This window comes from Ipomoea nil, unplaced genomic scaffold, assembly GCF_001879475.1.
Source record: "Ipomoea nil cultivar Tokyo-kokei standard unplaced genomic scaffold, Asagao_1.1 scaffold0261, whole genome shotgun sequence".
Taxonomy (NCBI): Eukaryota; Viridiplantae; Streptophyta; class Magnoliopsida; order Solanales; family Convolvulaceae; genus Ipomoea; species Ipomoea nil.
The window spans coordinates 1-52,098 of record NW_017616689.1 but is presented as its reverse complement, the minus strand read 5'-3'; the positions used below and the strand labels follow the sequence as shown (position 1 = coordinate 52,098).

Here is a 52,098-nt window from a genome sequence, read left to right as displayed (position 1 = left end):
AAATATCTTCACACGTATCATTAGTATCACCAAAATCAATTTGACACCTGTTACCATTTTGCATGTCTTCCACGTCCATTGCATTATTTTTGACGTGTGATTTTTCATCAAACACCACGTGTATGGACTCTTCAACCACCATTGTTCTTTTGTTTAATATTCTGAATGCTTTGCTGGTAGTCGAATATCCTAGAAAAATTCTTTCATCTGCACGCTCATCGAAAGCTTTTAGATGCAATTTATCATTAATATGAATAAAACATTTGCATCCAAAAATATGAAAATAATTAATATTTGGTTTTCTCCCTTTGTATAATTCATATGGCGTTTTCTTGTACTGCTTGTGAATGATGCTTCTATTTTGTGTGTAGCAAGCAGTGTTGATCGCTTCCGCCCAATATCTTTTCGGGAGACCGGATGCACTAATCATCACTCGTGTGGCTTCTTTGAGTGTCCGGTTTCTTCTTTCGGCTATGCCATTTTGTTGCGGCATTCTTGCGGTAGATAATTGATGAGAAATTCCTTGTACATCGCAAAATGATTGAATCATGCTATTCACGAACTCGGTTCCACGATCGGTTTGGATTTTTGATATTTTCATATCCTTCTCATTTTGTAGTTGTTTCAACAGCTTTGGTAGCACTTGCTCAACTTCGCTTTTCTTCTTGATGAACACGGTCCAAGTGTACCTGGAAAAATCATCAACAACAACAAGAGTGTATTTCTTACCACTTACACTTATCGGATCGACCGGTCCAAATAAGTCCATGTGTAGTAAGCTTAGCGGTCTTGACGTTGACTCTTGCGTCTTTGATTTGAACGACGATTTAATTTGTTTTCCACGTTGGCATGCGTCGCACACTTGGTCCTTCTTGAAGACAATATTTGGTAAACCTTCAACAAGATTTTTCTTTGCAAGTTGATTGATTGTCTTGAAGTTTAGATGGTTGAGCTTCCTATGTCATTCCCAATTTGCTTCATTCGAATTTCTGGCCATTAAGCATAAGGACTCTTTGCTTGTGCTCTAATCAACAACGTACATATTTTTCTTCCTTGCTCTAGTGAGTACTATTTCCTTTGTTGTCTCATTTTTTATTAGGCACTTATCTTTGGAAAATTCCGCAAGATAGCCTTTATCACAAAATTGACTAGTACTCAGCAAGTTGAACTTCAATCCTTCCACGTACGATACATCTTCAATTTTTATTCAATTTCTTTCAATCGTACCAACTCCTTTGGTAATTCCATAATTTTGATTTCCTCCAAAAATGACTTTTGGTCCATTGATTTTCTTCAAATTCACTAGATATGATTTATTTCTCGTCATGTGGCGGGAGCAGCCACTATCGATGTACCAAGTATCCTACAAAAAAGATTAATTATTTTTATGTACCCATTCTTGTTTGGGTCCTTTGTTGTTAGTGATTTTTGGTAGCCAAACCCACTTAGATCTTATTGAATTAAGATAAGGTGGTTTGTAACCATTTGAGACTTGATAATCATAATTGACTCTAGAAAACATTTTTGGTGCCCGGTTTTGAAAATTATTTTTGTACTTTGGCACCTGGGAAGTAGATTGTTGTTTTAGCCTATGAAAAGCATTAAACCTGGACTTGGTCCATGGTTTATAATCACACAACCAATCTTGCTCAGTGGGATATAATCTCCCAGCCCCAATCCTTGGAAAACTTCCCTCTTTCCTATGAGGTCTTTTTGCACTTAACTCATTGGAATATCTTTTGTACTTAATGAATTTTGAATGCTTAGCCGTGTAATTAACGTGGTTCGGCCTAGCAGTATTCATTTTTGCATTTGGTTGATAGCCAAGTCCTCGTTTCATTGTGTTATCCTGGCTTTTCACAAATTTTACCACTTGAACTTTATTATTTAAAGTAGCAGTAAGATTAGTCAGTTTTGGAGGGGTTTGAGAACATGTGGAGTCATAACCAATTCCGGTTCTATCTCCTGATGGTTTTTGCATGTTTACCATTTTATCCATTATTTTGGACGAATTAGTAAACGTAGCAATGGTAGCTCTTAGATTATGTTCTCTAACCTCTCTAGCTTTACACTCTTCTTGAAGGCAAATATTTTTACTCTTCAAGTTATTCACTTCAAGTAAAGCATCTTGCAATCTTTTATTCATCTCTTCTTTTTCAAGAATTAGAATATTATTGCGCTCCTTGAGTTGAGAATGAGTGGCCAAGATCTCTTGCCAATCTCGCATTAGATTGCCAATAGATTCACGAGAAAAGGAAGAACTAACTAAAGTAAAAGAATTAGATGTTACATCTTCTTCCTTTGCTCCTAGAGCCATTAGACAATCTTCACTTGTACTCAACTCATTTGATTTGCATACTAGCGCTCTATCATTTTCTGAACTTGAACTTTCATCGCTTGATGACGATTCGTTGGACTCATCATCTTCATTCGGCTCATTGCTCATGAGAGCTTTTCTTTTGTCAAGTTTGAATCTTCGATCTTTGTTATCGAATTTGTTCGGTGTGGATTCAACATTTTTGCCTTGATATTTGCTAACGATCGGATGCGGACAATTTATTTTAAAATGTCCGGGTTTGCGGCAATTGTAGCATAGATCGTTCATTTCATCAACTTTTTCTTCATTCGGCTTCCATGCGGCATTTTGGTTTCCACGAGAGAAATTTTGATTTCTTCGTGATGAATATTTGTTGTCTCCTTTTCGCATGAATTTCTTGAACTTTTTAACAAGGAGAGCAAACTGTTCATCAGTCATAAAATCAATATTATCTACTGACCTGGAGGTTGACGGTTGTTCGGCCATTAGAGCTGGATTTCGAACTTCATAATCTTCGTCATTTTTGGCCTTCATTTCGAACTTATATGCTTTAAGATCACTAAACAATTTGTCGGTTGACAACGTTCTTAGATCTCGGTGATCTCGCCTAGTTGTAACCTTCATGTCCCATGCGGATGGTAAGCCTCGTAGAATCTTGAGATTAATTTCTTTTTGGCTAATCTCTTTGCCAAGATCGTTAATCTCTCCAAGAATTTTGATCATTCTTGCTTCCATATCAACAATGCTTTCACTTGATAGCATTTTGAAATCTTCGAACTTCTTCAAGGCTATCGTGAGCTTGTTGTCTTTTTCTTGTTCATCGCCTTCACCGATCTTGATGAGAGTATCCCAAATTTCTTTCGCGGTTGTGCATTTTCGAATTTTTGGAAATATTGTATCATCAACGGTTTTGAATAGAATATCTTTGGCAATGTTGTCAAGATTATTTCTTTTTCTATCGTCTGATAACCATTCCGGTTTCGGCTTTGGTACATATTGTTGAGCATCGGATGATAGAAGAAATGCCGTGTTAACTTTCAATATTTCTATCGGTCCATTAGAAATGATTTCCCACATTTCATCGTGTAAGGCCGATAAATGAACATGCATACGAACTTTCCAATCATCAAATTTATCAAGTGAGAAAAATAAATTTTGTGCTAAATCCTTATTCATTTTCATGTGGGAAAAGAATAATACAATCCAATCACAAACTGGTAAAATGGATCTGTCTAGCAGTTAGAAACAAGGTTGACCCAAATAGACAACTTGCGTGAAACAAATTGACCCAAATAGACAACCTGCCCTGATACCAATTGTTGGTCCCAAAGGGGGTGTGGTAAAAGTCTAGAGGGGGGGGGGGGGGGGTGAATTGTAACACCCCAGATTTTCAAGACATTTAAAACTTATAATAAAGGTAGAATCTTATTAAATCCCAAGATATAAATACAAGCGTTCGGGGTGCTATGCCACACCTGGGCTAGAGAACCCAAGTGCACAGGCTAACTAACTAATATCCTCAAAGCGTAAATACGTAAACGTGGCACGCAGGCCAAAAGGGAAACTATCTACTTCTAAGTTCTAGCGCACTCCAGTGACTTAATCTTCTGTGCCTGAAAGCCAAATATATCTGATCAGCGAGAGATGCTGGTAACCTACTCCAACGCGTTAAAATACAATACATATAGAGATATATATAGATATACGAAAACCATTTTGAGCATGAAGATATATTCTACGAACTCTAGCTTTAAAAACCGGGAATGACCCGACAGATAAGGCCAGACGCAAGCAACAGTTATAACGAGCATATGCAGTTCACAACAGATAAGGCAGATAAGGCAGATAAGGCAAAGCATAATCAATGATCATAACCCAACATGAACAATCCCCAATATAAATCCCATAGTCACATCCCCCAAGACACTCGTAATCACAACTCGTCCATGTCACAACACATAACACACTTTGTTGGCGCCACAGGACCAATCGCATGCCCATACATGAGGGTCAGCGCATATAGCTCTGTCACGGCCCCGCAGCACCCTGCCCCGTATCGCAACACGGAGGGGTCGATCGCAACCGACCGATGAACCGCAGCTCATCATAGTGTTTGATCGCAACCAAACAGTGGACCGCAGCCCAAGAGAATGTCATCTGACCGCAACCAGGAAAAAGGACGAACCGCAGCTCGTATAGAAACGTTTGATCGCAACCAAACGGTAGACCGCAGCCCAAGAGTATCAATCTGACCGCAGCCAGCTTCTGAACCGCAGCTCAGGATAACCAATCCGATCGCAACCGAATTGGGGTAACACACACACATAACACATAGCAAGCACATGCAACCCACATTACACATTAGGAAGGGGGAGAAAACGTATAACAAAACCTATGCGTGATCCATCACATACTAAGAATAGTCCTAAGGGGTTCATACTCCTTCCACCTAGGTCAACGGGATACCAATTCAACTAGCATGCAATATAATAGACTCATAAACCTACGAACGGTACCCGAAACATCAAACTAGACATAGGCACGATAAACGGAGTCCGTTGGGACACCACGGGGAACGGGGGAACATCAAACGGGGAAGCCGGGGTCCCAAGGTGGGATAATTTCCAGCGGGTAGCCGGTGGGTGGGGGGCCACCCGCCGGCTGCCCGCCGGACTTTACTGTTCCGGGCAGCGGGTCGCCGGCGGGCAGCTGCCCGCCGGCCGGCTGCCCGCTGCCGGGAAGGTGTTCTCGGCCGTGGGTAGGTGGCGGGTCCCCTACCCCCCACTGACTCTTATCACACAATACGCCCCGGGAACCGTTGTGGAACCCGAAACCATGCTTAGACACTTTACAACGTAATTAATGACAACACGTAGACAATTGACGGATCAAATACGAGAAACGAACGGCACATAACCTATCATGCTTTTCTAAACATAATCAACACCCAAACATGCGATTTCCCCACCCCACAATCCAAGAATCATGACATACGATACAACCTAGGGTTCTAATCACTTTTATGTCAATAAGAATACGATTCGCCTTCTAATTGCAAGATTCGATAAGGATAACACATAAGCATCAAGAACATCACACAATTATCAAGAACAACACATAATTATCAAGAATTCCATATAATCATCAAGAACACCATAATTATCAAGAATCTCCCAATATGAAGATTATCAAGATCCCTCATGGGATCATCACGTCAAGCATCAATAATAATCAACAGATCTCGCCATTCACAATAATATGGGGGAAACCCTAAGGGGGAATCATAGCTATGAAAATAGGTTTTGTTGAGACATGAGTTACCTCTTAGCCTTAATTAATTCCTTGGCTATGAATGATCTTTCTTTAAGCTTTCTTGATTTCTTGATTTTTCCTAAGGGGATTCTTGGAACTCTTTGGGTGGTGAGGGATTATTGTGGTGGGGATTCTAGGTGCCTCCTAAGTTCCCTATTTATATATTTAAGACTCCTAGTTAGGGCCTGAATGGTATGGGTTTACTAATTCTATTCCTTATAGGGCTAGGGCTTGTTTTAGGGATAAGGTTCCATGGTCCATAGTGGACCATATTAATTAAAGAGGATCCTAATCATAATCTGAATAGTAAAAGGCCTACTTCCTTTATTCCTAACAGGCTTAAGATTCTTATTCGGGCAAGGGTCCACGGTTCATGGTGAACCTTACTAATTAATTAAAGGTAAACCTAACATAATTAAATCATATTTAATTATTATTAACGGGATTAATTAAATAATTAATCCGGGATTGAAGGCCGTAACACGGGGTGTTACACTCTCCCCCCCTTATGAGAAGCTTCGTCCCCGAAGCTTGGAAATCATTGCAAGGTTAACGAGTCAAGAGAAGAACCGTGGTCCTATAGAGAAGGTATTCCACGGGGAAATTGTATACTTGCACGCCTATGTGTGTTGGATTTTTGGGAACGATTAGGTTTACAGGGCTAAGAGAGTGGGTTTCAAACTTGAGGACACAGTGAAATCAGGAATTAAGATCAAGTTTTCGAGGTTGCAACTTAGGTTGTGAGGTTGCCACTTGTATGGAATCGTTAAAACATGGGATTGAGAATGGGGTCTGAAGGGTAGAAAGGGTTTTGAAATAAGGAAGGGGCCGATTTTCCGAGGGAGGGAAAGGAATTCGGCTAGGATGGGTTAAGGTTTCTCGATCCCAAGTGAATAATCTGGTTAGATGCTTTGATCACGATGCGCCGACGAGCTGATGATCCTCCTTCCTTGGTGTTGGTGCTTGCTTGACTTTAAGATCCTTGTTAGACCTTGCTTCCCAGGCTAAGGTTTCATCCTTCTCTTCTTTCTTGAGGGAATTTCCCGTGGTGATTCAACACTTACTTCTTTAATGCGCCCAAGGTCTTGACCGAGTTGGGTCAACCAAGCCAATCTCTTAGGGCGCACTTCCCAAATTCTTCCCAAAGTATCTTGGGAGTCGATGGACTTTGGGTTGAATTTCTCTTCTTATTGAATTTCATCTCCTTTTTAGTGGATGAAATTCTTAGTAAGACTTCATGTCTTACCCGAGTTTCGGCATTGTTGTGCCCTGTTTGTGTTATTTTTAATGATGAAGGTGTCCTTGCGTGCCCTTTTTCTTTTAAAGCGCAGTCGGTTACCAAATCTCGTTGTGGGATGACTCGGCGACTTTACGAGTCACCTCATTTCCTTGTGGGTCCTTAATGACCCTTGAAGTCTTGGCACGAATGTGTTCTTCACCCTTTTGCTTAGCACCATGGGCTACGTAGTTCTTGATTCCATACAACTTGTAAGGAGTCCTCTGATTTGCTTGAACGATGTCCATGGTTCGGAGGAGTCCCGGTCCCTCCTTAGCATTTTGACTTTTAAGGTTTTCGTGGGTTCTTAGTACGAGTTCCCAACTCGCCTCCTTGGTTTGCGCAATCCTTTACGCCAAACATCCCTAGTCGGTTGTATCGTAGGATCCGATTTCAATTACTCGTGCAATGTAATTGATTGTGATTTCCCGATGGTGTCTCGTGCGTCAAGGTCTTTTACGTAGGACACTATGTTTGGGTGGTCCGTGGTTCCTTACCCAAGACTCACATTCCTCAATCGAGGCACACAAGTGCGCCACAAATTAATAAAATGAGGGGTTAAGAAATCAGCACATTGTACCAGTGGGCGCGAGGTGGGCGGTCGTCCGCCTGCCAAGCTCCTGCCAAGGACCCGCCAAGGTCCCGTCAAGGACTCATTGGGGACCCGCGGAAAAGTGACTAGGAATAGTCAATTCCTTCGGGAAAGACCCCAAAAATGCACAGATTCATGTCCTGACAAGTCCCATGCCCTTGTGTACAATAAAAGGGACTTGGATACATAGGATGACCCATCGTACAATGTTCATTGATCCTTAAGCACGAGTTCTAGAGGTAGATATACATACATATATATATCTATGTTTTCTTGGTCTGGGTTTAAAGGGGTGTAAGAAGTGCAAGGGCTAGGTTTCAAAGTCGAGGGGCGGATAGGGTCGATGTCTCAAGGTCGTAATACAGGAAGGAAGGTTGCCACCTTGTACGGGTTTGTCTGTAATGAGGGATCAAGAGCGAGGTTTGGAGTGATAGGACGGATTCTTTAACGAAATGGTACTTGATTGGCAAGGGGAGGGAAAGGGGCTAAGGACTCTTGGCTTCGAGTGATTATGCCTGTTTGGGGCTTGGTTGTGGCGTGCAGTCGAACTGGTGATCCCTTTTCCTTGGCTTTGTTTGATTCTAAGATTTTCGTTTGATCTTCTTCCCGTGTCGAAGTCCCCTTCGTCTCTATGGCTTCCAGGGGAATTCTCGTGATGGTTTCCGTGCACGTTCCCTCGGATGTCCAGAAGTCTGGACCCAGTCAGTTTAGTGGGTCAAACCCCTAGGTCTTGACTCCTAATCCTTGCCGAGGGTTCTTAAGGGTAAGGGGGGTTTCGGGTTAGTCTTTCTTGTTCTATTGGGTTTCATCCCTTCCTTGGTGGATGATATTCTTAGCAAGGCTTTATGTCCTCCTTGAGGTTCGGCCTGTTGCACCTATTTGACGATGTTTTCTGTAGCGAGGGCCCCTGACACATTGAACGTATTTGTTTGCCCGCTCTTGTCAACGCATGGCGTTCTTCGGTGGCGTACGTACAGGCTATGGTTTCTCGTGAAGCCTTCACGGTTTTCGTGTAAGGGTGGGGTGATACGTATTCGTAACCTCCACCTACTTCGCCGATTCCTATCTAATATCTTATTTTAATATTGAATCAATGAATGTCGGTTCTTCACGCCCCTGGGCAGGGTAAGGGCCTTATGCTGCTCTACGGTTTTTAACAGGGTTTCCAAACGGAGTGGGGATATGAACTTAGAGTAAGGGCAATAACAATTTAGGGTTTCCGAGGGTTTGGGTTAAGCGCAACAAAGGGTGAGCAAGGTCATGACGGTTGCGAATTTTCTCTTAAGGTAATTAAGGATTCGGGGTGGGAGTTTTCAACAAATAGGGGTATCAAGATGCTGGGGTTTCAGGGCGGATGATATTTTAAATTGGGGTGGTGGGGTCGCAAGGTGTCGCGATATACTTACCTTGCACCCAAGGATTCGACTAATGGTGTCGTTCCTTTGCTACTTTAATAGGTGTCCTAGTTCTCCTTCCTGTTTGTTATAGCCGCAACCCGGGTTTGCCGAGATAAGGCAACTTGTCGGAAGGTGCATGTCATTTGTCTGACTCGGGGGTTATCGTGGTTACCCTGGGTTGGTGCGTATTGCAGTCCATCCCTTTTAGCAGTCCTGACTGTAACGCCTCTTCTTAGTAGTCATCCAAATCTTCCTTTTCTTTGGTCAGGGTCCTTGTCAAGTCTTTTGACGGGAGTTAGGACGAGGCGATTTATCGGGTAAGTGTACGTTACCCAGTTGTGGAAGTAAACTTATCTATTCGCACCCTTACCTGGTGTGGTAAGCGTAGGGGGAGGTTCCTTTAAGTTAGAGAGGGATGAAGTGAGGGGAGGTTATGTGAAGGTTTCACAATCTCACTGCGCGTCCTAAGATTCCTGAATCCTATGTTTCTAAGTACCTAGAGTTCAAGCCTAGTGTCCTAAAGTCCGGTCTTAAGAGTCTTATCATAGGGTCAAACTTAAGCTCTGATACCAACTGTAACACCCCAGATTTTCAAGACATTTAAAACTTATAATAAAGGTAGAATCTTATTAAATCCCAAGATATAAATACAAGCGTTCGGGGTGCTATGCCACACCTGGGCTAGAGAACCCAAATGCACAGGCTAACTAACTAATATCCTCAAAGCGTAAATACGTAAACGTGGCACGCAGGCCAAAAGGGAAACTATCTACTTCTAAGTTCTAGCGCACTCCAGTGACTTAATCTTCTGTGCCTGAAAGCCAAATATATCTGTTCAGCGAGAGATGCTGGTAACCCACTCCAACGCGTTGAAATACAATACATATAGAGATATATATAGATATACGAAAACCATTTTGAGCATGAAGATATATCCTACGAACTCTAGCTTTAAAAACCGGGAATGACTCGACAGATAAGGCCAGACGCAAGCAACAGTTATAACGAGCATATGCAGTTCACAACATATAAGGCAGATAAGGCAAAGCATAATCAATGATCATAACCCAACATGAACAATCCCCAATATAAATCCCATAGTCACATCCCCCAAGACACTCGTAATAACAACTCGTCCATGTCACAACACATAACACACTTTGTTGGCGCCACAGGACCAATCGCATGCCCATACATGAGGGTCAGCGCATATAGCTCTGACACGACCCCGCAGCACCCTGCCCCGTATCGCAACACGGAGGGGTCGATCGCAACCGACCGATGAACCGCAGCTCATCATAGTGTTTGATCGCAACCAAACAGTGGACCGCAGCCCAAGAGAATGTCATCTGACCGCAGCCAGGAAAAAGGACAAACCGCAGCTCATATAGAAACGTTTGATCGCAACCAAACGGTGGACCGCAGCCCAAGAGTATCAATCTGACCGCAGCCAGCTTCTGAACCGCAGCTCAGGATAACCAATCCGATCGCAACCGAATTGGGGTAACACACACACATAACACATAGCAAGCACATGCAACCCACATTACACATTAGGAAGGGGGAGAAAACGTATAACAAAACCTATGCGTGATCCATCACATACTAAGAATAGTCCTAAGGGGTTCATACTCCTTCCACCTAGGTCAACGGGATACCAATTCAACTAGCATGCAATATAATAGACTCATAAACCTACGAACGATACCCGAAACATCAAACTAGACATAGGCACGATAAACGGAGTCCGTTGGGACACCACGGGGAACGGGGGAACATCAAACGGGGAAGCCGGGGTCCCAAGGTGGGATAATTTCCAGCGGGTAGCCGGTGGGTGGGGGCCACCCGCCGGACTTTACTGTTCCGGGCAGCGGGTCGCCGGCGGGCAGCTGCCCGCCGGCCGGCTGCCCGCTGCCGGGAAGGTGTTCTCGGCCGTGGGTAGGTGGCGGGTCCCCTACCCCCCACTGACTCTTATCACACAATACGCCCCGGGAACCGTTGTGGAACCCGAAACCATGCTTAGACACTTTACAACGTAATTAATGACAACACGTAGACAATTGACGGATCAAATACGAGAAACGAACGGCACATAACCTATCATGCTTTTCTAAACATAATCAACACCCAAACATGCGATTTCCCCACCCCACAATCCAAGAATCATAACATACGATACAACCTAGGGTTCTAATCACTTTTATGTCAATAAGAATACGATTCGCCTTCTAATTGCAAGATTCGGTAAGGATAACACATAAGCATCAAGAACATCACACAATTATCAAGAACAACACATAATTATCAAGAATTCCATATAATCATCAAGAACACCATAATTATCAAGAATCTCCCAATATCAAGATTATCAAGATCCCTCATGGGATCATCACGTCAAGCATCAATAATAATCAACAGATCTCGCCATTCACAATAATATGGGGGAAACCCTAAGGGGGAATCATAGCTATGAAAATAGGTTTAGTTGAGACATGGGTTACCTCTTAGCCTTAATTAATTCCTTGGCTATGAAGGATCTTTCTTTAAGCTTTCTTGATTTCTTGATTTCTCCTAAGGGGATTCTTGGAACTCTTTGGGTGGTGAGGGATTATTGTGGTGGGGATTCTAGGTGCCTCCTAAGTTCCCTATTTATATATTTAAGACTCCTAGTTAGGGCCTGAATGGTATGGGTTTACTAATTCTATTCCTTATAGGGCTAGGGCTTGTTTTAGGGATAAGGTTCCATGGTCCATAGTGGACCATATTAATTAAAGAGGATCCTAATCATAATCTGAATAGTAAAAGACCTACTTCCTTTATTCCTAACAGGCTTAAGATTCTTATTCGGGCAAGGGTCCACGGTTCATGGTGGACCTTACTAATTAATTAAAGGTAAACCTAACATAATTAAATCATATTTAATTATTATTAACGGGATTAATTAAATAATTAATCCGGGATTGAAGGCCGTAACACGGGGTGTTACATGAATAGACTTTTAAACTTTTTCGCGAATACGACAATTGCTAAGGAAACAGAGATATCAAGACTCTTAACTAGATTGTTAGAGTCTTGTACGCAGCGGAATAAATAAATACGAGTTGTGTGATTGTGTCAAGTATATCAACGTGATAAGCAGTAAGTAAATAAAGCAGTAAATGACACAAGACAATTTATAGTGGTTCGGAGGTGATGTAATCCTCCTACTCCACTTGCTCTTATCGTCCAAGAGCAATTCACTATATCCACCACTTCTTGGTTCCTAGATACAATGAATTTCTGTGATCTAGTGCTTTGATCACTAAGCCCACACTAATCACGCCCAGTGCCTCCAACACTGCTGTTTCGGATTTCACAGCTCCGTGCTACTTTCCCCCCGTCTTCCACGATCCGGTCGACGTATCCCGAGATCTGGTGCTTTGATCACCAAGCCCACACCAATCACGCCCAGTGCCTCCGACACTGCTGTTTCGGATCTCACAGCTTCGTGTGACAATCCAGGATTTCACAACTCCCTGCTACTTTCCCCCCGTCTTCGACGTATCCCGTGATCTAGTGCTTTGATCACAAAGCCCGCACTAATCACGTCCAGTGTTCTCCAACACTGTTGATTCACTTGTTTGTAGAAAAACAAGTTTCACTGACTTTCCAACTTGGAGACTTCTTGAATGGATCTTCAATATGCAGCAAGTCTCTCAATGATGAAGAATTAAAACACTCTTGAATATTTTCTCTTTGAGCCCTCTGAGTGTTTTTCTCACTTGAATATATTCTCACTTTTGAGTATAACACTTGTTCGTATGTACTGCTCGTTGCTTGTGTTGGAAGTTTTTTTTTTTTGGAAGTAAGTTGATCTGCTTCATTCTTCATCCTTTTATAGCTGGTTTTTAGAAGTTGTCCGTTGGAAAAAGACAATCTCAAATTTGAATTGTAGATCTCAAATTTGAATTCCAATCTCAGATTTGAATTCTTGTAGCCTTTTGCAGAAGATCTGTAGCTTTCTTAGAAGATCATATTAAAAATAATATCTCTGAATTTGGAGATATTCCGGCTGTTGCTTAGCATGTGGTCCATGTGAAGAGACTTAAAATATTTCTGATGCAGATCTTATCTTCACGTGAAGGCTTTTTAAAATAATTCTGGTGTAGATCGTGCCTTCCAGCTGGTAATCCGCGTGAAGAGCTTCTTTAAAATAATCTTGATGCAGATCATGTCTTCTGGGATTTTTATCTTCTGAATATATGCTTCTGCTACTTGTGTTAGACTACTTGTGTTGAGACTTCATCTCCAATTGACTTTCAATTGGTTCTCATACTTCAACTCTAACTTCAGCTCTTACTATATATAGCTTGATGAAACTTCATCTCTAACTTCAGCTCTTACTATATATAGCTTGATGAAACTTCATCTCATACTTCAGCTCTTACTATATATAGCTTGATGAAACTTCATCTCATACTGCATCTCCAACTTCATCTTGACTTGACTTATGAAGACTTTGACTTGCAAATCGCATCTCTAACTTCATCTCCAATCTTTATTATTTAAATGATTTCGAAACTGCCTTTGAAACCTCTGCTCCAACTTAGTCTCGAAACCTCTTTTGAAACCTCAGCTCCAACCGCTGCTCTTACTTTGTCTCCAAGTTCTATTATTTAATTGTTTTCGAAACCTGTAATTTTGAAACTGCCTCTAATTTCGAAACTGCCTTTGAAACCTCTGCTCCAACTTAGTCTCGAAACCTCTTTTGAAACCTCAGCTCCAACCGCTGCTCTTACTTTGTCTCCAAGTTCTATTATTTAATTGATTTCGAAACCTCTACTCCAACTTCAAAACCTCTTTTGAAACCTCAGCTCCTACTTCATCTCCTTCTTCTTCGAAACCTCTACTCCAACTTCAAAACCTCTTTTGAAACCTCAGCTCCTACTTCATCTCCTTCTTAGTTTCGAATTACTTGAATTATTAAGAAACCTCTACTCCAACTTCAAAACCTCTTTTGAAACCTCAGCTCCTACTTCATCTCCTTCTTAGTTTCGAATTACCTACTTCATCTCCTTCTTAGTTTCGAATTACTTGAATTATTTTCGAAACTTCTTTATAAAATTGTAGGGAGTGAGTTTCAAACCTAAGATCTTATAGTTTATACATCAAGCTTTCATCCATCTCAGCTGTACAAATTATTAGTCATTATAGCATTCCTCTTGATGTACTTCTTTCTTTCCATAGATGCTTGATCTTTAAGATAACTTCATGAATTTTGGTTTGCTTCTCGTTTCTTCGTATGAGATTCATCAGTATGACTTCTTCTTTGAGTTGGGCGTGTGGACTTATTTTAGTATACATATCATATGCATACATCTTCTTCTTCGTATTTTTCCCTTTCTTCATATTTGTTAATTTTCCTTTCATGGTCTATGACACGCCTAGACTTAACAAATAAAATTGGGGATTCTAAAATACAATTTGGCATATCAAAATCTATTACAATATATTCCTAACAAAACAAAAAAAATAAACTTTGTATATATTCACAAAATCTGTTTACAGTGTGCGTAATTCAAAGTGCAGGTACAAAATCTCTGTGTAGTCCTCTGATTCTTCACTAACGTTATCTACTGAAGTGCCTCCGAGGTTCAAGTAGCGTAGCCTCCGGAATTCAAATGGCGCGTGCAGCCGGGATTCAAATGGCGTAGCTTCCGAGATTCAATTGGCGTGATCTTCAACAGCAAATGTCAAGCTTCAAAGTACCTGCAATGGCTTCAAGTTGCCTTCAAGCTCTTCAAAATACCTGTAATAGCTTCAAGTTGCCTTGTCCCCTTACACCTCTTCATTTTAGTAAGGGTATTCATGACTTTTCACCTTATTTTAGTAATGCAAGCTAACCTAGTAGACAATCCTCATTTCTCTCCTTACACTTTCCAAACTTTGGCTCTACCTTCTCTCTAAACAGGTAGATAGCTTTTCTTCCAAGCCAAGTTGAAGCTTTGTCAAATCTTCAAGAGTTGTCTCCAAGATTCTACCTTTCATACATTTGGGCATCTAGGAGGGTAAGATCTATGTTCATCTTGTGTTTTTAGTGTTTTCTAAGGTGTCTTTTCTTAAAGATAGAATCTTTACGATCTTTTGGTGTGTTCTTGAAGTGGGTTTGGAAGGTGAGCCTTATTAGGAGCTTGGTGAAGTGTTAAGTGAAGGTTTTTGTCTACAAGAGGTAACCCATGCTCTACAAAATCTATTTTGCTTACCTATATAATGATTTCTTGGATTCTAGATGTGATTTTGCTATGAAATGTGAGTGTTGATGCATTGTCTTGTGAAAATCAATATCTAGAGCTTGTTATTAGGGTTCATGTATGCCATTGCTTGGTTATTCCTTTGATTCAAGTCATTTTGTTGTATTTGGTGAGATTTGGCATGTTTTGGACTTGAATTTGAGCTTGGAGTTGAAAATCCCCGAAGGGATTATTTTGGTACAGGTTGGTGTACCCGCGGGCGGAACGGCGGGTAGGCGTCCACCCGCCGCCCCACCCGCGGGGAACGTGGCTTGTGGGTGTTGGTACCCGCGGGCGGAACCACGGGTGGGGGTCTACCCGTGGGCCCACCCGCGGGGAATATATGTTGATTCTTTTGACTCGGTATTTGGTCTTTTGACTTCCCGATGTTCTTTTGTGGAACTATTTGAGTGTCTTCTTAATGTTTCGTATGTCTAGAACTATATGGTAGGAATCCAAGTAGGCTTTGGTGTCTTCAATCTTGCTAAGTGTTCAACATTGTGTTTCGTTGAACCATGATGAGTCAGGTGTGTTCTTCGGAACTACGTTTGTTTTACCCGTTTGATAAGTATGCTAGTTCGGTGTTTAAATGCTAGCGTGTGTGTTGTTTATCCCTTCCTATTGTTGATGATGACTTGTTTTATTCATCGTTGTTGTTGAACTGTGAGCCATTCCTTGATTGAGTATGGTTTCATATCTTCGTTGTGATCCGTTGATTGATTCCTGTTGAGGTGTGGTGTGTGTAGCTGTACCTCGATTGCACGATTTCGGTTTATGGGGCCTTAATCACCAAGGTACTGCAGTGGTCCTCGTGGTGGCCATGACATGATTATGGAGTTTGTGACCTTTGTGTAAGGTTCACGTATGTCTTGGGTGGCATGTGTTGCCGTGTGTGTGATCGGTACCCTCGTGTACTATGAAATCGGTGGTTCTGTTGGAGATCTGTCAGAGAGGGGATGACGGTCCTCGGAGGAAAAAGGTTGGACTTGGTGTATAGGGGTCCTGGAGGTAAAGGTTGGAACTAGACATAAGGTTGGGGTAGCCATAAGGTTGGAACCGGGCATAAGGAAGGCATATCAATTCGTGATGAGTGATGTCACGAAGGCTTGTGTATCAATTGTTGTGAGTTCTCTTCTTGTGACGTGTGTTGTCACAAAGGCATGTGTTGCCATTGGTCGTGTCCTTATTCTTTTGAGTTGTGCATGTCGGGTGTTAATCTATTGTGTGATGATAGATTATACCTTGAGCCGTCCTTGTGAGTCGTTGTTGTTCTTCGTAGTCTTGGGATGTGTTCCCTTATCTTGTTGTGAGTGCTTTGAGTCTTGTGTTGACCTTTGCTCTTGGTTTTTAACTTATATATATATATATATATATATATATATATATATATATATATATGTATTCCGTTTCGCAAATGACTTTACAAATGTATATCTTATCTATGTCTGATATTTCACATGTATTGGTGGGTTACCAGCATTATTCGCTGACCGGGCGTCGTCCCATCTTTTATGTGTTTCTTTCAGGTGATGTTTAGACGAGAGAGCGGTTTAGTGCCAGCTAGTGTAGCTCCTTTCTTGTGTTTTGTGGCCTGTGAGCCAAGTATAGACTTAGTCTTTCAGTCTTCCGCTGTGTCTGATGTTTTGTTTAGATATCTGCATATTTAAGCCTTTAAATAGCCTGGAAATTAGGGGGGGTGTTACACTCCATGTCATGCCAGCCATCAATTCAGCAAGGCTCCAAGTCAGTGTACCAATTGAAGGCAGTACTCTTCAAAGAGCGGACGAACTGCTTGACAAGAAGATCTCCATACGTCCTAGCGTCGTTGCATGTTCTCACGAAGTGGGCGATGTGTTGTCTTGGACTGCCTTTCCCATCGAATTGCTGAAATGTTGGAGGTTGATAGCCAACATGCATCTTCAAATCCTCTATCCTTTGGGTGTAAGGCTCGGTGTAAGTGTATGAAGGTTGTCCCCCCTCGAGCTTTCCTTTGATAGCTCCCACGATGAACTCGTTAAGCCGATCTACCGGTATCATGCCCCCGACGACTGGAATGCTCTTGTCCGAAACTGGTATGTGCAAAGTTGATTCCTCGTGTATCGTAGTTCGCCCAAGGCAAGTTGGTAAGTGCGAGGCATATTCTCTTTGAACCTCAGGTTGTTTCCTAGGAGCCCGGCTAGTTTTGCCATTCCTTGTGCTCTCGACCTTTTCAGCTAAGTCGTTGATTATCTTTCCTTGGTTTTGAAGGAGGATGGTGATCCCTTTAAGCGCCTTTGTGATGCTTGCAAGCTGGTCCTCTATAGTTTTCGAGCTTGTTGTCATAGCCGACATAACTGTATGAATGCGTGACTGTTCTGACTCGACCTTCCACATGTTGGATGTCGGCAATGTCGGTGACGAGCCTCCCGTGTTAGTGTTTCCTTTTGGACATGTTGGACTCTTACTATCATTAGCTCATTTCAAAGGTGTTAGATTCCCGCTATCCGTTGCTTCTTTCGGAGATGTAGGACTCTTGCTACCAGCTGCTCCTTTTGGGGTAGCCGACTTCTCGCTATTCGCCGCTTCTTTCAAAGATGTTAGACTCTCGCTATTCGCCGCTTCTTTCAGAGATTTCGGTATCCCGCTGCCAGCTGCTCCTTTCGAAGAAGTCGACCTCACGTTATCAACTGCTCCTTCTAAAGAAGTCGGCGTCCCACTGCTAGCTGCTCTTTTCGAAGAAGTCATCCTCCCGCTATCGGTTGCTCCTTTCGAAGATGGTGGACCTGCAACATTGATAGACTTCCTCGGGACGGTAGGGGCTGTTTCTAGTCTTTGAATCATGCATCGAACAATTGACTCAGGCTCTGGCGGTCGCATTCCTAAGCTCCTTGCACGGCTCCTGGTTAATGGTGCTTCGGTCTCTCGGCTAGCTTCAGAACCAGCTATTGATGAAGACTTGGAACTAGCGGTTTGGGCATAAGACTTCTTGAACATCGAGCTTCTTGACACCATTCCGATTGCTAGTAGAGTTTCTTGCTGAGCCGTCGAGGTAGATTGATGGTGAAGAGATGAGAGGCAGAGCTGTCCCACGGGCGTGCCAAAATCCTTAAACACAAAAAATAAACTTTGTATATATTCACAAAATCTGTTTACAGTGTGCGTAATTTAAAATGCAGGCACTAGTACAAAAAACATCAATAAAATCGACTAATTCGCGTCCAAAATTAAAACTTTGGATGCCTAAAGTGTAATGCGGTGGCATTTTTATAATTAAAATGCCACTATATAAGTAATTTTTTTTTTATTTTTTTATTTTAAAACAGTATTGGCGTCCAAATCTCTGTACTTTGGACGCCAATACTAAAAGTCTTCTATTATTCCCGTCCAAATCTCAGTACTTTGGACGCGAATAATAATAAATCGTGTCCAAAGTTGTCACTTTGGACGCGATTTTTTTTTATATCCTAAATCCCTAGCTCGATCTGTATCCTTCAGCTCTGTATTAGATCGCGTCCGACGTCGTCCATCTCCATCAGCTCTGCTCCGACGCCGTCCATCAGTCACCGCCGTCCCCGCCGTCCACGCTCTCCATCGTCCCCGCCGTCCACGATCTCCATCTTCCCGTCCATCGCCGATCTACGTCCCGCCGCTGCCGATCGACGTCGCTGCCGCTGCCGCCCAAGGTCACAGCCCCGACGCCTCAGCTCGCCACCGCAGTACGGAAGCCGACGCCGCCGTACGGCGAAACCGTTATCCCTTTCCGGACCGTCCGAGGCGGATCTTCAAAGAACTGCACAACTCCAGAAGGTGATTCCTTTCAGTTTTATTTCGATGTGATTAAGATTTTGGATAGTTTAGGAAATACTAAATGATGTCAAATTTTGTAGTTTTATTTGATGATTACTGTTTTCTTCCAAAATTTTGGGCTTGAATATGAACTAACTATTTGACTCTTGATTAATTGTTAGTTTTTGAGGGATTCTGATCTGGAGTATACGAGAAGGAGGAAGAAGCTGCAACGAGAGAAGAGGTGCTATGCAAGCTTGATCAGGTAATTACTTCTGTGATTAATGGTAGTAATTAAACAACTATGGAGTTCTTGTGCTCATTCTATTATGATATTGACTTCATTCACTTTTGCTCCATCTACAATAGTGTTATATTCACTTTTAATTCTGATCAAGCTATGGAGTTCTTGTGTTTTCTCTTATGATATTGACTTCATTCTGCTTACTATTATCCTATACGCACTTCTTTAAAACCAACTCACTCTGGAAATGCAGAGTTCTTTTGTTGTCGTGCGGAGAACAGTTGCTTTTGAATGAGTTGAAAGTTTTGACCTAACTTGCAAGAGTTCCAAGAGAGTCATTGTTTTATTAACTGGAGTGCCCGTCAACTTTATATAGACTCAGTTTTCTTATAGAGAAGCTTGACTATGTTTGTATCCCAGGTAGATTTTTACAGCATTATCTGTTATTGGATCTGGTTGTTAGTTAGGCCTCTGTTTTGGATCCAGGTTTGGGTTGTCTACAGGTGCTCCTGGGAGATGTTGGGGCCGGAAAATATAGTTTAGTTTTGCATTTTGTTAAAGGACAGTTTGTTGAATTCCAGGTAAGTTGTTAATTTGGTATTTATTTATTTGTTTTTATAGAGATGGGTTTGGTACTTGAATTTGACTAAACTTGGTTTCTTGTATCTGCTAATGTAGGAATCAACTATAGGAGCTGCCTTTTTCTCTCAAACAGTGGCAATAAATGATGCCACTGTTAAATTTGAAATATGGGACACAGCAGGTCAAGAGAGATACCATAGTTTAGCTCCAATGTACTATAGAGGAGCTGCAGCTGCTATAATCGTGTATGATATAACAAATCAAGTAAGTGAAGTGGTTACCTTGTAAAGTTGTATGTATTGCAGAAACTAAATTTAGGTTTAATTCTTGATTTTCTCTTTGTAGGAATCCTTTGAAAGAGCAAAAAATTAGGTTTCTATTGTTCATCAGCTCATGTTGCTTATTTTTTTCCCGGTTTATTTGTGTTTCTGCTTGATGCTTTTCTATTTTTCTTGTGATTTATGGGCTTAAAGGTTAGGGCCTACTCAGAACACCTTGTTGTCTAACAAAAAATAAAAAAAAAAACAAAATTTCTGATTTCTCTATGTGAATGAGTTTTAGTTTCACTTCAGTCCTCCATGCTGTTGTCGCTAGGTAACTCAAACATGGTTATGGTGCTTGCTGGAAATAAATCTGACTTGGTAGATGCAAGGAAGGTGGAAACAAAGGCAAGTACATTTAATTCTATTCTCCGGGTTTGAAATGCTGCCAACAAAAGCATGCTCTAAGTATTTGATGGTGCAATTGATCATGGAACAGAGCTGACAATTGTTTCTTTGGTTCTTGTTTCAAACAATTGACTCTATAAATAACCAAGTATTTAGCCACCTCTTTTGTTCTTTTTGTTGCAAATGTCTATTGTTAACAGACATTTTTCAAGAACTGGGGATGACTTGATATGCATAAGAGGAGAGATAGAAGCAAATTTTAGTAAAAACTATCACTTTTGTATTGTATTTCTCCTTAGTAACTACAAAATTGATTATATACAAGTATGGCTATACAATTACTTAGCAAGATATGACGTTTAGGAGAGAGCTCCTTAATTTAATCAAGCACCTAAATATGCTTTCCATTTTGTTCTCAATATCTTCAAGTTGAGCTTCCAAAATCTCCAGGTTGCAAGAGTTTTCTTGTTGGTATTCACATGCTACTCTTTCATTCTGAACCAACTTTGAGACCAGTGACCACCTAGATGGCTTAGGCTTCAAAATTGGCACTGACAAAAAAAGCAGGACAGACTGGAAAATAGAAGTGCTCACTGCACTTGCTTCTCTTAGTGCTTTGATCACTGATGAGATGTCACGATGCACATCTATGGGTGTGGATCCTTCAATCTCATCATCGATTTTCCTTATAGCTGCAATTGACTTTTTTACATCCTTGTTCATCTTCTTTATGAATGAAGTGTATCTGGTGATGCTGGCTTCAGCACTTGAGTCTCCCTTTCTTCTCCTTAGGGAGGATTGGAGATCTCTCAAATGTTCTTTCAACTGAGAGATGCAGTCTCTTGCCAGACCACAAATATCAAGATGCTTTATCGATTTCTCCAATAAGCCATCAACCCACTTCTGATTTTGATTTTGGGAGCAGGCTTGAAGGGTTTGTGGCAAGTTAAGAAGATCATCCATGCACTTGTAAAGTTGTTCTAATCCAAGAAGACCACTGCTGATTGTAGCAGCTCCTGGAGCGGCTGATACTTGTAATGTTTTGAGCTTGGTAAGCTCTTCTTCCACTTTCTGAATGCTTGGATGTGATCTGCTGGGAAAGCTAATAGATCGGATGTGGTTGGGTTTTGCCATTGTTGTATTTTTTCTCTGTCTAACAGGAAAGTAAACTCAAGCTTGTGCTGGCTAGAATAAGCCCTAGGCTTGGTTATATATTGGCAGATTGGAAGGTATGGAGATAGGAATAGCAATGTGGTCAGCGTGTGATGCAATGTGCCATTCCTTGAACTTAGCCAACCTGTTAATTATTTTGCCAACAAACTCTAACCATTCACAATTCTTTATTCAGTATAGGCTATATGGAAGGAGACATTGCTGACATGACTAACATTATATTAGCCTGGTTGTTATACTAATCTTGATATAATATATGGAGTAGTGTAATTGCTTTTTGACAAGGTGACCTCACAAATTTTATGACTTGTGAAATTACCAGGGTGAAATTAGTGGTAAATTGAAATAGTTAAACAATGCATGTAATGTGTTTGCCGCATTGATGAACTTTACGCAGTATTTAATTCATGTTTTTTTTTTTTTTTTTTTTTTTGGATTGTTGTCTTGTTGAATTTGAAGTTGATCTTCTAATTGTTATTTGACAATTCACTGGTATTTAATAAATATAAAAGATTGTGACTATTGATAGTTTTATTAAATAAATAATTTTTTTTAAAAAAAGAATGACTATAAGCGTCCAAAGTTCGTGAACTTTGGACGCGAATTGTATTTTTTTTAAAAAAATATTAACTTTACGCGTCCAATTTTCATGAACTTTGGACGCCTATAGTGTTTATATTTTTAATAAAAAATACTATACGCGTCCAAAGTTCTTCAACTTTGGACGCGAGTTATCATTTTTCGCGTCCAAAGCTACTTTGAACGCGGATTGTTTATACAATCAGCGTCCCCGACATCTGCGTCCCAGCTACTTTGGACGCGAATTAGCCTTAACTTTGGACGCGAATAACTGTTTTTGTACTAGTGAGGTACAAAATTTCTATGTAGTCCTCTGATTTTTCACTAACGTTATTTACTGAAGTGCCTCCGAAATTCAAGTAGCGTAGCCTTGGGATTCAAATGACGCGTGCCTCCGGGATTCAAATGGCGTAGCTTCCGGGATTCAATTGGCGTGATCTTCAACATCAAATGCCAAGCTTCAAAGCAATCAACTCTGCAAAGCATCAAAGTACCTGCAATGGTTTCAAGTTGCCTTCAAGCTCTTCGAAATACATGCAATAGCTTCAAGTTGCCTTCAAAAGACTTCAAGATCTTCAAAGTACATGCAATGGCTACAAATCTTCACGTGCCTTCAAGCTCTTCAAATGCTCAACTCTTCCAATCTTCAATTGTTTTCAATGTATTTGGGGCGTGTTTTAAAGAATGAAATTGAGGCTCTATTTATAGTCAAGTTTGTAACTAAAATCCCTCAACAAACTCCACTAATATTTATCTAATTATATTAATTAATTATCTACTAAAATGAACCTTGTCAAAATCAAGTCTAGGTTCATTATTCTATCATCTAATTCAAATTGTAATTATCTAATTCAAATATAATAAAATCATATTATATTTAAATTATTATAATTATAATTATAATTCAAATATGAAATGAGCTTGGACCAATCAATTAATTAATTCAATAGTCAAATCAAATTTATTAGGACTAATTAAATTAATTTAATTATCATAACCCAATTAATTAGATTTGACTAATAATCAACCTCGAAATTGGCATCAATAATGATTTAATTGGCCCACTTGTCGGCTTCAAATTTTCTGTGTCTACAATTGCAAGTGCAAATTCATGGTTGACAGAATCAAATAGCATGTCTGATACCTAGAACCATTACTTGTGACACGGCTCTTCTTCGGTTGAGTCGTTGTTAGATCTAGTGATTCAAAAGCTTTGATGCTTCTGAACTAGAACCAGCCTCCTTTGGTTTTGGATTGCAATGGTAGTGTTCCCAGGGTGCCAGATGATCAGGGGTCATTGGTGATTGGCAGTCTTGTAAAGGGGACCTAGCTAATAAGCTATCAATTTTTTTTATGTCCATAGATAAAAAGATATCAATTATGTTTTTTTTTTTTGTTTTTTTTTTTTTTTTTTTTTTTGTTTTTGTTTTTTTTTTTTTGTTTTTGTTTTTGTGTAAAAGGACTTTTTAGTTATGTATGTAATTCAAATAATATGTAGACTTTTGTAGTTGAATATTGTTTGATGTTATTATTTGACAAATATTCAGGGCCGTCCCTAGGCAAGTCTGCCCAGGGCTGGCGCACAGGGCCCCAAAAATTTTGGGGGCCCCGGATTTAAAAAAAAAAAAGTATAGTATATATATTGGCATTCGGCAGCTGCGGCGTTCAAACGTAGCAATTAAGAGAAAAACTCACAAATCATTAAACACTCAAGCCCTACGACCCTACCCTAAATCCCTATTCTCTAATCTAGATTCTAGCGCTAGCAGTAGACAAAGACACAGAGTGACAGAAGAATTAGAGAGACTACAACAATTTCAATAATTCAATTTGTCTAGGTAATTGAAATTGAAGTAATTTAAATATTTAATTTTACTTATTTGCGTTATTGAGGCTGTGTAGTCCTTTAATCTCAATTGTATTCTTCTTTTTAATTGTATTCTTAAATCTTAATTTTTTGTTGTTTGGTTGTTTGTATTTTTTTTGATGTAGTAATTTAAATACTCAATTTGGGGTTGTTTATTTTTATTCTTTGTTGTTTGACGTCTCTTAGGCAGCGCAATTAAGTGAATTGACACAAAGACAACAACTCAGTTCTTGTGCTATCGATTCTTCAATTCTTTTTTTATTATACAAACTCTCAAGTTATTCAATTTTCTTGACATGTGTAATATAATTAAAATTACGTATTGTTTTATAAAATTCTTGTTTATTGTTTTATTTACATCATTACATGACTTAGTAATTCTGATTTCAGAATAATATATTCAAAGAATTCGTTTCTTGATTAATTATTTATTGATATTGTTTCTAAATAAACTTTTATTTTTTCTTTAGGATTTTATGTCATCTAGAAAATATTCGTCTGGGTTTGAGAAGCGTAAAAAGAAAAGAATAATTGAGCAACTAACTCAATCTCAAAAGGGAGCTCTTGAAAATTCATTACAAAAAAAAAAAAAAACACTCAAATATATGAGCAAAAAGATGATGCCAAGGAAAAATTGTTAAGATGCTAATTTTCATATAGAAGATCAAGATGATTGTGAGATTAGAAAAAATTTAAATAATGGTGTGCACAACGATGATAGTTATCACTGGGACAATGAAAATAAATGAAAATAATAAGAATGTTGATAGTTGTTTAGATGATGTTGGTCACAGTGATAAACCAAATGATTCGCTTTTATTTGACATATATATGATCCAAGAAATTGGGATGCCCTTGATTCTAAATTAATAGATATTCTTGTGAAAGATGGTCCTAAAAGAGATTTATCAATAAATAAAGGTCCTAAAGATAAATTATCTAGAAGATTTTCGTCTGCATTATCAAAAGTTTGGTGGATGATTTTGCGTCTAAAGTGTATTTTTTGTATACAATATTTATGTTTTGAATTTTTGGGACAACTTTTCGAACAACTATTATTTATATATAGAAATTTATTTAAAAGGGGGCCCAAATTAAAATATTGCACAGGACCCCACTTTTTATTAGAACGGCCCTGCAAATATTGTTACAATTAATTTTATTTTAAATCGAATCTGTATATAAGTGAGTTTGTTTGTGGTTGCAATGCAAATTTGAATGTAGAGAATTATAGATAAATAAATATATATAATTTAATGAGGATCATAAAAATAAAATGAAAAATTTAGTCACAATTCGAAAATATCACAATTATTAGATAAGAAAATAATTATAAAAAATAATAATATATTTTAGCGGCGGTTTTATAACTGCCTCTAAAATTTATGGTAAAATTAAATAAAATGTTTACCAACGGTTATATAAATGTTGCTAAACCATAATAAAAAATGATCAATTTTTAGCGGCGGTTCCAAAACCGCCGCTAAATGTAGTCAAAACCGCCACTAAATGAATGACGGACTAATTCCCGCAGTTGTAAAATATCGCCTTTAAAACCTTCGCGACATACTAATTAGTCATGTTTGAATAACCACCGGGAAATGCATTTGTGACGGTTTCAAACCGTCGCTAAATGAATTTATAACCGCCGCTAAATGCGATTTTTGGTATAGTAAATAAAAGAGTTTGTTATATGATGGACCAGGGTGATGTAGAAACATGCATCCAAACACGTTTCCATTTTTTCTCCTTACACATTTTTTTGAACTTAAATTTATTTGTAACCTTTTATTTTTGTACAAATAAAATTAATGAATAAAAACTCTAATTGAGATCTTTAAATTACACTCCTATTGATATATATATACATACACACACACACACACACACACACACACACACACACACACACATATATATATATATATATATATATATATATATATATAGAGGGAAGGGTTAAGGTGCGGGTATAACTTCTCGTGCGGTTGACGCACCTTAAGCACACAAACAAAGCACCTTAAAAACACAAATCACGCACACCTAAAGCATTAGGCTGACGCAGTTTAAGTACACAGACTATGCACCTAAAGTTTTAAAATGACGCACCTTAAGTTTCAACAACTTACGCACCTTAAGAAGGAAAACCACGTACCTTAAGCTTCAGGTTGACGCACCTTAAGTTTCAACAACTACTCACATTAAGCACACAAACCACGCACCTTAAGCACAAAAACCACATACCTTAAGCATAAAAACCATGGACCTTAAATTTGACCTAGATGCAAAAATTACCAAATTGCCACCGCATTTTGTTTTTTAAAATTTTGTTAATCCTAGACGTTGATTTAAGCAAAATTAATGGCTCAGATTTAACCGTACAATCACACGGGAACTGAATTATATATATATATATATATATATATATATATATATATATATATATATATATATATATATATATATATAGATGCAAAAATTATCAAATTGACACCGCATTTTGTTTTTTAAAATTTTGTTAATCCTAGACGTTGATTTAAGCAAAATTAATGGCTCAGATTTAACCGTACAATCGCACGGGAACTGAATTATATATATATATATATATATATATATATATATATATATATAGGAGACGGATTATGTGAGAACCAACTGTCTAGTAGAGAACTGAGAACTAATCGCAGTCGTCCACGTGTCCAGATCTAACAGTCAGGAACACTATTTTATTTTTTAAATGTGGTGGAATTTTTGTAAATAATTAGAATTTGAGGTGCAAGTAAATTGTGTTAAAATGCATGTTACTTGCAGCAGTTACTTGTACTTTAAACTTTGTTTTTATGAACATATAGAAGAAATATTATGTATATATTATAAATTGAATGAAAATAATAAATATGATATACATTTAGTTTAGTATTTATGGACATTAAGATTTATATTTATGTATATATAGAACAAATATTATGAATATAGCAGGGCCGATTTTTGGCCCGTGCATATTCCAACAGCACAAGGAGTCAATTTTAGAGAGCCCAATATCTATTTTTGACTTAGTTACTTAAGAAAAAAAAATAGAAAAAAATGCAATTAAGCCCACATTTGTACGCCTATTTCTATCTTGCCTAAAACTCATCATTTTTTTTTTCCAAATCACGCACCACCATTGGAGAAGGCAAGATTCTTCCTTCCTCCATTAATTTTACAATGTTCCCCCAAATTTCATTGATTACCAAAGTTTCAATTCAATTTTCACTTCTCTCTGTATATTGGAAAATAATATATAAAAAAATCATATATTTCACCGTATTGGTTTTAAAGATTGCGCTTATACTTTTTGTAGGGCCTAATTTTTTTACAAGAATAGGGCCACAAAAATAAAAAAAACACGGCCATGAAACATAATACATAATTATATTATCAAATATATGATGCACTACTTGACACTTCAAATAAAATAGTGTTATTTTGAACCAGGGGCCACCATGTAAGATGGACCATGATCCATGACATAATTTGCCAAAGTTACTCCATAGGAAATGGAATAGAAAATGAATAGAATTGGAATTCTATTCTATTATTTGGTTTGAGAATAAACATTAGGAATTGTATTCCAATGTTTGATGGTTAGGCAAAAGAATGGAATAAACATTCAAAAAAAAATATCCTTTATACAGAATGCAATAATAATAATAATAATAATAATAATAATAATAATAATAATAATAATAATATTATTATTATTATTATTATTATTATTATTATTATTATTATTATTATTTTATTTTTTTTTCAAAAGGCTGAACCCCAGCCCTAATTATTATTATTATTATTATTATTATTATTATTATTATACCCGTGCGATGTACGAATATGACTGTGTTAAGTAATGTTATTTAAATATTAACATATATAACAAAAATTTATGATTAATGATAATAAATGCATACGTTTTTAGAGAATTCACGATAACACACTTTATTATAAGAAATAATGCGTGACAAAATTTATTAATCATTGATTGAAAATTACAAATTATTAAATACTTCGTGGTATGTAACATTTGTAGTTGAAGTAGGGCGGGTTTAATCTTTGTTGGCAATCAAAATTTTTAAACTGTTAGGGTTGTTAACTCTTGACGCAGCAACATACAGTTAACCATGTACAAACTGGTTTCTTCAACAGCAGTTTTACATGAGATAATTTCTGGCCTTGACTTTTGTTTATAGTCATTGTGTACGAAAGCATAAGAGGAAATTGCTTTCTTTGAAATTTGAATGGCAATCTTGGATCTGATGGAGTCATTGACATTCTAGGAATTAATACCATCTGGCCGGAGCTGTTTTCGGTCACAATCTTTGCTTCCACAATGGAAGCAGTCCAATAACCTGGTGATGACCAACCTTGTACCATTGCATAAGACAAGTGAGTGATCTATATTCCTCAACAACATTATTGGAGATTCCACCTTTAGAGTTAATGTATGGTTAGGGATACCAGATGCTCGCAATCCATTTAGAAACTCCAGTGTGTGCACATCAGAAAGTATACCGTTACTTGAATCGGACTTACAAAATATATTATTATTATTATTATTATTATTATTATTATTATTATTATTATTATTATTATTATTATTATTATTATTATTATTGGTTTTTCGGCTTTTGGATGCCGCTCGGCGGGCCAATACTATCATAAAATACTTAAACAAGGGTTATCAAAGATTGGAGTGAAGAGAATAATGTGGTATTATTTCTTTAGAGTTTCGGCCGCTAGAGTGCCAGAATTGCCGTTGTAACACCCCGAAATTTTGAAACTTTTAAAACTTACATAATAAAGGTAAATCCTTCATTAAATCCCGAAGTCAAACACAAGAGTATGGGGTGCTATGCCACACCTGAGCCAGAAAACTCAGGTGCACAGGCTAACTAACTAAAATTTCAAATAATGTCAATACATAAGCATGGCACGCAGGCCGAAAGGGAAACTAGCTACTCTACGCCTTGGATCTCTAGCGCGCTCCGGGATCTACTCATCTGTGCCTGAAAGCCAAATATATCTGTTCAGCGAGCGATGCTGGTAACCCACTCCAACGCGTTGAAATACGATATATATATATATATATATATATAAATATATATATATATATATATATATATATATATATATATATATATATATATATATATATATACAAAAATCATTTTGAAGCGGGAAGATATATACTTAGGAGACTCTAGCTTTAAAACCAAGAATAGACTCAGCAAATAGGGACAAGCACATTAGTCAATGATAAACAGTTAAGTAGAAATAACATCATAAGGAATACACATCTAAGGTCACAGATTACTTTTCAATTCCAAACCATATCATCATCCAATCATCATTCATATCACATAATCATTTATGGCGCCACGGGACCAATCGCATGCCCCGAACATGAGGGTTAATGCTTATAGCATTAACACGGCCCCGCAGCACCCTACCTCAGTACCGCGGTACGAGGGGAGTTGATTGCAACCAACCCTTTGAGAACCGCTGACGAACTCAACGTCGGACCACGATCCAACACACCGCTAACGCGCCCAGTCGGTGGACCGCGATCCCCTTTACAAGGGGGGACTTACGACCCTACACACCGTTGATGTGCACAATCGGTGGGCCGTGAGCTAAACTCAGTCGGTGGGTAAAGATCCTCGGAGACTACGGTCCTATATACCGATGTCCCACCACTCGGTGGGTCGCAGCCAGCCGTAGCCCTACACACCGCCTGATTACTCAGGTCGGTGGACTACAACCTTCCTCGGCTTGTTAGCCCCATACCGCCTGGCGCGTCCCAGTCGGTGGGTCATATCACCGAGGCCCATGTGGACCTTCAGTCCTATACATAGTCTTTATATACCTGACCGGTCTCTACCAGCTTGGTTAACAGTTGGGATGGTTCTCAACCCATTCAACTACCCGTATAGTGGACCTCAGTCCTATATCATATTAATATCCCTGACCGATCTTAACCGGCCAGGTTAACAGTTGGGATGGTTCTCAGCCCATTCAATTGCCCGTATAGCCCAATTGATCTTAACCAAGTTGGGGTCATGCATCACGTAACACACAATAGCACATAATAACACATAATTCACATAGGGAAGGGGGGAGACATATAATTAAGCTTACATGTGATCATTCACATACTAAGAATAATTCCTAAGGGCTCATATAACTTCCACCTAGGTCCACGGGTTACCAATTCAACTAGCATGCAATTCCTAAGACTCGTTTAACCTACGAATGGTACCCGAAATTCCAAACTAGACTCAGGCACGACAAACGGGGTCCGTTGGGACACCATGGGGAACGGGGAACATCAAACGGGGAAGCCGGGGACCCGGGGTGGGGTATGGACCAGCGGGTAGCCGGTGGGTGGGGGTCACCCGCCGGCTGCCCGCCGGTGGGCGCTGTTCCGGGCAGCGGGTAGGTGGTGGGTTCCCCCACCCCCACTTACCCCCCACTGACTCAATCGTCACAAATTTGTCCCGCGATCCTTTGTGGAACCCGAAACCATGCTTAGACACTTTTAAACGCAAATAACGACATCACATAAGCAATTAATGGATCGAAAGCAAGAATCATGTAGGACTTATCCTATATATAAACAACACCCGATCATGCAAATTCCCACCCAAATGTAAATCAAGAACGTCACAATACAAATTCCCAATCCGACCTAGGGCTCTAATCCCACCCAAATCATCAAGAACATATTTTATCTTTAACATCAAGAAAATATCAAGATTCGTCAAGAATCATCACATCATAATCAAGAATTTCCTTTTAACATCAAGATCATAAAGATTACCAAGAAAGCATATAAATCATCTTATCAATCATCAAGAACATAACATAATTATCATAGAAGAATTCAATCGAGTCACAAGAATATAGAGGGAGGCCAAGGAAAGAGAATATAGCGAAGAAAATAGGTTTTGTTGAGACATGGGTTACCTCTTAGCCTTAATTAATTTCCTTGGCTATGAAGGGTCTTTCTTTAAGATTTCTCCTTTCTTGATTTCTCCTAAGGGAATTCTTGGAACTTCTTGTGTGGTGAGAGATTATTTGTGGTGTGAATTCTAGGTGCCTCCTAGGCCTCTATTTATATAATTAAGAGTCCTAATTAGGGTCTAGGTGGCATGGGTTTACTAATTCTATTCCTTATAGGACTAAAGACTTGTTTTAGGAATAAGGGTCCATGGTCCATGGTGGACCATATTAATTAATTAAAGAGAATCCTAACCATAATCTGAATAGTAAAGGTATACTTTCTTTATTCCTAATAGATGTGTAGGCCTAGGATTCCTAATTAGGATCTTATTAGTAAAATGTTGACTTTCTTTATTTCTAATAGGCTTATGACTCTAGTTTAGGCAAGGGTCCACGATCCGTGGTGGACCACATTAATTAATTAAAGGGATTTCTAATCAAACTAAATCCTTTTTAATTATTATTAATGGAATTATTTAAATAATTAATTTGGGTTTAAAGGCCGTAACACGGGGTGTTACAGCCGTCCTTTTACACAGTGATCCCGGGGAATATTCATATTAGAGTTCAAGATTCCTGTGAAGAAAGTAGGGCTGACATAGAGCCAATTTTATATAGGAAGTAGGACTGATGTAGAGCCAATTCGGATATGGAATCCGACCTACCTCATACAATAAATATCTAAGCTAATAAAAGGAAACTAATTAAAATAAATAAGGAAGTCTCTGCAAAATCTGCCTGTAACCACCTCTAGACGCGTAACCAGTCGGGAACGCCCTGGTTGCCAAGGAGATGTCCTTAGGGGCCACAGTACTCGGGTGAGGACACCCCGATCGCGAAGCCTGGTCGCCCGATTGAGTTCCTGAGTGGTACCCGGTCGGGGACACACCGCCCACGGAGCTTGGTCGCCCATCTAAATCTCGCAGAGTATTCAACCGGGGACACGCCGACTACCGAGGTTGGTCGCCCATCCGTGTCTCCTATAAGATCTCAGTCGAGGACACACCGACTACCGGGCCTGGTCACTTTGCCTCCAAGGGTGGCCGGTCGCTTGAAGATGGCTGACTACGGGTCCCAAGGCGCTTGACATGACGATCAGAGATCATGGGTGTTGCCCATCTGCTAAGTATTGTGTCGTGCTTGAATCTGGCTGCCTCGCTCTGCACCCTCGACCGGCTGTCTAATTTGGGGTATGTATCACCAGTCTCTCACTTTTTTAGGTTTAACTGAACGATGACTTGAAAAAGTAGAAAAAGTCCAAGGAAGCGTAAAAACTTCCCGGCCGCCTTGTTTACCCATACTGACTGGTCCCTTGAGCGTCTGGTCGGTGTCCCGTGGCTTTCCTGACTAATCTCCACTTCTCCCGACTGGCTCTGTTGTTAAAAAATAAAGAGTTAGGTTTATCTATAGGGTTTTGTCTGTTTATGAATAGGTGTCAGTTATAGGTACTTACTTACAGTTATGTGTTTGTATATATATGTACTATGTTTCTTTATTAGAAACACAGATAATACTAATATATTTCAGTTTTATATACATTTTCTATTCTTTGATTCTTCATATTGCTTCCGCTTAACTGGCGGGTGGTGTTATTCTCTACCCGATCAGGTCATTCTATCTTCCAAATTCAACATGGTATCAGAGCCTACTTTCCTAGGGTATTTTCAACATCAAAATTGTATTTTTTCAGTCGCATAAAAAGTAGTACACATAAGTTACTGTTCACGCGAAACCCTAATTTTTGCAACAGTGATGTATTTTTCCGATGAAGATTTTCCAGATTGTTGTTTTGCACTTCTTTGAACCTTTTGGTGAAGTTTTAAGGCTTTTGGGTTTGTTGCCAACTTCTTTCTGGGGTGCTTTTCGTATAACCGTATTTGTTTCATTATTTTCGGTATACCATATTTATTCCCTAGGGTTTTCAAGTTTGGTACCTTTCGTTTATTTTCGAAAGCCTCTTTTGTTATTCACTTATCCTATAAAGGGTATAAACAACAATCATGTGGTGTTCCCGGTATTCATACTTCATTCTTTGGGTGTATTTGTCATTACTTTGGGCTCTACTACATCCCCTTTGCTGCTCATGATTTGTTTGCTCTGCCGTTCTTGATGAAGATTGTTGATTGCCAAATCCTAGAATGCTTATGTTGCTATGAAGGTGCTCGTGTTAATCTTCACCTTGGTGCCTTCATTCCCAAGGTTATTCGTGACAAGCTTCGCTCCTGGTGCCTTCATCCCCAAAGGTTGTGTATAGCATTGTCCTTTCGAAGCCATCCACCCTGTTATTCTCTAGTTGCTTTTAATCTTCATTTGTAATTTAAAGTAAGGTAGAGTGTATGTTTTAATCCAAGCTTGGAACTTCCAGATGTTCAAGCTTGAGGGGGAGTGTTGAAAAATAAAGAGTTAGGTTTATCTGTAGGATTGTGTCTGATAATGAATAGGTGTCAGTTATGGGTAGTTACTTATAGTTATGTGTTTGCATATATATATATATATATATATATATATATATATATATATATATATATATATGTACTATATTTCTTTATTAGAAACACAAATAATACTAATATATTTCAGTATTATATACATTTTCTATTCCTTGATTCTTCATATTGCTTCCTGATGTGAGTCTAATTGTGCATAATTTTAGTATTAGCTTGATAAGTACATATATATATATATATATATATATATATATATATATATATATATATATATATATGTACTATATTTCTTTATTAGAAACACAAATAATACTAATATATTTCAGTATTATATACATTTTCTATTCCTTGATTCTTCATATTGCTTCTTGATGTGAGTCTAATTGTGCATAATTTTAGTATTAGCTTGATTATATTTATCAGGCTTGAGTTCATCATTTTGGTATTTTAATTGCACAATCCCTTGTTTTATTATTTAGTTATGGTTCACAATCGTTTTGAATGTTTTACAGTGTTTGTTAGTGTTTTTGAACAATTATAAGTCAAGGTTGAGAGCAATGGAAGTTCTAAGACAAATTTAGAGTCAAAGTAGACCAAAGGACGTGTACACAGCAAGTTCGACGCATCGAGAAAAATTCCCGAATGAATCCGAAAGAAAAATCTCGCGCCGCTCGACGCGTCGAGTGCACTGAAAGATAAAAGGTGCGGAATTGCAACAGAAAGTGAGGCGGTGATTGTTTCTAAAAAAAAAGGGCGCTGGCTTCAATAATTAGAAAGGTGGATGCATTACTGATTTGCAAATTAAACAAGGGCCATTATATTCCGAAACCAAAAGGGCGGCATATTATTATATAGTTAAAATCCCCCTTCCTCAATTCTAATATTTATTCGGAGATCTTTGGACACAAGAAGGAGAAAAATTAAGAGCCACAAGTTGTTTTGAGAGTCAAGAAGAAGACTAGGGAGATTTGGAGAAATTGTCTGGTTCAATCTTTTACTCTCTTTGATGATTTGTAATTCTTTTATTATTTTTGCTATGTATAATTTAGTCATGCTTGGCTAAATTTCATTAGAGATTCTTGGGTAAAAAGTGTTTATGAACCTATGTGCCTGTGCTCTCAGATTCTTTAATATATTATTATTTGGGTTTTAAATTTGTGTTGCAATTGTGTTTATTATTGTTGTTGTGAGTAGTTGAGGGCCCAGATTACTTGTTTCATTGCTTTGTTTATGTCATAACGGGAGTTAGGCATAATTGAGAGTTCACACAATTGCACTTAACTTTTGCAACTTGGGAAAGGGCATATTGTTAGGGAGTTTAATTCTTGATTGTTGCACATCGGGAGATGGTAGTGGTTATGGATTATTTATGAATGCTTCTTCTTGTTCTTATTGGGTGTTTATACCACGGGAGTGGAAATTCATTAGTGTTAATGACTACGGGAGTAGCTCTATACCACCTTGCATCCTCACACTCGTTTAAACCCATATTTAATATTACATTAGGTTAGGCACTAGGGATTAAACACTTGAATCCTAGGAATCTCAATCTCTCTATATTGTTTTCAAAACCCTTAATCATTGCTTTACTTTATTTATTTATTTGCAACATTCAATCATAATCATTAGGATTAGCTTCTCAAGAATAAATTAGTAATTGGTGCTTAATATCCCACTTCCCTGTGGATCGATAACTCGTTAATCAGAGTTTATTTGTTTGAAAATATACTACAATCACTTCCACTTAACTAGCGGGTGGTGTGGTGGTGCGGTCGCTGTAACGCAATTATGACGACCCCTGAATTTCGCCGGTTAGGGTTTCGAGATGGGCCTTTCCATAACCGTCTTGTCGGACGTTATGCCGCTCTTCCTCACAGTTCGATCGAGGACACATGTCACGATCTTGCCGGTCGTTGATAAGCATAATTTCTAGGCGTTATTCATAGTAATTTTAGTGAGTGATTTGCATAAATAAATTAAGTTTTAGGGTTAATTATATTATAAATATTATATTTAGCTATATGTTATTACTTTAGACTAGTTTAGATGTGTTATAATAAATATTAGGCTAATGTTGCATTTTTTATTAATATAAATTGGAGTTTTATTTTAATTATAGGATTAGATTTATTTGGTAGTTTTATACATTCAATTTAAATAAGTATTTTAATAATTAAGTTTAAAAGTTATGTCAATAGGTTAGGATTAATTTTACTTTAACATTATTTTATTTTACTTTATCTTTCTTTGAGGTATTTTGGCGCAGCAGAAAGAGTTTAAAAAGGTTTTGGGTTTTTGTTTTGGCGGATGATTGGAGTCGGCAGATTAAGTACGAGACGGAAGACAAAAATAAAAGAAAAAGGGGAGAGTACGAAGCGAGGGGGCAGCAGCGGTTCGGCGAGAAGATTTCAGCGAGAAAGCGAAGTAATTCAAGACTCCATCGCAAGAAATTATCGAGCTTCAATCACAGCTATCATCTCTTAGGCTTGAATTATTCTTCTTTATTTTATTTCTTGTTTAATTTTTCAAAATGCTATTTCTTGAACAATTTATACATTTAATTATGATTATTGGCTAGAACTTTAATTAGGGATTTGGATTAGCCTATATTAGGTTAATTGACTATTTTTCATATGTTGATTCTTCTAATTTCAGTTTAATAATTGAATTTGATTATATTTATTTTATGTATTTTAATTGTGGATTGTGTGACTGGTCATTACATAATTCTAATATTAGGGTTCATAAGAAGAACTGACAGGTGAATTATGAACCTAGAACTCGTAAGATAAACACAATTGACCTAAACTAGACATAGCTTTAGGTATTTGTGGTGATATTTGGTTGTTGCTTAATGGGTTTAATTAATGTTGGTGAGATATCGACGGATGATCACAGTTAATTGGATACAACCTAGTAGCTCGACGGAGTATTAGGATATATTTGAAGCAATCATCACTATAGTCATAAGAATCAATACTTAGGAAAGTTAGTTAATTAAATGTATAAATTGTTCAAGAAATAGCATTTTGAAAAATAATTGATTAGGGATTTGGATTAGCCTATATTAGGTTAATTGACTATTTTTCATGTGTTGATTATTCTAATTTCAGTTTAATAATTGAATTTGATTATATTTATTTTATGTATTTTAATTGTGGATTGTGTGACTGGCCATTACATAATTCTAATATTAGGGTTCATAAGAAGAACTGACAGGTGAATTATGAACCTAGAACTCGTAAGATAAACACAATTGACCTAAACTAGACATAGCTTTAGGTATTTGTGGTGATATTTGATTGTTGCTTAATGGGTTTAATTAATGTTGGTGAGATATCGACGGATGATCACAGTTAATTGGATACAACCTAGTAGCTCGACGGAGTATTAGGATATATTTGAAGCAATCATCACTATAGTCATAAGAATCAATACTTAGGAAAGTTAGTTAATTATCTAATAGGTGAACCCCAAATCCCTAGTCTTCTCTCAATTAGAATTTTCTTTGCTTTAATTTCATAAATACTCTTTTTAATTATATTAATTCTAATTATTTGCGTTTTTCCTAATCAACAAATTGATTATTTAAGATAATAGTTAATATTGTTCTTCGTGGGATCGACTCTGGAATACTCCAGGAATTTATACTCTGATTGACTCTGTGCGCTTGCAGATTATAGCAATCAAGTTTTTGGCGCTGTTGCCGGGGAACACTTTATTAAGCTGTTTTCTTTAAGTTTTTCTTTTCTGATTTATTTAGGTTGTTAGGTTCGTTATTATTTTATTCTTATTTTTTTTTTACTAAGTTTTTGTTTTTCCTATTTTAATTTTATTCTGTTTATGAACTTAAGGCGTTCACTAAGGCATAAAAGCGCTGAATTATTTCCTATTGATCTTGAAATTGAGCGTACTTGCAGAAATAATAGGGTACGAAGGCGGCTTGAAATGACTGAAAATAATAGAGTGGGTCAACTGGATGACCCCGTACCACCAATAGTTCCACCTCCTCAAAATCAAGCAGCTCAACCACGTCTTCGTGACATCCAAAGACCGGTAATAGCTATTAACCCTTCTTGCATTCAATTATCTGATGCAACTAGGAATTATGAACTCCAGACTTTCCATCTGAATATGCTCCCTACCTTTAACGGTTTGGGAAGTGAAGATGCTTTGGGTTTCATGCGAGAGCTCTATAGTATGGTACAAACTTTACCTTTAAATAATTTATCTGAAGAAGAGCTTAGAATGAAATGTTTTCCATATTACATGAGGGGAGATGCTAGGCAGTGGTTGTTAAATTTACCAGAGGGTTCTTTAAGAACTTGGGATGATGTTTACAATGCTTTCATGTTTAAATATTATTCATCTCAAAAGACAATGGACTATAGGAGTAGGATATGCACTTTCACTCAAAGAGAGGGTGAATTATTTCATGAAGCATGGGATCGTTTTAAATTGCTTTTGACACAATGTCCACACCATCAATTTCCATTGTTATTGTTGACACAATTCTTTTATGATGGTTTAACTCCTAATTGTCAGTCTCTTGTAGATACTGCTGCAGGTGGATACACAAGTGATAAAAATAGTGATGAATTAGAAGCTATCTATAAGAGCTTAGCTACTAATTTTCGACAAAAGGCAGTGAGAGGCCGAAGAGCTGCTATGCATGAAATTAGCACACAATCTGAGTTGACAACACAAGTGGCGGAATTGACTAAACAGATGAACTTATTGATGACTCGTGATAGTTGGAATAGAGAATTTTGTTCTTATTGCAATACATATGGTCATAATTCTTCTGTTTGTATGAATGCAGAGTCATCACAACCATCTTATGAGGAAGCTTATTACATGGGATCCAACATGGGTAGGCAACAACCAAGAAATGATCCATTTTTTAATACATATAATCCAGGTTGGCGAAATCACCCTAACTTCTCATGGAGAGATCAAGGTAATGCAAGACCAATGGGACCACCCGGATTCCAGCAACAAGGACCATCAGGATTCCAACATCAGCAATACAGACCTTTCCAGCAGCCACCTGCGCCACAACAGTCTCAACTTCCTGCTCAGTAGAAGAAGCCTCAATTGGAGGAGATGTTCATGCAATACATGGCTAGCCAGGACACTATGATGAAGAAAATGGATGCAAAAATTGATAAGTTTGCTCAGTCTAGCCAAGCATCCATTCATAATTTAGAGGTGCAAGTAGGTCAGTTGGCTAAATTGGTTGCAGGAAAAGATCGAGGTAAGTTTCCTAGTACCACTGAAATAAACCCTAGGGAAGGAGCTATGGCTGTCACGTTGAGAAGTGGTAAGATATTGAATGAAATTATGAAAGACAATGAACCCACGAGGGTTGAGAAAGAGAGTGATAAAGAAGAGGATCAAGTGCCTAAAGAGAATTCTACTGATCAAAACCTCAATTCCTCTATAGTAAAATCTTATGTACCCCCCATTCCATATCCACAAAGGTTACAAAAGAGGAACCAGGACAATAACTTTAAAAGATTTTTGGAGGTTTTAAAAAAATTGCAGATTAATATTCCTTTTGCAGAAGCACTCGCTAATATGCCATCTTATGTCAAGTACATTAAGGAAATTGTGTCTAATAAAAAGAAATCGGAAGAGTTTGCTACTGTGCATCTAAATGAGGAGTGTAGTGCTATTCTACAAAGCAAATTACCTCCTAAGCTAATGGATCCAGGAAGTTTTTCTATTCCTTGCACTATTGGTAATACTGTTGTTGATAAATGCTTATGTGATCTAGGTGCCAGTATTAACCTTATGCCTTTAACTCTTTTCAATAAGTTGGAAATAGCTGATATGAAGCCAACAACAATCTCTCTTCAACTTGCTGATAGATCAGTCAAGTACCCGCTTGGAGTAGTGGAGGATATATTGGTAAAAGTTGGTAAATTTTATTTTCCTGCTGATTTTCTGATTCTTGATATGGGTAGTGATACAGATACATCTCTTATACTTGGTAGACCATTTTTGTTAACAGGAGGAGTATTAATTGATATGCCTTTAGGGAAATTGATTTTTAGAGTAGGTAAAGAAAAAGAGGAATTCTCTATCTCTACGGCTGTAAAATTACCAACTTTTGATGAATCATGTCTTTCTGTTGGTGTTATTGAGAACCCTTCAGAAGAAGAATTTGTTAAGCATTCACCTAGTGAAACACCACATCAACTTGAACTTAAACCACCTTCATTGCGGTTCAAATATGAATTTTTGAGTAACAATGATACTTTTCTTATGTTTTCTTATGCTCATTTACTTCATGCAAAAGAAGAGAGATTGTGGAGAACATTGACTAAAGCTTGGCATGACAAAAATAATTTTTGGAGAGAATTCAATTTAGGGCAAGAAGTTTTGTTGTCTAATTCTTGTCTTAAGTTTTTTCTAGAGAAATTGAAGTCTAGATGGTTTGGTCCTTTTATGGTCACTAAAGTTTGTTCATATGAGGCCATAGAGATTGAAAGAGAGAAAAAGAAACCATTCATGGTTGCTTCACCAAAAGGCAGCCCCGGAAGAAACTGGCAACTAACAGGGAAGTTTCCTGTTTATTTCATTTTCTCATACTTGCTTTTATATTTAACATTGAGGACAATGTTGAGTTTGAGTGTGGGGAAGGGAAAGTAAGATTAGGGGATGTTTTCTGCAAGTTTTATGCAAATTAGGCAATATATAAAAAAAATTCTGCATTTTTCCTGCAATTTTCTGCAACATTTTCTGCATTTTTTCTATTTTTCTGCATTGTTCCCTTCATTTTTCAGCAAAATAAAGTTTAAAAACTGCCATCTAATGACTATGTTGGTTGGGAGATAAGTTCTAGTGTTTTGGGAGTGCATAATATCAATGAATGTGTTTGGCTATATGTATGCTTGCATAAAGTTAGTAGTCAAATTCTATCACACCGTGAGCTTTTGAGCCTAGAGGTTGCCCACTGCAACTTATTTTCATTTTGAGTGTTTATTGCCTTCTTTGATTGTGTTACTTCTAGAACTTGCTTTATACCATTTCAGAACTACATGTTATATGATGACACGAGAATGATTTAGGCATTAGGATTTAGCCTTATAGCCTTTAAAATGACCACATCCTTATACATGTTATCTTTCCCCTAGTGAACCACTTTGAGCTTTAAAATAAATATACGACATTTTTCTTCATTAGCCATTCCCAAAGAACCTTTGCTCATAAAAAGAAGCCTTTTAACCCGTCCTTGAGTCAGTAGAAGTCATTATTTCATTTATCTGTGCAAGATGACCAAAAGTGATGAAGTATGGGTGAGATTGGAGTTGAAAGGTGATTGTACAATTGGTTTTCTTTGAGTGAAGAATTGTTTGTGATCAAAGGGGGTGAAAATGCCAAAAAAATGAACAAAATGAGATCTATTCTAATTTTGTGGGTTGAAAAATCTTGTTAGCCCGAACTTTTGTGCTCATTTTATTCTTAAAATGATTTGTGAGCAATGAAGGCATGATAGAAATTTGAAGATTATGGGAAGAGTACTATTGAGGGTGATGTGGAAATGATGAGGTATTTATTCGGTTTTACCAGAAAAAAACAAGAGGAAAAAATGAAAAAAAAAAAAGATGAAAAAGAGATGGAGGTTTTGAAAGTTGTTTATCAGTGAAAAGGATGAGGGGGAATGAAGCAGTGATAGCTTGTTTTAATAGAGTTCATTGTATGGGTAGAATACGAGTTCTTGCTCTTGATATGGTGAAATTATGGCACTACTGATTCCTTGGACTTTATTTCTATTTCCTTATATCCTTTCTTTGTTAAACCACATACCCTTGGCCCCATTACAACCCATAAATAAAGACCTTTTGACTTGTGTTCTTCATATAATTTTGGTAGTGGAGTTTTGGTGGACAAGCAAGCCTATGGCAAGTGCACTCTCAATAGAGGATGGTGTGTACCTTTCTTATACATATATATTTGAGAGATTGAGTGAACAACTGTGAGGACTACTATTCTCTAATGTCTTGTGTGCATATGACTTTGAACTCTCATGAAGTATTATGTGTTTATCATCTCCTTGAATTGAATGCCTAGTTGGCATGGTTATGGTTGGTAGTTTGAATTCATTGCATAAGTTTGCTTGGGGACAAGCAAAACCTTGAGTGTGGGGAGTCGTCCAAGCCTATAAATACCCCAACTCTTCTTCCCATTTTCCTCTTTGCATCTTCTGAGCTTCAAACCCTCAAGCGCTCTCTTCCCACTTAGAAACAAAAGCCTCTTTATTTTCCGGCGACTGGCATCCTAGCCCACCGAGTTAATTCCGTTCACCTCCGGCTGTCGTTCTTTCTCAGGTTAGTTTCTCCTCCGCCATTCCTCTTATTTCCCTTCCCTCTTTGTTTTTCCCGCCATTTCTTTATGTCTTCCTCATCTTCATCTTCGTCTTCTTCCGCCGCGGACGACCATCAGGGTCGGACTACGAACCCTCATGCCATTACTTCCGCGGCGGCAGCCCCCGCTGACCCCCCGATTGACCGAGAGTCGGGGTTCTTTGACGTTCTTAACTGGCCGGTGGGCCGCCGATCTTTTCTCTGCGAGGTCGATTTTCTCTATGCCCGGCGGCTAGTGGGCATATCGTTCGTAGCTCGTCGTCCGAGTGACCAACTGGTGCCTGATCCGCTCAATGGAGGGTATGTGGGGATCCATTACCAATCGGTCCGGTGTGGCTTCCGGGTGCCCCTTTCTCCCTTCCTTTCTCTCCAACTCTAGTACTACGACGTTCTGCCTGGTCAGCTGTGCCTAATTCTTACTGCCAGCTGACCGCCTTCCTCACGTACTACCATCGTCTTGATGTGGAGTCCACCTGACAGGATAATAGGGCTGGCACCCAACCCGGATCACAAATGGGCATCTGACTCAGCATCACATGGGAACCCAACAGGCAGAACTCCAACGGTTAGGAATTCCAACAGGTGCCACCTTTACTGTCATTGAAGCCCCCATTGATATGAAAGAATTAAAGGCTTGGGCTCCCCATTTATGTCCCATGTTGTTACCGTTAGGAGTCTAAGTATAAATGGGGCTCTCCTCAGCTAGCAAAGGACTGTATTTTCTATACTCAGACAAATGCAATACAACTATTGTTACTCTCTCTCATAGCATTATTATAATATTACCGGTAACATTATTACCGTCATTGGTGCTTTCATTGAGAGCCTGAGTCCAATACTCAAGCAGGCTACGACACACACAACTCATTCCTCATTCAACAGCAAGCTTGAAAGAATGGTGTCCCGCAGCTCCCATGGTTCTCGCAACGTGAACAATGGCAATGCCTCAGGTGACCTCCGGGACCAACTCACCAACAATCGCGGAGGGGACCTCCGAGAACAGCTCAATAACGGGAGGCCCGGGGACCTTCGAGACTAACTCAACAATGGAGGGGACCTCCGAGACCAACTCAACAATGGAGGGGTGAACCAAGTCGTGAACCTCCAGGCGACCATTCAGCAAGCAGTGACGGCGACACTAAATCAGGTGGCAATGGGACTCCAAGGCCCGCCACGACCTCAGGAAATAGAGGTAGAATCCCCACAGAGGGAGGATGCCCAGGATGCAACCCGTGCGGCGAGGGACGCAGGGCGTCGCACCAGGACAGGGGGTCCAAGAGAGGGCACCCAAAGAAGCGGTCCGGCCAGACGGCAACCTGGACCCTCCCGCTCTACCCTGGAACGGTTGGGACACGGGGCGCCCGCTCGGCAAAGGCTAGAGTCACGTGCCGAGGGATCCTCCGCTAGAGGCCCTCGCCGACACGAGGAAAGAGAAGCGGAAAGGTCGCCCACAGAAAGGATGGGCGAGTCTCGTGGACCGGCCCCGCGCCGGCACGGTGACGAGTCGGCTCTGCGTCGACACTCGGGCGAGCGACGCTTCGATGAACCGGCCCCGCGTCGGCACTCGGCAGGTGAGCGACACGTTGATGAGCGGGTTCCATACCGACACTTGGGTGGACGAAACATCGAGGAACCAGCTCCGCGTCGACACTCAGATGGACGACACGTCGATGAACTAGCCCCACGCCGACACATAGAGGAGCGACAGCCGGCCCCGCGCCGGCACCCTGACATGTCGACCCTCGTCGAGAGGCTACAAAGAAGGATCGAGGAGTTAGCAAGAAGGGTGGAGGCACGGGAGCAGTCGCCAGAACCCGAGGTACGGATGGCAGCACCGTTATCCTCAAGCATCATGGACGTGCCTCTGCCGAGGGACTACAGGTTACCTGCCATCAAGGCGTACACGGGAGCCACTGACCCACGTGTCCACATGACGAGGTACAAGGCTGCTATGGTAATGATCGGGGCAGGGGACGCCATCATGTGCCGAGCGTTCTTGTCCACCCTGGATGGAACAACCCAAGACTGGTTCAACACCATCCCGGACGGGTCAATTCAAAGCTTTGGGGAGTTGTCCAAAAGCTTCCTGACATACTTCTTTGGTAGCATACAGCGTAAGAAACCCTTCTCTCATCTCTGTGTAGTAAAGCAAGATAGAGGTGAGAGCCTCAAAAACTTCCTGATCAAATGGAAAAAGGAAGTCAATAATGTCTATGACTTCGACTCCAAGGCGGCGATCCCAATATTCATCCATGCCTTGAGATCGGGGTATTTTCACAAGCAACTAAATGCCCACCACCCCTGTTCTAACGAAGATCTGATGAGGACGGCTAGCCGCTATGCCGAAGCAGAGGACGTCGACAGGAAAAAAGAAAGATGAGGAGGACGGCAGGAAAAATGGGAAACCTGGGAAAGCTGGTCCGTCCAGCCAGGCACCACGTCCGAACCACCCGGCCGCAGGGAAAGGCCGGTACCATGAACGGCCTCGCCTGGTTCCCCTGCGTAACCTAACTCCTCTTACCCATCCCGTCAGTGTCATCCTAAAACAGGCTGAGGAGATGGGAATAGTCGAGCTCCCACCAGAGTGCATGAAGGTCTCCCCAAAAGGAGACCAATCAAAATACTGCAGGTTCCATAGGCAACCCGGGCACGACACGGATGAATGTAACGTGCTGAAGAGGCAAATAGAAGAACTTATCCAGCAGGGCTACTTCCGGCATTTTGTCAAGCGATCCAAGCAGCAGCAACAGCAACAACTGTAACACCCCAGATTTTCAAGACTTTTTAAAACTTATATCAAAGGTGGAATCTCATTAAATCTCAAGAAATAAATACAAGCGTACGGGGTGCTATGCCACACCTGGGCTAGAGAACCCAAGTGCACAGGCTAACTAACTAATATCCTCAAAGCGTAATTACGTAAACGTGGCACGCAGGCCAAAATGGGAAAACTATCTACTTCTATACTCCAAGTTCTAGCGCGCTCCAGTGACTTAATCTTTTGTGCCTGAAAGCCAAATATATCTGTTCAGCGAGAGATGCTGGTAACCCACTCCAACGCGTTGAAATACAATACATATAGAGATATATATAGATATACGAAAACCATTTTGAGCATGAAGATATATCCTACGAACTCTAGCTTTGAAAATCGGGAATGACTCGACAGATAAGGCCAGACACAAGCAACAGTTATAACGAGCATATGCAGTCCTCAACACATAAGGCAGATAAGGCAAGGCATAAACAATGATCATAACCCAACATGGACAATCCCCCAATATAAATCCCATAGTCACATCTCCCAAGACACTCGTAATCACAACTCGTCCATGTCACAACACATAACACACTTTGTTGGCGCCACAGGACCAATCGCATGCCCATACATGAGGGTCAGTGCATATAGCTCTGACACGGCCCCGCAGCACCCTGCCCCGTATCGCAACACGGAGGGGTCGATCGCAACCGACCGATGAACCGCAGCTCATCATAGTGTTTGATCGCAACCAAACAGTGGACCGCAGCCCAAGAGAATGTCATCTGACCGCAGCCAGGAAAAAGGACGAACCGCAGGTCGTATAGAAACGTTTGATCGCAACCAAACGGTGAACCGCAGCCCAAGAGAATCAATTTGACCGCAGCCAGCTTCTGAACCGCAGCTCAGGATAACCAATCCGATCGCAACCGAATTGGGGTAACACACACACATAACACATAGCAAGCACATGCAACCCACATTACACATTAGGAAGGGGGAGAAAACGTATAACAAAACCTATGCGTGATCCATCACATACTAAGAATAGTCCTAAGGGGTTCATACTTCTACCACCTAGGTCAACGGGATACCAATTCAACTAGCATGCAATGTAATAGACTCATAAACCTACGAACGGTACCCGAAACATCAAACTAGACATAGGCACGATAAACGGAGTCTGTTGGGACACCACGGGGAACGGGGGAACATCAAACGGGGAAGCCGGGATCCCAAAGTGGGATAATTTCCAGCGGGTAGCCGGTGGGTGGGGGGCCACCCGCCGGCTGCCCGCCGGAAACTACTATTCCGGGCAGCGGGTCGCCGGCGGGCAGCTGCCCGCCCGTCGGCTACCCGCTGCCGGGCGGTGTTTCTCGGCCGTGGGTAGGTGGCGGGTCCTCTACCCCCCCACCTACCCCCCACTGACTCTTTTCACCCAATAACGTCACGAGAACCTTTGTGGAACCCGAAACCATGCTTAGACACTTTACAACGCAACTAATAATTAACACGTAGACAATTAACGGATCAAACACGAGAAACGTACGGCACATAACCTATCGTGCTTTTCTAAACATAAACAACACCCGAACATGCGATTTCCCCACCCGATAAACCAAGAATAATATCTTACGATACAACCTAGGGTTCTAATCACTTTTATATCAACAAGAATACGATTCGTCTTCTAATTGCAAGATTCGGTAAGAATAACACATAAGCATCGAGAGCATCACACAATTATCAAGAACAACACATAATCATCAAGGACTCCATATAATCATCAAGAACACCATAATTATCAAGAATCTCCCAATATCAAGATCATCAAGATCCCCCATGGGATCATCACATCAATTACCAATAATAATCATCATAACTCGCCAATATACAATAATATGGGGAAACCCTAAGGGGGAATTATAACTATGAAAATAGGTTTTGTTGAGACATGGGTTACCTCTTAGCCTTAATTAATTCCTTGGCTATGAAGGATCTTTCTTTAAGCTTTCTTGATTTCTTGATTTCTCCTAAGGGGATTCTTGGAACTCTTTGGGTGGTGAGAGATTATTGTGGTGGGGATTCTAGGTGCCTCCTAAGTTCCCTATTTATATATTTAAGACTCCTAGTTAGGGCCTGAATGGTATGGGTTTACTAATTCTATTCCTTATAGGGCTAGGGCTTGTTTTAGGGATAAGGGTCCATGGTCCATAGTGGACCATATTAATTAAAGAGGATCCTAATCATAATCTGAATAGTAAAAGGCCTACTTCCTTTATTCCTAACAGGCTTAAGATTCTTATTCGGGCAAGGGTCCACGGTTCATGGTGGACCTTACTAATTAATTAAAGGTAAACCTAACATAATTAAATCATATTTAATTATTATTAACGGGATTAATTAAATAATTAATCCGGGATTGAAGGCCGTAACACGGGGTGTTACACTCTCCCCCCCTTACGAGAAGCTTCGTCCCCGAAGCTTGGAAATCATTGCAGGGTTAACGAGTCAAGAGAAGAACCGTGGTCCTATAGAGAAGGTATTCCACTGGGAAATTGTGTAATTGCACGCCTATGTGTGTTGGGTTTTTTGGGAACGATTAGGTTTACAGGGCTAAGAGAGTGGGTTTCAAACTTGAGGACACAGTGAAATCAGGAATTAGGATCAAGTTTTCGAGGTTGCAACTTAGGTTGTGAGGTTGCCACTTGTATGGAATCGTTAAAACATGGGATTGAGAATGGGGTCTAAAGGGTAGAAAGTGTTAGGAATAAATTGTAATAGATTTTGATAAGCCATATTGTAATTCGTAGATCCCCAATTTTATTTTATTAGACTAGTCGAGTCTTAGACCAAGAAAGGGAAAAATAAATTCATTAGTTGAGGAAATGGATGAAGAAGATATCAAGCCAAAAATCAAGAATTTGTCAAGAGAAAATGGCAAACAGAAGAGGAAGATGTATGCGTATGAAATTTGAGAAAATCCCTCAAGAAATCCCGAAGAAGAAAGAACGTGACTTGAAGTATGCATGAAGCTATCTTGAAGATCAAGCATCTATGGAAAGAAAGGAGTACACCAAGTGGAACAAGAAGATAACCAATAGGCTGTATGGACGAGATGGTAGAAGCTTGAAATATTATGTGCAAGGTCACAGGTTCGAATCTCAAATCCCACATATTTTAAAGAAGCCAAGTTAAAATTCCATCTGATCAAGTTAGAGGCGATGATTTGCCGAAGGGATACAATTTGCAAGTCAATGGGATGAGATTTCCAATTTGACTATGGGATGAGATTTCAAGGGATGCAATTTGCAAAGTCAAAGGGAATGAGATTTCCAATTTGACTATGGGATGAGATTTCAAGGGATGCAATTTGCAAAGTCAAAGGGAATGAGATTTCCAATTTGACTATGGGATGAGATTTCAAGGGATGCAATTTGCAAAGTCAAAGGGAATGAGATTTGCAAAGTGAAAGGGAATGAGATTTCCAAATTGACTAAGGGATGAAGTTTACAAGAGAAGGGATGCAGTTTCTCAAATTGGTATCCCAAACAAATTGGAACCCCGAAATTGAAATAGGGATGCAATTTCATCAGAAGAATTGAAGTTCAAATTGGTACAGGGAAATCAATTTGAAGGATGAGATTTACCAGGCTTCAATTCAATTGGAGATATAGATTGCAAGGGAAGAGATTGCAATTCCAAATCAAGTAAGGGATGAGAATTCAATTGACAAATCTAGCAAGGGATAGAGATTTCATTTCCCAAAATAGAAAGGGATGAAGTTTCACAAGGGAAGAGATTTCCAAGTCAATTGAAGAGATGAAGTCTGGAAGCAGTATACAGACCCTCAAGTAAGGGATGAGAATTCAATTGACAAATCTAGCAAGGGATAGAGATTTCATTTCCCAAAATAGAAAGGGATGAAGTTTCACAAGGGAAGAGATTTCCAAGTCAATTGAAGAGATGAAGTCTGGAAGCAGTATACAGACCCAGATACACGAAAAAAAACAGAGGAAGATATTGGAAGCAGTATACAGACCCAGATACACGAAAAAAAAACAGAGGAAGATATTAGAAGAAGTTGCAAAAGCAAAAATACTAGTCTAACTAGTAAGGGATTATATTGGAGAATATATTTTGAAGATAAAAATCCCAAGAGGCGTGATCTACACCAGATGGAGATTCATGGGACGCCATTTTTGCTGAAACCTCAAGCTCAATTTGAAATATCTGACAAGATCTGCAACGTTATCTTATCTTCTGACAAAAGGCTATACAGCTAAGCAAAATTCGAAAATGAGACCGTTTCTTTCCAACGGACGGATTCTCATTACCAGCTATAAATAGATGAAGATTGAAGCTGAGGAAAGCGAGAAGCAAATAGCAAGAAGCAAGAATACAGAGCTAAACAGAGCATACAAAATTCAAAGAAAGCTTTCCATCTCATAAGCTTAAATTGATATATCTTTTGTGAGATAAACACTCAGAGTGGTACAGAGCTTAGAAAAGAAATATCCAAGAGTGTTGAAATCTTCATCAACTTCAAGAGATTCAGCGCATCAACGAAGATCATCTACAGAATCTCAAAGTTGGAAGCAAGGCAAAACTTGTTTTGGAGCAAAACAAGGGAAAGGAGGAAAGTAACACGGAGTTGTGAAATCCTGGATTGTCACACGGAGTTGTGAGATCCGAAGCAGCAGTGTCGGGAAGACATTGGGCGTGATTGGTGTGGGCTTGGTGATCAAAGCACCAGATCACGGAAGATACGTTTCTACCGGATCGTAGAAGACGGGGGGAAAGTAGCACGGAGTTGTGAAATCCTGGGAAAGTAACGCGGTGACGTGAAACCCGAAGCAGCAGTGTCGGAGGCACTGGGCGTGATTAGTGTGGGCTTGGTGATCAAAGCACTAGATCACGGAATTTCATTGTATCTTGGAACCAAGAAGTGGTGGATATAGTGAATTGGCTCTTGGAGAAAAGAGCAAGTGGAGTAGGAGGATTACATCACCTCCGCGAACCACTATAAATTGCCTTGTGTTCTTTACTGCTTTCTTTACTTACCGCTCTTGCTTGCTTCTCACGTCAATAATCTTGACACAATCTACACACACACCGCATCGTTTATTTAATTCCGCTGTGCACCGGACTCTAACAATCTAGTTAAGAGTCTTGGTTTATCTATGGCTTACCTTTTGTTATATTGTGCGAAAAGTTTGAAAGTCTATTCACCCCCCCCCCCCTCTAGACTTTCACCTTACCTCTTTTGGGACCAACAATTGGTATCAGAGCAGGTGCCTATCCGAGTCAAAATTTGTCTCTAATCGATACTAACAATTGGTATCAAGGCCTGTAGCCTATTTGAGTCAATTAAGTATCAAGAGCAGGTTGTCTATTTGGGTCAACCTTGTTTCTGACTGCTAGGCAGATCCATCTTACCCAGTGTGTGTAAATTGGATTATTTGTCTCTCGTATCCATCGAGAAGATGAATAAAGATTTAGCTCAAAATCTGTTATTTTCACTTGATAAATTGATGATTGGAAAGTTCGTATGCAGGTTCATCTATCAGCTTTACACGATGAAATGTGGGAAGTTATTTCCACTGGCCCGATCGAAATATTGAAAGTGAATACGGTTTTTCTCTATCTCCGAATGCTCAACAATTCGTACCAAAGCCAAAACCGGAATGGACGCCGGATGATAGAAAAAGGAACAATCTTGACAACATTGCCAAAGATATTCTGTTCAAAGCCATTGATGATACAATATTCCCAAAGGTTCGAAAATGTACAAGTGCAAAGAAATTTGGGATACTCTCATCAAGATCGGAGAAGGAGATGAAACAAGAGAAAGATAATAAGCTCACAATTGCTATGAAGAAGTTCGAGGACTTCAAAAATGCTCTCAAACGAATCCATTGTTGATATGGAAGCTCGAATGATCAAAATCCTTGGAGAAATTAATGACCTTGGCAAAAATATTAGCCAAAAGGAAATTAATCTCAAAGTTCTACGAGGCTTACCATCTACTTGGGATATGAAGGTTACGGCTCTGCGAGATCACCGAGATCTAAGAATATGTCAACCGACAAATTATTTAGTGATCTTAAAGCATATGAGTTCGAAATGAAGGCCAAAGATGATGAAGTTCATGAAATTCGAAATCCAGCTCTAATGGCCGAACAACCGTCAACCTCCAGGTCAGTAGATAATATTGATTTTATAACTGACGAACAATTTGCTCTTTTTGTGAAAAAGTTCAAAAGGTTTATGCGAAGAGGAGACAACAAAAATTCTGCTCGTGGAAAATTCGTCTCTCGCACGACACAAGAAGAGAAAGTCGAAGAAAACAACAATATATGCTACAATTGCCGCAAACCCGGACATTTCAAAATAAATTGTCCGTATCCGATCGTTAGCAAGTATCAAGGCATAAATGTTGAATCTACACCGAATAAATCCGAAAGCAAAGATCGAAGGTTCAAGCGCGACAAAAGAAAAGCTCTCGTTAGCAATGAACCAAATGAAAATGATGAGTCGAATGAATTGTCATCAAGTGATGAAAGCTCAAGTTCGGAAGATGACACGGCTCTAATATGCAAAATCAATTGAGTTGAGTTCAAGTGAAGAGTGCTTTATGCTCTTGGGCAGAGGAAGAAGAGGTAACATCTAATTCTGTCAATTCTGTTAATTCCTCTTTTTCTCGTGAATCTATTGACAAACCTAATGCGAGATTGTCAAGAGATTATGCTCACTCATCCTCAACTCAAGGAGCGCAATAAAATTCTAATTCTTGAAAAAGAAGAGATGAATAAAAAATTGCAAGATGCTTTACTTGAAGTGAGTAACTTGAAGAGTGAAAATATTCAACTTCAAGAAGAGTGTAAATCAAGAGAGGTTAGAGAACATAACCTTCGGGCTACCATTGCTACGTTTACTAATTTGTCCAAAATTATGGATAAAATAGTAAACATGCAAAAGCCATCAGGAGATAGAACCGGAATCGGTTATGACTCCACATGTTCTCAAACCCCTCCGAAACTGACTAATCTTACTACTCCTTTAAACAATAACGTGCAAGTAGTAAAATTTGTTAAAAGTCAGTATAGCACAATGAGACAAGGACTTGGCTATCAAACAAAAGCAAAGTTGAATGTTGAAAGGCCAAAACAGTTCAATAACACGGCAAAACAACAAAAATTCTTCAAGCAAAGATATGCCAAAGAGTCAAGTGCAAAAAGAATTTTTAGAAAAGAGGGAAGCTTTTCTAGAAATAGAGATGGAAGATTTTATTCCACTCAAAAGGATTGGTTGTGTAAATCTTGTTTAAATGCTTCTATAGACCAAAGCAACAATCCTCTTCCCAGGTGCCTAGATATAAAAATGTTTTTCAAAACCCGGCGCCAAAAATTTTTCAAAAGTTAATTATGATTATCGTG

General features: G+C 39.4%; 3 protein-coding genes across 3 annotated transcripts; 2 read left to right on the top strand and 1 right to left on the bottom strand.

The window, feature by feature from the left end:
• The first annotated feature begins 19,577 nt into the window (after window positions 1-19,577).
• Window positions 19,578-20,599, top strand: LOC109147381 (ras-related protein RABF2a-like). Its single transcript, XM_019295040.1, has 5 exons — window positions 19,578-19,592; window positions 19,640-19,753; window positions 19,851-20,018; window positions 20,100-20,129; window positions 20,336-20,599. Exons 1-4 carry the CDS (start codon window positions 19,578-19,580, stop codon window positions 20,124-20,126), a joined length of 324 nt encoding a protein of 107 aa, XP_019150585.1. The 3' UTR covers window positions 20,127-20,129; window positions 20,336-20,599.
• A 165-nt stretch (window positions 20,600-20,764) lies between these two features.
• Window positions 20,765-21,145, bottom strand: LOC109147374. Its single transcript, XM_019295034.1, has one exon. It carries the CDS (start codon window positions 21,143-21,145, stop codon window positions 20,765-20,767), a length of 381 nt encoding a protein of 126 aa, XP_019150579.1.
• A 17,535-nt stretch (window positions 21,146-38,680) lies between these two features.
• On the top strand, window positions 38,681-40,186 carry LOC109147367. Its single transcript, XM_019295027.1, has one exon. The coding sequence runs from the start codon at window positions 38,681-38,683 to the stop codon at window positions 40,184-40,186; it is 1,506 nt and encodes a 501-aa protein (XP_019150572.1).
• Window positions 40,187-52,098: the final 11,912 nt, after the last annotated feature.

Excerpts from the sequence above, each read along its gene's own strand:
- LOC109147381 (XM_019295040.1), top strand. Across the intron at positions 19,754-19,850 it reads GACAGTTTGTTGAATTCCAG|GAATCAACTATAGGAGCTGC; the intron begins GTAAGTTGTTAA and ends CTGCTAATGTAG. Across the intron at positions 20,019-20,099 it reads TGTATGATATAACAAATCAA|GAATCCTTTGAAAGAGCAAA; the intron begins GTAAGTGAAGTG and ends TTCTCTTTGTAG.
- LOC109147374 (XM_019295034.1), bottom strand. The coding sequence starts at position 21,145 with ATGAACAAGGATGTAAAAAAGTCAATTGCAGCTATAAGGAAAATCGAT.
- LOC109147367 (XM_019295027.1), top strand. The coding sequence starts at position 38,681 with ATGGATGCAAAAATTGATAAGTTTGCTCAGTCTAGCCAAGCATCCATT.